Source organism: Haematobia irritans, chromosome 5, assembly GCF_050003625.1.
Source record: "Haematobia irritans isolate KBUSLIRL chromosome 5, ASM5000362v1, whole genome shotgun sequence".
Classification (NCBI taxonomy): domain Eukaryota; kingdom Metazoa; phylum Arthropoda; class Insecta; order Diptera; family Muscidae; genus Haematobia; species Haematobia irritans.
In genome coordinates this window covers 56,268,367-56,340,455 of record NC_134401.1, presented here as the reverse complement: position 1 = coordinate 56,340,455, position 72,089 = coordinate 56,268,367, and the positions used below count along the sequence as shown (strand labels likewise).

Sequence of the window (72,089 nt, the reverse complement as noted above, 5' to 3'; positions counted from 1 at the left end):
GCACAAGTAGTTGTTATCGATGTAGGTCGGATGGTATTGAAAATGGGCCATATCGGTCCACTTTTACGTATAGCCCCCATATAAAGGGACCCTCAGATTTGGCTTGTGGAGCCTCTAACCAAGGCCGTAGCCAGGATTTTAATTCGGGGGGTGTTCAACTTAAAAAAAATATTCATATAATCTCATGTGTAGATAATTTTATTTATGCATTGGTATGTGTACAATATTTTTACAATATTAAATTGAGCCGACGGCTTTTTGGGCAGCAAATAAATCAATGACTTCTTCAGTCGGCACATTTATTCGGCGATGAACCGACATTAATGCCAATCCATTGAGTCAACTCTCGCTAGTCGAATTTCTAAGATACGTCTTTAATGTCTCCATTGTTGAAAATGAAAGTTCGAGTGAGTACGTAGTAACTGCAGGGATGGAAAATGCAGTACTATAGTACTTTTTTTCAATACTTTTTCACCCCGGTCAGTGCCGTAGTACCCCCGCGAATGATTTAGTACCTTTTGTGTAGACATTTTTGAGTCGGTATCAGATTTATGGTACAAAATATTTTAATATTTTGAGAAAGTCTTTATCAACCTTATTTGCTAATAGTCTTTTACAAATATGGCAAAACAGACATGTTCCTGTGGGAAGAAAATCTCGATTTTGTAAAAGACATAGTCAAAAATAGGATTTTATTGATTTTTAAGAATGTTTTAGTCGAAAAAAGAATGCGATTCTATATTATCGATTTTTTATTTCGGTAGAACATGTTGTCAAAATTTTATTTCAATTGAAAATTTTGTAAAAATTTTATTTCTATAGGAAATTTTTGCAAAATTTTATTTCTATAAAAAAAATGTTGCAACATTTTTTCTACAGATTTTTTTTTGCAAAATTTTATTTCTATAGAAAATTTTTGCAAAATTTTATTTCTATAGAAAATTTTTGCAAAATTTTATTTATATAGAAAATTTTGTCAAAATTTTATTTATATAGAAAATTTTGGCAAAATTTTATTTTCTTAAAATTTAGTCTCTTGACAATAATTTTCCAGTGAAATTTTTGTAAAAAGTACCTTTCCGCTCAAAAAATACCTTTTTTGTACTTTCTTAAAAATTGTATTTTCCATCCCTGAGTAACTGGCAAATTGACCAAAAATTTTAAAAGAATATGCACGTTTGGAAATATCTCTTTATTGCACTCTCCAAGTGCTTCCATCGCTGAATTAGGCAGGTTCTTTTCGCAGGTTTTGCGCCATTTCATTTACACATGTGTGTTTGGCTATTTCGTTGTTGTTGCTATGGCTAAACAAAGCGAGTCATGTTCACAAAAAGAACAACAAACACAAATAAAAAGCAGAAAGACATTTTCCAAAAATGAAATTTGTGGTGCGAGAACAAAAACAATTTGTTTTTTCGGCCGTCGTTTGACGGACTTTTCAACTAGTATTCTATGATTTGTGCAAGTTTTATAGGTAAGCGTTTTTCAGCTTTTCCAGCTTTTCTTCAACATCTTCGATAAGATTTTTCTATGCAGTTAAAAATATATATTTATTTATATAAAAATATTCATTCATTTCGGGGGGGGTTTGATCCCCCTCATCCCCCCCCCCCCCCTGAATACGGCCTTGCCTCTAACAGAACCATATTTCATCCGATCCGGCTGAAATTTGGTATATGGTGTTGGTATATGGTCTCTAACAGCCATGCAAAAATTGGTCCACATCGGTCCATAATTATATATAGCCCCCATATAAACCGATCCCCAGATTTGGCTTGCGGAGCCTCAAAGAGAAGCAAATTTCATCCGATCCGCCTGAAATTTGGTACATGATGTTGGTATATGGTCTCTGACAACCATGCAAAAATTGGTCCACATCGGTCCATAATTTTATATAGCCCCCATATAAACCGATCCCCAAATTTGGCTTGTGGAGCCTCTAAGAGAAGCATATTTCATCCGATTTGACTGAAATTTGGTACATGGTGTTGGTATATGGTTTTTAACAATCATGCAAAAATTGGTCCACATCGGTCCATAATTTTATATAGCCACCATATAAACCGATCCCCAGATTTGGCATGCGGAGCCTCAAAGAGAAGCACGTTTCATCCGATCCGGCTGAAATTTGGTACATGATGTTGGCATATGGTCTCTAACAACCATGCAAAAATTGGTCCACATCGGGCCATAATTATATATAGACCCCATATAAACCTATCTCCAGATTTGGCTTGCGAAGCCTCAAAGCGAAGCAAATTGCATCCGATCCGCCTGAAATTTGGTACATGATATTGTTATATGGTCTCTAACAACCATGCAAAAATTGGTCCACATCGGTTCATAATTATATATAGCCCCCATATATGCCGATCCCCAGATTTGGCTTGCGAAGTCTCCAAGAGAAGCAAATTTCATCCAATCCGGTTGTAATTTTGAACATGGTGTTAGTATATGATCTTTAACAACCGTGCCAGAATTGGACCATATCGGTCCATAATTATATATAGCCCCCATATAAAACGTTCCCTAGATTTGACCTCCGGAGCCTCTTGGAGGAACAAAATTCGTCCGATCCGGTTCAAATTAGGAACGTGGTGTTAGTATAACAACCATACCAAAATTGGTCCAATCACACAAAAATTGGTCCATATCAGTTCATAATCATGGTTGCCACTAGAGCCAAAAATAATCTACCAAAATTTTATTTATATAGAAAATTTTGTCAAAATTTTATTTCTATAGAAAATTTTGTCAAAATTTTCAGAAAGATTTTCAAAATTTTATTTCAATAGAAAATTTTATTCAAATTTTATTCGGTTCATAATCATGGTTGCCACTCGAGCCAAAAATAATCTACCAAGATTTTATTTCTATAGAATATTTTGTCAAAAGTTTATTTCTATAGAAAATTTTGTCAAAATTTTTATTTCTATAGAAAATTTTGTGAAAATTTTATTTCTATAGAAAATTTTGTTAAAATTTTATTTCTGTAGAAAATTTTGTCAAAATTGTATGTCTACTTTGTTAAACTGAATTATATACGTATTGGATCGATCTTGTTTGATTTAATATATACCACGTATGGACTTCCATACAATTTAGAAGATGGTGTTAGGAGGTTTTAAGATACCTTGCCATCGGCAAGCGTTACCGCAACTTAAGTAATTCGATTGTGGATGGTAGTGTTTAGAAGAAGTTTCTAAGCAATCCATGATGGAGGGTACATAAGCTTCGGCCTGGCCGAACTTACGGCCGTATATACTTGTTTCCCTTCAGAAAACAGTATTTTATCAAAACACGAAATTTCTCTTTTTCCATTTTTTCACAATAACAAAAGTTGCTTCACAAAAACCGCTCTATCTCACAAACTAATTGACTTACAGACGTCAAATTTTGACACGAAACAGTTGAAGGTTGGTACTATATAAAAATAATATGTATTTAATACTAGCGACGCCATCTATGTGTCAGACCGGGGACTTATCAGCCAACCTGTTAGGTATTTCATCGGACATTTTATCTAAAATAGACCCCATGTCTAAAATTGTTTAAATATAGCTTCAATTTTAATGGTATAAAAAATACCCATTTTATAGTTATGAAGAAAACGTATCTTCCTATGATTCATTTTTTTGGTATAACAATTCAAAGGATAAAGAATTTTCTAATTCATACTTGTGAAAACTTGGGTCGTTTGTTAGCATGATATGTATGGACATATTTTATGGCATAACTAAATAACTAAAATGTCATAAACAAAATTATAAATCAACGACCTTTGAAGGGGAGGTTACTCCAAATTCCATTGTCAACTATTAATGCCGCTGGACCCACACAATCCCCATTGTCATTCTCATAGTCCTCTATGGGCAATCCTTTCATCCTGTTGCTTATGCACTTAGCTAACCGCTTAGCTTTAGCTTCTATTGCCAATAATTCCATTTCCTTGGTAAACTTTAACAATCTGCAACCATATTGGAAACAAAAAACCAAGCAAAACCATATCCATTAAGGGGGCTAAGTGGCTAGCTAGGAAACAAACTCGACAGGAGCAAAGAAGAACAACGATATGAAAACAAAAAGAATTATCGCTGTCAATAAGTTGCACTCCAGAAATTGTAGCTGAATAATGTCCACGTATGGAGATGTTTGTATGTGTTAGCCATTATCCCTGGCACAAGGACAACAATAAGCATGCGATACCATCTACGACGACATGTTAGCCATATGAGAAAAGGTATAAATATTGGATTTGTGCATACTGTTGATTTTTATATGTTTTTAAAGCAATTTGTTTATGGGTTTTTCATAGAACAATGAATCAATTGCTAAGAAACGAGCAAATATATAGGAGCACTAATATTTTATTTCAAACACACACACACATATGGATACATTTCACTTAATTAAGCATATAAATCTTCAAAGGATTAAAACAAAGATTTTTATTACCACTGGAATTCCAGCATAGATAAAGGCCAAGATAGAGTAAATTTGATGTATATATTCAAGACTGTTATTCTAGTTGAGTAACCTTTAGATTGCAAAGAAACTAAATTTTCTTGGGGCTATACAAAAGCTATAATAGTTAATTTTATAAGGATCTACCCTGAAAAAAAGCATGCTCAATTTCAAAGATTTTGTAGTTTGAAGGTAAAATGTCTTTAGTAAAATTTAGTAAAAAAAGCATTTGTAGTAAAATTTACAAATTTAAAGAAATAATGAACTCTTTTATGAGAACTACGAATTTAGTAAATCTTTATGTCTCATACCCTGAAAAAAATATTGTGTGAGGTCAAAGTTTTCATGTCTTTAAAATACGAATGCAAATTTTGCTTAACATAGAAGACGCATTTCTTTAATATAAAGTTTTTTCCTTGTCCAAAAGACGATAAACTTTTCAATGAAGTCGTATTGTCCTAATAATTAAGTGATTTGACTTAAAAATGGGTATCATAACATGAAAGAAAAAATGTTTGGGCTAAGGTCAACTTGACTTTAATAATTCAGAAAAATTCTTTAAATTTAATGAAATTGTCTTTAAATTTGTTATCTTTTTGTATCTTGACTACAAAGCAAAAAATCTTTCAAATATACACTCAAAACAAGTATATACGGCCGAAAGTTCGGCCAGGTCGAATCTTATGTACCCTCCACCATGGATTGCGTAAAAACTTCTACTAAAGACGGTCATCCACAATTAAATTACTTGGGTTGCGGCCTATGGCAAGGCATCTTAAAACTTCTTAACATCATCTTCTAAATTGTAAATTAGTCCATGCGGGATATATAGTAGACAAAAAAAAAGGTCGATTAAATACGTATATATTCAGTTCTTGACCGGTATATATAGGGAAGAAATAATTACGAACCGATATGAACTTTTGTGCGGTAATTATAGAGCCAGAATTGAAATAACATATGGAGGTCTCTTTATATGGGGGCTATATACAATTAACATACGAACACCAGTCTACCAAATATGACTGATTTTTTACTGTTTGGTAGATTGGTAGAATTCTTGATGTTTTGGAAGATTTTGCAAAATATTCCTCTCCAACTATGAAATGCTTTGACAAAATTTTCTATAGAAATAAATTTTTGACAAAATTTTGTGTTTAGAAATTATATTTTTACAAAATTTCCTAAAGACATAAAATGTTGACAAAATTTTCTATATGTAAGAAATAAAATTTTGACAACATTTTTTATAGAAATATTAAATTTTGACACAATTTTCTATGCCAATAAAATGTTGGTAGATTATTTTTGGCTCGAGTGGCAATCGTGATTTTTCTGTGATTGGGGATCGGTTTATTTGGGGCTATATATAATATACATCGATTCGGACCAATTTTGCCATGGTTGTTATCGGCCATACACTAGCGAAATGTACCAAATTTCAACCGGATCGGATGAATTTTGCTCCTTCAAAGACTCCGGAGGTCAAATCTGGGGATCGGTTTATATGGGGATATATATAATTATGAACCGATATGGACAAATTTTTGAATGGTTGTTAGAGACCATATACTAACACCGAGTACTAAATTGCAACCGGATCGTATGAAATTGGCTTCTCTTAGAGGCTCCGCAAACAAAATCTGGGGATCGGTTTATATGGGGGCTATATATAATTATGAACCGATGTGGACCAATTTGTGCATGATTGTTCTCTTAGAGGCTCCGCAAAAAAAAAAAATTGGGGATCGGTTTATATGGGGCTATATATAATTATGCACCGATGTGGAGCAATTTTTGCATGGTTGTTAAAGACCATACACTAACACCATGTACCAAATTTCAGCAGGATCGGATGAACTATGCTTCTCTTAGAGGCTCCGCAAGCCAAATCGGGGGATCGGTTTATATGGGGGCTATATATAATTATTGACCGATGTGGACTAATTTTTGCATGATGGTCAGAGACCATATAAACATCATGTACCAAATTTCAGCCGGATCGGATTAAATTTGCTTCTCTTTGAGGCTCCACAAGCCAAATCTGAGGGTCCCTTTATATGGGGGCTATGCGTAAAAGTGGACCGATATGGCCCATTTTCAATACCATCCGACCTACATCAATAATAACTACTTGTGCCAAGTTTCAAGTCGATAGCTTGTTTCATTCGGAAGTTAGCGTGATTTCAACAGACGGACGGACGGACATGCTTAGATCGACTCAGAATTTCACCACGACCCAGAATATATATGCTTTATGGGGTCTTAGAGCAATATTTCGATGTGTTACAAACGGAATGACAAAGTTAATATACCCCCATCCTATGGTGGAGGGTATAAAAAAGTTTCCTTGGATCCAAAGATTTTGACCTTCCTTTAAGGATTTTGGTATGATTCCGAGCCAAAGATGCGGCTTCTTTAAACTAAAGAAAATTTTTAGCTACCTATCTGGCTTTAAATCTAGGACCAATAAAACTAACATTAGGATACAGAACTCATTTATCACATTTTCTTTCTCTTTTCGCGGTTTATTAATAAAGGTACTCCCGTACAAACCAATGTCAGTTTAAAAACCTAAAAAACCCTAAAAACGTTTTTTTTTAATTCCAAAAAAAACTTTAAACTAAAGACGTTAAATCCTCAAAATAAGTCTTAGCCTGTATTTGAAGCGTTTTTATCTTAAATACAAAGTTTCAATATTTCAGTTAATTTAATGCCAATTTCTTTAAATCAAAAATGTGTTTCTTTAGTTTAAGGAAAATTAGCCTTAGTTCAAAGACACAAGACTTTAACGGAGGGACGCAAATTTACAAAATTTGTGTCCTAAATTTAATGAAAAAAATGTTTAAAGCAAAGATTATAAACTTTATTTAAATTAAAATTGCACTTTTTAAAGAAATTTATCCTTAATGTTTTGTAAATTTCGCATCCTAAAATTTAGGTTGCGAAATCTTTAATATCACGTAATATCACATAATTTCTACTGGAAGTCGAGTCTTATTTTGGAAAATAAGGTTGTCGTTTTTAAAGGATTTTATAGCATATGAAGAAAAAAAAGCTGAAACAGCGAAAATTAAAATTTGCTTCCTAGAAGCAAGTGCATAAAACCCAAATTTAATAGAGAATTGTGTCTTAACAGTATCCTTACTTGTATTCTGCGCTTCTTTGGCTCGGAAACAATACCAACATTTTTAAAGTAAAGACAAAATCTTTGGAACCGGACATTCTTTTTTTCAGTGTATGTGTATGATTTTTTCCGTTTTTTAGGTTATTTAAATAACGTATGCAAAAAATATTATATACACTGAAAAAAATATATACGTGATATTAAAGATTACGCAACCTAAATTTTAGGATGCGAAATTTACAAAATATTAAGGACAAATTTCTTTAAAATAATGAAATTTTAATTAAAATAAAGTTTATAATCTTTGCTTCAAAATTTTTTCTCATTAAATTTAGGACACGAATTTTGTAAATATGCGTCCACCCGTTAATGTCGCATTAAGGCTAATTTTCCTAAAAGTAAAGAAACACATTTTTGATGTAGAGAAATTGTCCTTAAATCAACTGAAATATTGAAACTTTAGTTTTAAGATAAAAGCTCTTCAAATATAGGCTAAGACTTATTTTGTGGATTTAGCGTCTTTGGTGTAAAGTTTTTTTCTGCAATTAAGAAAACATTTTTTACTTTGAAGTATCCGTTATAATTTGGATTTTTAAACTGGCATTTGTTTTTACGTGAGTACCACACATCTTTGGCTCGGAATCAATACCAAAATCCTTAAGGGAAGGTCAAAATCTTTGGATCCAAGTAAACTTTTTTTGAGTGTAGGAAGCCATCTTCAAACATAATAATTCTATGAACTAAAATGAAGTTAAACAGGCTTTAGTGAAATAGAGGGTTCCCTTTCTTTGAGTGTAAAATAAAATCTAAAATTCTTCGATTTACTTGGAATTTACGTGGGAGAAGGTTATTACATTAATAAAATGTGCATGATTTTTCGATATCTCTTCGCGAAAATAGAAAGTTTTCATTTTCATTTTTTCATTATACCCTCCACCATAGGATGGGGGTATATTAACTTTGTCATTCCGTTTGTAACACATCGAAATATTGCTCTAAGACCCCATAAAGAATATATATTCTGGGTCGGGTGAAATTCTGAGTCGATCTGAGCATGTCCGTCCGTCCGTCTGTTGAAATCACGCTAAATTCCGAACGAAACAAGCTATCGACTTGAAACTTGGTAGAAGTAGTTGTTATTGATGTAGGTCGGATGGTGTTGCAAATGGGCCATATCGGTCCACTTTTACGTATAGCCCCCATATAAACGGACCCCTAAATTTGGCTTGCGATTGCTCTAAGAGAAGCAAATTTCATCCGATCCGGCTGAAATTTGGTACATGGTGTTAGTATATGGTCTCTAATAACCATACAAAAATTGGTCTACATCGGTCCATAATTATATATAGCCCCCATATAAACCGATCCCCCGATTTGGCTTGCGGAGCCTCTAAGAGAAGGAAGTTTCATGCGATCCGGCTGAAATTTGGAACATGGTGTTAGTATATGGTCTCTAACAACCATGCAAAAATTGGTCCACATCGGTCCATAATTATATATAGCCCCCATATAAACCGATCCCCAGATTTGGCTTGCAGGCCTCTAAGAGAAGCAAATTTCATCCGATCCAGCTAAAATTTGGTACATGGTGTTAGTATATGGTCTCTAACAACCATGCAAAAATTGGTCCACATCGGTCCATAATTATATATAGCCCCCATATAAACCGATCACCAGATTTGACCTCGGGAGCCCCTTGGAAGACCAAAATTCATCTGATTCAGTTGAAATTTAGTACGTGATCTTAATATATGGCCTCAAACTCCCATGCAAAAATTGGTCGAAATCGGTCCATAATTATATATAGCCCCCATATAAACCGATCCCCAGATTTGACCTCCGGAGCCCCTTGGAAGAGCAAAATTCATCCGATTCGTTTGAAATTAGGTACGTGATGTAAGTATATAGTATCCAACAATCATGCAGGAATTGGTTCATATCAGTCCATAATTATATATAGCACCCATATAAACCGATCCCCAGATTTGACCTCCGGTGCCTTTTGGAGAAGCAAAATTCATCCGATCTGGTTGAAATTTTGTACGTGGTGGTAGTATATGATATTTAACAACCATGCCAAAAGTGGTCCATATCAGTCCATAATCATATATAGCCCCCATATAAACCGATCCCGAGATTTGGTTTTGGAGCCTCTTGGAGGAGCAAATTTCATCCGAGTCAGTTGAAATTTGGTACATTGTGCTAGTATATGGCCGTTAACAACCATGCCTAACTAGGTCCATATCGGTCTATAGTTATATATAGCCCTCAGATAAATCGATCCCCAATCACACAAAAATTAGTCCATATCAATATTTGTATATAGCCCCCATATTTCAATTCTGGCTCCCTACGTACCATGCAAAAGTCCATATCGATTCGTAATTATTTGTAGACTTACCTACACATACTTTTTTTGTCTAATGTATACCACGTATGGACTAACTCACAATTTAGAAAACGATTTAAGATACCACCACCCAAGTAATTCGATTGTGGATGACAGTCTTTCGTAGAAGTTTCTACGCAATCCATGGTGGAGGGCACATAAGATTCGGTCTGGCCGAACTTACGGCCGTTTATACTTGTTAAGAATAAATTTCTTTAAAATAATGAAATTTTAATTAAAATAAAGTTTATAATCTTTGCTTCAAAAAATTTTCTCATTAAATTTAGGACACGAATTTTGTAAATGTGTGTTCCCCCGTTAATGTCGCATGTCTTTGAACTAAGGCTAATTTTCCTTAAAGTAAAGAAACACATTTTTGATTTAGAGAAATTGTCCTTAAATCAACTGAAATATTGTAACTTTAGTTGTAAGATAAAAGCTATTCAAATATAGGCTAAGACTTATTTTGAGGATTTTGCGTCTTTGGTGTAGTTTTTTTCTGCAATTAAGAAAACATTTTTTACTTTGAAGTATCCCTTATAATTTGGATTTTTAAACTGGCATTTGTACCTTTTTTAATAAACCGCGAAAAGAGAATGAAAATTTGATAAATGAGATCTGTATCCTAATTTTAATTTTATTGGTCCTAGATTTAAAGCCAGATAGGTCGCTAAAAATTTATTTATTTTAAAGAAGCCACATCTTTGGCTCGGAATCAATACCAAAATCCTTAAGGGATGGTCAAAATCTTTGGATTCAAGTAAACTTTATTTTGAGTGTAGGAAACTTTCTCCAAACATAATAATTCTATGAACTAAAAAGAAGTTAAACTGGCTTTAGTGAGTGTAAAATAAAATCTAAACTTCTTCGATTTACTTGGAATTTACGTGGGAGAAAGTTATTACATTAATAAAATGTACATGATTTTTCGATATCTCTTCCCGAAAATAGAAAGTTTACCAATTTTTTATGCTGAGGGTAGAGAGTGGCCCCCAAATAGATTTTTAATAATTGCACGGCAGGAGAAGCTCTTTCTTGTCCTACTTTTTAAAGTAAAAAATAGAGATATGTTCCTTTGGTTAGATAACACAAGGGAACAATGGTTCTGTTGATTTAGAACTGAATATTGTCTTTAAAGTTATTTGGGACGATGAACCCAAAATCTGCATTTGGTTTATTTCTATCAGCTCGACTTTTCGAGATATACCGTTATGTTCAAAATTAAGGCACTTCCGCTTCATATTTTGGAATAACTTGAAAACGGTCCACCGATTTTAATGAATTAGATCTCATTTTATTCTAAATATAACTATAACTAATTGTTTCTAGACAAAAACTGTGATTTTTTTCCTATTTTTATTCTTTAGGAATTTTTGAAGAACAAAAAAATTTTTTTTGTTAAAAATTTTAATTTTTTCCAAAACTTCAACGATATCTCTAAAACTACTTGCAAAATTGAAAAACAATGTAAGCGCGGTTTAAAGAGATTATTACTTGGGAGTTTTGGATTTTATTTTTAATATGGTGAACCGTTTTCAAGTTATTCCAAAATATGTAGCGGAAGTGCCTTAATTTTCAACATAACGCCATATCTCGTAGAGTCGAGCTGATAGAAAAAAACCAAGTGCAGATTTGGATTCAGCGACCTCAAATTAGTAAAAATTTGTTATAAATTTCTAATCAACACAAAAAAAGTTCAATTTTGTTCCCTTCTGTAATTGGTTTTGGTTTGATAATTTCACGAGCAGTCCATGTTAATAATTCTGCATATCCTTTACTGTTACAGCACCAAATATTCCGTTGTAACACATCGAAATATCGGTTTCCGACTATATATAGTATATAAAAGTATATTGATCAGGGAGAAATTCTAAGTCGATATAACCATGTACGTCTGTCTGTTGTAATCACGCTACATCCTTAAACAATAGCGCTGTCGTCCTGAAATTTGGCACAGATTCGTTTTTTGTTTGCAGGCAGGTCAAGTTCGAAGATAAGCTATATCGGTCGAGGGTTTGATATAGTCCCCATATAAACTGACCTTCCGATTTGGGGATTTGGGCTTATAGAATCCAATTTGCCTGAAATTGGGAATTTAGAGTTATTTCAGGACCATAAGAAGGTGTGCCGAAAATAGTGAGTATAGGTCCATGGTTTGGTATAGCCTCCATACAGACCGATCTCCCGATTTTACTTCTTTGGCTTCTACACTCCGTAGTTTTTATACAATTTGCCTAAAATTGAAATCTAGAGGCATTTTAGGACCATAAAAAGTTGTGCCGACAATGGCATTGAACATAGCCCCCATCGTCACGGACGTTTTTCCCCGTCATCTATATATCCTGCAAGTATATAAAGATAAAAGTCAACGTTAAATACAATGATCAGTGGAAGGAACGATGGACTTCCGCTGTGGGTTGCGAGCAGACCAAACTGATATTGAACAACGCGAGCAGCAAGAATTTCCAATGGCGACGAATAGAGTGGGTCTGAGGCCGTTAATAGGCATCATAACAGGACACAACACACTTGGGAAGCACATGGTAAGGATTGGCTTGATGGCCGATGATATTTGTAGATGGTGATGGGTCCCTTTTTCTTTCAGTATATTATTGAAATACTGTAATTTAAAGGATATACTCGCCTTTATTAAGGCTTCTGGATGGAAGATCTAGAGAACCTTTTTCTTTTCTAAGAACACAAAGGAGATAGCAGAGGAAGATATATGATGAAGAGGAAAGAAACAATCATGAGGAATCACAATGGACCAACAACGTTTAAGTGGACACCATTTTTCCTTTCTATGGATTTGGTGTCACGATCTATAACCTCACATATACACAATACATTAAACTCTTCAATGAGTAAATTCTCTCTTAAAAATAAGCGCTGCCCGATTCTGCTTAACGACTAATAATGCTACCACTTCAAGATAAACAAGTATATACGGCCGTAAGTTCGGCCAGTCCGAATCTTATGTACCCTCCACCATGGATTGCGTAGAAACTTCTACGAAAGACTGTCATCCACAATCGAATTAATTGGGTTGTTGTATCTTAAAACTTCATAACATCGTTTTCTAAATTGTGAGTTAGTCCATACGTGGTATATATTAGACAAAAAAGGTATGTATAGGTAGGTCTACAAATAATTACGAATCGATATGGACTTTTGCACGGTACGTAGAGAGCCAGAATTGCAATATGGGAGTCGCTTATATGGGGGCTATATACAATTATGAACTTGATATGGACCAATTTTTGTGTGATTGGGGATCGATTTATCTGAGGGCTATATATAACTATAGACCGATATGGACCTAGTTAGGCATGGTTGTTAACGGCCATATACTAGCACCAAACTACTATACTACTACCGCCAAATTTCAATTGACTCGGATGAAATTTGCTGCTCCAAGTGGCTCCAAAACAAAATCTCGGGATCGGGTTATATGAGGGGCTATATATGATTATGGACTGATATGGACCACTTTTGGCATGGTTGTTAAATATCATATACTAACATCACGTACCAAATTTCAACCGAATCGGATGAATTTTGCTCTTCCAAGGGGCTCCGGAGGTCAAATCTGGCGATCGGTTTATATGGGGGCTATATATAATTATGGACCGATTTCGACCAATTTTTGCATGGGTGTTTGAGGCCATATATTAATACCACGTACCAAATTTCAACCGAATCGGTTGAATTTTGCTCTTCCACGAGGCTCCGGAGGTCAAATCTGGGGATCGGTTTATATGGGGGCTATATATAATTATGGACCGATGTGGACCAATTTTTGAATGGTTGTTAGAGATCATATTCTGACACCATGTACCTAATTTCAACCGGGTCGGATGAAATTTGCTTCTCTTAGAGGCTCCGCAAGCCAAATCGGGGGATCGGTTTATATGGGGGCTATATATAATTATGGACCGATGTGGACCAATTTTTGAATGGTTGTTAGAGATCATATGCTGACACCATGTACCTAATTTCAACTGAATTGGATGAAATTTGCTTCTCTTAGAGGATCGGCAAGCCAAATTTGGAGGTCCGTTTATATGGGGGCTATACGTAAAAGTTGACCGATATGGCCCATTTGCAATACCATCTGACCTACATCAATAACAACTACTTGTGCCAAGTTTCAAGTCGATAGCTTGTTTCGTTTGGAAGTTAGCGTGATTTCAACAGATGGACGGACGGACGGACATGCTCAGATCGACTCCGAATTTCACCACGACCCAGTATATATATAAACTTTATGGGGTCTTAGAGCAATATTTCGATATGTTACAAACGGAATGACAAAGTTAATATACCCCCATCCTATGGTGGAGGGTATAATAAACCACATCTAAAAGAAACATGCAGTGTTCGCCCGGAACCATTCTATTATCCTTAAATTCGAGAAAAAAAAAACCGTGATCAATTCCACCAAAAAATTTAAATCAGCATTCATGTGAATTTCGAAAACAAACTTCAAATCCTATGAATTTTGTTTCAGAAGGATTATCTATCCTTCGAAATATTCTGTGAAGGATATGGTTGATTTCATTAGTCACAAATCGATATTTCCCATCATCATTCTAAAAAAGGAGTATTTTCGTACGATAATGCGAACTTAATTCAGACCTTTAACTCATATTTTTACATTGACGATCATTTTCTTGTAGCTCCTTTAGGCTTTAACTCCCAGTTAGCAGCAAGTAAATTGCAAATATCTTCTCTCCGGTTAACTTTAACTGAAACATTTTCAGCAGTTAAGTTCCTAACTGGCATATATACACAGAAAAAAAAGTGTCTCGTAAATTTAAGAAGATTTTTACAATAATTTATTACAAGAATTTTCCAGAATTTTAGTTCATTTTTCGTATCTTCAACGAAAATTAACTACTCGAAAGGAAATTTTACAAATTCTAAGTAACAATCGTTTAGTTCATGGCCTACAAAATACGATGGAAATTTCCTTAAAAAATTTCTTAACTGGTAGTTAAAAATTCGTTTGTCATGCTATAAAACTACTTGTGAAATGCGAAGTATTTTCTAAATAATAAGTGCAATTTACTATAAGAGTTTTTTGTACGAGAAAATATTTTTTTACGAAAAATGAACTTGAAAGTGGATAGCAATTTCTTACTGACAATTCCTATTGTTAATAATTGTTGGTAAAAAATTACCCAATGAAATATTTTTAGTTCACATGTAATTAAATTTATAGACATTTTCGTCAAAAATGGTAGATAACATTTCATGAAAATTTTGCAAATTTTAAGTTAAACGTTTCATCGTTCATAAACTGGTGTGCCTTTACGAATATTATTCTTAGAGTAAATTCTCAGCAGATGCGATGCACTAATGCATAGTACGGAAATCTTTATCGACATAGTGGAATGTGATTAATGTAAAGATGATGTTACTTGAGTTTTGTTGTGTATACATGAGCGTGGGGTTGTTTTTATTTTTGTTCATTTAGTGGTTTGTGTGTGTGTGTGTTTGTTATTCGTGGATGGTTTATTTGGCTGGATGAGGTGTTGTTTTCAATAAAGGCACATTTGTTTTTGTTGTTGTAGGAATGTTTTGGCTTTGCTTGGTTTTGTTTGGCATGCTTCAGTTGTATAGTTGGCGTTGGCGTGGGCTGTTGCATCTTTTAAGCATGTATGCAACAAGGGAATATAAAGGCATGTAATATTTTGGATTTTTGAGACATATATTGGTGTTTGTTTATTAAACCTTTTATAATATTTTATCGGTAGTTTAAAAAAAAGTTATTAAGAATATTTAGGAAAATATGTTGAAATTGAAAGTGTATTGAAATTTTTATTATTCTATGTAAAAAATTAATATTCAATTCCAGATGAATTTGGAAAATTTTTGTTATATTTTATCGTATAGTTATTCATAAATTGGTAAGTATTTTTTTAATATGGCTTTCTCTTAAAAATAATATTTTTTATGTATATTATTATTTGTTTATTAATTTTTTGGAAACCAGTTTAATTTTTTCTTTGTTGTAAAAACAATATTTAATTTCAGAGCAACTCCAGATGGATTCGAACAAATTTAAAAAATAGAGAATTGGTAAGTTTTCTTTTAAAAATTGGCTTTATTTCAACTAGAATATTTACGTTTTTGTGATCTTTTTATAATCAAAATTACAGGTTTTTAATATCTTATTTTAGTATTTCTTTAATCAAATGTTTTGGAAACCTATGTAATATTTTTAATGTAAAAACAAATATTTAATTTCAGAATAACCCTTAAAAATTTGGACACATTTTTAGTACTCCTTTGCCTGTAATTTAATAGTGAATTGGTAAGGATTCTTTAAATTTTTTTTAACCCTCGACAGTCATCCTTATTTTTTGTACATTAACGTCATCCTTTGTCGTTTTGACTACGGCTGATTTCAAGACGCTATAATTTTCATCGTGAGCGAAAAAGTGAACAAACTTCAATTTATTTTCTTATTCAATTTTTTTTATGTAGTATACAACAAAAATTCATAAAACGGTCGAATTAGTATAATTTAAATTTACCATTTCTCAATGCATTTTAAATCGAAAATGAAATTATGTGTCGTCATTTTGACGAATGATGACTGTCTAGGGATATCAAGAATATTTGGTTTTTTAAGCATATTATTATTTTTTTTCATTAGATTTTTTGAAAACCTATTTCATAATTTTATTTAATGTAAAAAATAAATATTTAATTTCAGAGTAACCCAAATAAATTTGGACAACTTTTTATATTTCCCCTCAGCATACAATTTAATAGAGAATTGGTAAGTTTTATATTACAACTTTGGCTTTCTTTCAACTAGAACATTTATTTTATTATATACTTCATATCGATAACAACACAGTTTTATGAGTTCATTTAGAATACTTCATTATTTCTCTAATTGTTTCAGGTACACATTTAATGAGATACGTTTTCCAAAGAAAAGTAGAATTCCCTACACCATTTGATAAAATGCCCCCACATATGGTAAGTTACAAGCTAAAATGAAGAATTAAAAATTATATTTCATTACATGGTGTTAATTTTTAACAATTTCCATTTTTGTTTCCATTTTTTCCAGCAAGATATGTGAAAAAATTACCTACGATGAATAAAAAAAGGATAAGTCAAAATGTCCAAACAGCGGGTTCAAATTAACTACTCTCTGTTCTACGTGGTCATAATTTTTATTCACAAAAAACATTGTATTAAGAACTCTCATCATAAGTTTTTATAATAAAGTACTTTTGCTTAAAGAAAGTTTAATTTTAATGTATGAAAATTTTCATAATTTTAAAACGGTTTGTTGTTCCTTTAATTATTTAATTTCTCTGTACTGTGGAATGATTGATTTAAAAATAGTTTAGTTGTCGACATTTTAAAGAGACTGTTAACCAATTTTTATTATCGGGTTTCCCAAAAAATAAGCAAGTAAACCAAAATAATACTGACTTTTTAACTTGGTAGGGGTATATAAATCTTATGGTGTTGTAAAAATGAACTAAACTACAATGTTATAGATGAACTAAAATTTAAGAGAATTATAAACTAGATAAGTTGAAAAAAATCTTAAGGGCTAAATCATGGTCAATATTACTACAGTTTAGTTCATTTTGCAATGGAAAACGGTTCACTGTTTTTTCAGTGTAGGCAAGATGACAGATATGTTCATAGTACGGTTTAAAAGTTCGTTAGCTAACGAAGCTTCATGAAACTGGGGGGTGAAACATATAAAAAATGCAGTTTGTTTTTGTTTATTCATACACTACCTTATATCGTGGAGGGTGTACCATTCACATTATGAATACATGCAGTAGGCTATACATTACACTCATTCTCGAAATCATTATACGCACACATAGAAAGTAATTTCTCATGATATTGTACGCCTGTTATTGTAGGATGCTAAGAACCTGTTTGTTTAACAATAAAAAAAAAAGAAAAACAATAACATTGATTGACTGTGACATAGTCGTTGAGCGGAAATGTTTGGGTATTTTTGCGCGCCTTTGGACAATTTTCAATTTTATGTAAATAACGACAACAATATTGTAGCACTTTGTTTAACCTTTGTACGAACATATCGACTTGTGTTCTTTGGATTTTCATTTTTTTTTTGCTCTCGCATTTTGGAGTATGTGATGTAGTTTGTTATGTTCGAATAGTACACAAAAAGATTTATGAATGCAATTTGTATGCGAACATGTCAATGAGCGCATTCGAGAGAAGTGTTTGTTCAGTAGATCTACTCCATATTTTACACAATGATGGTCCATCACAACAAAGACAGGTGTTGGTTAAAGAACACGAAACAAGAAATCCAACTAAAAAAGAGCTCATGTTTAACAATTGTAAAACATCAATAATAATTACATGTATACTACATTGGATATCCAAAATCGACACCGATTAACCGGATTCAATTACACAAACCGAAACCGGATAGTGAAAAAATTGCCATTGGGTTATTCGCGAAACCTGGATGATTTTTTGTATTTCAATGAAATTCATCACGTCATATCGATGTCTCCATTCCAACGTACGCTATGTCTAAAAAGTCAACTTTACAGGAAATAAGTTCAAAGCCTTTTTATACCCTCCACCATAGGATGAGGGGTATATTAACTTTGTCATTACGTTTGTAACACTTCGAAATATTGCTCTAAGACCCCATAAAGTATATATATTCTGGGTCGTGGTGAAATTCTGAGTCGATCTAAGCACGTCCGTCCGTCCGCATGTCCGTCTGTTGAAATCACGCTAACTTCCGAACGAAACAAGATATCGACTTGGAACTTGGCACAATTAGTTGTTATTGATGTAGGTCAGATGGTATTGAAAATGGGCCATATCGGACCACTTTTACGTATAGCCCAAATATAAACCGACGCTCAAATTTGGCTTGCGGAGCCTCTTGGAAAAACAAAATTCATCCGATCCGGTTGAAATTTGGTACAGGGTGTTAGTATATGGTCTCCCACAACCATGGAAAAATTGGTCCATATCGGTCCATAATTATATATAGCCCCCATATAAACCAATCCCCAGATTTGGCTTTCGGAGCCTCTAAGAGAAGCAAATTTTATCCGATCCGGCTGAAATTTGGTACATAGTGCTAGTATATCGTCTTTAACAGCTATGCAAAAATTGGTCCACATCGGTCCATAATTATATATAGCCCCCATATAAACCGATCCCCCTATTTGGCTTGCGGAGCCTCTAAGAGAAGCAAATTTCATCCGATCCGGCTGAAATTTGGTATATGGTCTCTAACAACTATGCAAAAATTGGTTCACATCGGTCCATAATTATATATAGCCCCCATATAAACCGATCCCCAGATTTGACCTCCGGAGCTATTGGACGAGCAAAATTCATCCGACCCGGTTGAAATTTGGTACGTGGTGAAATTTGGTATATTGCACTAGTATATGGCCGCAAACAACCAGGCCAAAAATTGGTCCATATCGGTCTATAGTTGTATATAGCCGATCCCCAAAAATAATCTAAAAAAAATTTATTCCTATAGAAAATTTTGTCAAAATTTTATTACTATACCCAACAAAACTTATGATTACTGGTGCTACCTTCAACTTTTGTGGAAGTGGAAAATCTTACTCAGACTTCACATCATTGTTGTTGTTGTTGCCATCAATCCCTGTAGTTGCTTTCTTTGCCGTTTTGTGGGTTGTTGAAACTTCGTTTTGCTTAATTTAAAATTGCTGCATTGTTGTTGTTGGGTGTAATTGTAATTCGGTTGTTGCTATTCTTTTGGGAACAAAAACTAATAATTTACCTCATATTTAAGTGGGAAGAATTCCCCAGTCCTTCATTGGATTTTATTTCTATAGAAAATTTTGTCAAAATTTTATTTCTATAGAAAATTTTGTCAAAATTGTGTATCTATAGAAAATTTTGTTAAAATTTTGTTTCTATAGAAAATTTTGTCAAAGTGAATTATTTACGTATTTAATCGGCTTTTTGTTTTGTTTAATATATACCCCATATGGACTAACTTACAATTGAGAAGACGGTGTTAAGAAGTTTTAAGATACCTTGACATCGGCAAGTGTTACCGCAACCCAAGTAATTCGATTGTGGATGACAGTCTTTAGTACACGTTTCTAAGCAATCCATGGTGGATTCGGCCTGGACGAAAAAAAAAAACTATTTTTCATATGTTCCGGTGTTAAAATTATATGTTTGGAACTCAATTGTTAGCACATTATTTTTAAGTGCAAGCATATAATGATTATAAACTACCATAACATGTTTACGACATATATATTAATATGTTAGAACATATTATGTTTGGGGCATAACATTTTTATAACCACCACCATAGAATGGTGACAGGGGTTTAACAAGTTTGTCATTCCGTTTGTAACACATCGAAATATCGATTTCCGACTATATAAAGTATATATATTATTGATCAGGGAGAAATTCTAAGAAATTCACGCTACAGTCTTCAATAATGAAACAATCGTGCTGAAATTTTGCACAAACTCGTCTTTTGTCTGCAGGCAGGTCAAGTTCGAAGATGGGCTATAACGGTCCAGGTTTTGATATAGTCGCCATTTAAACCGGACTCCCTTTTTGGGGTCTTGGGCTTATAGAAATCGTTTTTATCCAATTTGCCTGAAATTCGAAATCTAGAGGTATTTTATGAACATAAAGAGGTGTGCTAAAAATGGTGAGTATCGGTCCATGTTTTGGTATAGCCTTCATATCGACCGATCTCCCGATTTTACTTCTTCGGCTTATAGAAACCGTAGATTTTATCCAATTTGCCTGAAATTGGAAATCTAAAGGTATTGTAGGACCACAAATACGTGTGCCGAAAACGGTGAGTATCAGTCCACCGTTTCCGTTTTTATGGTAATGCCTCCATAAAGACCGATTTCACTTCTTGAGGGTATGATCATGAAAATTGCTTGAAACTTAATGTAAAATTTCCAGATTTTACTTCTCGGGTGAAAATCTACAGATTTAAGTTTTCATATCAAGGCGTTATTTTATAATTTTCTTGTACACTTACAAGAGATGTTAATGATTCCTCTAAAACTCAAACAAAAATGGTTCTTATAAATCCAGAATCTGATATAGTCTTCATAGGTAAAATCTTTATCTTCGCCCAGAAAAAAGTGTCTTTGAAACTACACCCAGAAAAAAGTGACCCCTTCTTTAAGTTAAAATGAACTCATTGTGAAGAAAGTTGAACTTCGTATAGCGCCAAAGACATTTTTATTTGTTTGAACGATGTGATTTTCGTAGAAATTAGGAATAATGCATTCCATATATTAGTTAACATTTTCCTATATTTATATACCACTATACTACAGAATGAAAAAATTTAACAGAATGAAATTCATATATGGAATGATTTTATTGAAATTTTTTCATTCATTTCGACAAATCTTACACATTTGTGGTAAAACTTTTACTTCATAATTAGAACTGCTTACCTTCGTTTTTAAATACAATTTTATTTATTTCTATAAGCAATTTTATCTTCAATAAAAGACATGTTTTATTAATATATTGAATATATTTATTAAGAATCAACAGCATCGAATCTCTTTGAAATATTAGTTTATTATTCCACTATTTCCAATTTCCGTGTGATATTATCAACTGTAAAACGCACTTTTTCTTCTTCTTGTACTTTTCACTTTTAATAAGTTGCTGCCTAACGATTTTGTCCTCCTTTTACAATTTCAATACCTACAAATATAAAAAATCATAAAACATTTTTGTTGCAAAAGGTTAGCGTCACTGAATATTACCTGATAATTGAAGATTCCAAAATGAAGACAAATGAAAGGGTTGTTATTCTGCTGGTGTTTTCTTTCTTTATACACTATCACGAACATTGATAGATTTATTTAAAAAAACGAAAATTTTTCTCACTAATTTAAAATAATAAATATTTTATATATTTTATTTGTTATTTATTATATTATTTTACAATATTATTTTTTAACAATCTTTCCGTATACCACAACAACGCGATTCCAACTAAAAAAACAACCCACGCGCAAACACATCGATTGCGATGACAGGTATCGATTACAGGTAGACAATAGAAATTTAGGAAAATTTCCTATATTCTAACAAGTGTGTTTCCTTAAGTTTTGAAAGGATTGCATACTTCTTAGTACGAATGAACTAAAATATTTTTCTATGCCAAGTGTTGTTCGTATGTATGAAAAACTTTCTATTATAAAGGAAGTCGCAATTATCATTTTATAAGAAATTTTACTAATTTTTAAGAAACTTGGTTTTAGTTCGGTTTTTGTTTATTTTTACGAATGCTTTGTTATCGGTGAATAAAATTTTCTTTTTCAGTAGTAAATTCTTATACCCAGCGAAGAAAATAGTATGAGTAAAATTCCATGCCTTATTCTAGTTAATGAACTATTCCTAACTGCTTACAGTTTAGGATTTTTTTACTGAAACGAGTAAATTTTATTATTTTTCACAAAAATTTACCTTAATGGAAATAAAATGGATAAACTATATTGATGAAAATTTTTTCCTTTAGTTTCGAAGGTACTTTTTTCTGGGTGTAAAGGAAAAAATGTTCATCAATTTAGTTTAGCCATTTTATTTCCATTCAGTTAAATTTTTGTGTCAAATAATAAAATTTACTTGTTTCAGTAAAAAAATCCTAAACTGAAAGCAGTTAGGAATAGTTCATTAACTAGAATAAGGCATGTAATTTTACTAATACTGTTTTCTTCGCTGGGTATAAGAATTTACTACTGAACAAGAAAATGTTATTCACTGATAACAAAGCATTCGTAAAAATAAACAAAAACCGAACTAAAACCAAGTTTCCTCAAATTTAGTAAAGTTTCTTATATAATGATAAATTTATTTATTTATTGATATTCCTACTACGAAGTATTCAATCCTTTCAAAACTTAAGGAAGCACGCTTATTAGAATATAGGAAAATTTCCCACATTTCTTTTATCTACCTGTAATCGATACCTGTCATCGATGTGTTTGCGCATGGGTTGTTTTTTAGTTGGAATCGCGTTGTTGGTATACTGAGAGATTGTTAAAAATAATATAGTAAATTAATATAATAAAAAACAAATAAAATATTTGTTATTTTAAATTAGTGAGAAAAATTTTCGTTTGTTGGAAATTGGTTTATAAAAAAAGAAAGCACCAGCAGAATAACAACCCCTTCATTCGACTTCATTTTGGAATCTTCGATTATCAGGTACTATTGACACTAACCTTTGTGAGAAAATTGGTTTAGGATTTTTTTGGTTATATTTGTAGGTATTGAAATTGTAAAAGGTGGACAAAATTGCTAGGCAGCAACTTATTCAAAGTGAAAGGTACTAGAAGAAAAAAAATGTGTTTTAATATTTCAAGGCCAGTCGATGCTGTTGATTCTAAATAAATATATTTAATATATTAATAAACCAGTAAGGAAAGTCTAAAGTCGGGCGGGGCCGACTATATTATACCCTGCACCACTTTGTAGATCTAAATTTTCTATACCATATCACATCCATCAAATGTGTTGGGGGCTATATATAAAGGTTTGTCCCAAATACATAAATTTAAATATCACTCGATCTGGAAGAATTTGATAGACTTCTACAAAATCTATAGACTCAAAATTTAAGTCGGCTAATACACTCGGGTGGAACACAATGTTAGTAAAAAATTATACCCTGTACCACAGTAGTGGTGAAGGGTATAAATATGGGAAACGTTTAAATCTGAAGCAATTTTAAGGAAACTTCGAAAAAGTTTATTTATGATTTATCGCTCGATATATATGTATTAGAAGTTTAGGAAAATTAGAGTCATTTTTACAACTTTTCGACTAAGCAGTGGCGATTTTACAAGGAAAATGTTGGTATTTTGACCATTTTTGTCGAAATCAGAAAAACATATATATGGGAGCTATATCTAAATCTGAACCGATTTCAACCAAATTTGGCACGCATAGCTACAATGCTAATTCTACTCCCTGTGCAAAATTTCAACTAAATCGGAGTTAAAAATTGGCCTCTGTGGTCATATGAGTGTAAATCGGGCGAAAGCTTTATATGGGAGATATATCCAAATCTGAACCGATTTCAAGCAAATTTGGTACGCATAGTTACAACGCTAATTCTACTCCCTATGCAAAATTTCAACGAAATCGGAGCAAAAAATTGGCCTCTGTGGGCAAATGAGTGTAAATCGGGCAAAAGCTATATATGGGAGCTATATCTAAATCTGAACCGATTTTGCTGATATTTTGCAAGTTTTTCGAGACTCATAAAATATTCGGATGTATGGAATTTGAGGAAGATCGGTTGATATACACGCCAATTATGACCAGATCGGTGAAAAATATATATGGCAGCTATATCTAAATCTGAACCGATTTTTTCCAAAATCAATAGGGATCGTCTTTGAGCCGAAACAGGACCCTATACCAAATTTTAGGACAATCGGACTAAAACTGCGAGCTGTACTTTGCACACAAAAATACATCAACAGACGGACAGACAGACAGACGGACATCGCTAAATCGACTCAGAATTTAATTCTAAGCCGATCCGTATACCAAAAGTTGGTCTATGATTACTCCTTCTTGGCGTTACATACAAATGCACAAACTTATTATACCCTGTACCACAGTAGTGGTGAAGGGTATAAACATGTCTTTTATTGAAGAAAAAATTGCCTATATAAATTAATAAAATTCTATTTAAAAACGAAGATAAGCAGTTCTAATTTTGAAGTAAAAGGTTTACTACAAATATGTAAGATTTATCCAAATGAATGAAAAAAGTTCAATAAAATCATTCCATATATGAATTCTATTCTGTTAAATTTTTATAACTAATATATGGAATGCATTATTCCTAATTTCTACGAAAATCGCATCGTTCAAACAAATAAAAATGTCTTTGGCGCTATAGGAAGTTCAATTTTCTTCACAATAAGTTCATTTTAACTTAAAGAAGAGGTCACTTTTTTCTGGGTGTTCGGGAAGTGTACTGGTTGAACTGCTCTGCTTGATCTGTTCTCAAATTTCAAAGGAAACCCTAATATTTGAGTCATGGTGGTGGGTATTTAAGATTCGGTCTAGCCGAACTTACTGCTGTATATACTTGTTATACCCTAAACCACATAGTTGTCAGGGTATAATAAGTTTGATCTACCAAAAAATGTGCCTACCAGAAATATTGATTTTAGATCATAAAATATATACCAATCGACTCAGAATCAACTCCTGAGTCGATCTAGCGCTTGGTGTCCGTCCATCTGTCTGTCCATGTAAAGGGTGATTCTTTTGAGGTTAGGATTTTCATGCATTAGTATTTGACAGATCACGTGGGATTTCAGACATGGTGTCAAAGAGAAAGATGCTCAGTATGCTTTGACATTTCATCATGAATAGACTTACGATCTGCCACAACGTCGAATTTTCAGTGAATGGGCCCTAGAAAAGTTGGCAGAAAATCCGCTTTTTTATCGACAAATTTTGTTCAGCGATGAGGCTCATTTCTGGTTGAATGGCTACGTAAATAAGCAAAATTGCCGCATTTGGAGTGAAGAGCAACCAGAAGCCGTTCAAGAACTGCCCATGCATCCCGAAAAATGCACTGTTTGGTGTGGTTTGTACGCTGGTGGAATCATTGGACCGTATTTTTTCAAAGATGCTGTTGGACGCAACGTTACGGTGAATGGCGATCGCTATCGTTCGATGCTAACAAACTTTTTGTTGCCAAAAATGGAAGAACTGAACTTGGTTGACATGTGGTTTCAACAAGATGGCGCTACATGCCACACAGCTCGCGATTCTATGGCCATTTTGAGGGAAAACTTCGGAGAACAATTCATCTCAAGAAATGGACCGGTAAGTTGGCCACCAAGATCATGCGATTTGACGCCTTTAGACTATTTTTTGTGGGGCTACGTCAAGTCTAAAGTCTACAGAAATAAGCCAGCAACTATTCCAGCTTTGGAAGACAACATTTCCGAAGAAATTCGGGCTATTCCGGCCGAAATGCTCGAAAAAGTTGCCCAAAATTGGACTTTCCGAATGGACCACCTAAGACGCAGCCGCGGTCAACATTTAAATGAAATTATCTTCAAAAAGTAAATGTCATGGACCAATCTAACGTTTCAAATAAAGAACCGATGAGATTTTGCAAATTTTATGCGTTTTTTTTTTAAAAAAGTTATCAAGCTCTTAACAAATCACCCTTTATTTGTTGTTCGCAGGTTTCCGGTCGCAATTATTAACCGATTTTGATGAAATTTGGTACAGGGTGTTTTTTGGTCACAAGGATTTAGATATAGCTCTCATATATATGTATTGCCCGATTATGCCAAATTTGGTCATAAAACCCTTATTTATTAACCGATCTTACTCAAACTTGATATATGTTAATCTAATCTTTTATAGTGCTAACAATATGTGCAGAAAATCATCGAAATCGGTTCAGATTTAGCTATAGCACCCACATATATGTATTGCCCGATTTTACCGAATTTGGTCCCAATAACCTCATTTATTAACTGATCGTACTCAAATTTTACACAAGGTAACCGTCTGTGATATTAATCAAACCTGCAAAATATTATACAAATTGGTCCAGATTTAGATATAGCTCCCATATATATGCATCGCTCGATTTTCCCAAATTTGGCAATATTTAGACTTGCATGTAACTCTTACAAAATAATATTGCCCGATTTTTACAAATTTGGATTTATTACCCACAATTATGACACAACTGTCATACTAGCTCTGTAGGTGCAAAATCAACTATAGCTCATAATATCGGACATTTCTGCTCAGATTGTGACAAGACTACCATAAACATGTACTTCTTTATGTTCTTAAATATGAAAATGCGGTTTATCACCCAAACCTATACCATATACCTATACCACAAACAATGTCTACTAATTCAGTAGGGATGGTTTAGGGTATGATATAGTCGGCCCCGCCCGACTTTCCACTTTACTCACTTGTTTTTAAATATAATATGTGTGAATGCAAACATACATTAATTTAGAAATTGTCTATAAAGATACATATATGTGTTTAGAAAGACGGACCAAGTGTATGCTGGAAGTAAACAAATGGAAGTAACCAATTGGTGCCTTAAAAATGTATTCAACCAAAGAAAATAACATTAAAATTTTGAACAGGATTCATGAGGATACTGTAGCTGAAGCGGTGAGAAGCTACAAGGTTAATCCTGTTCTTGGAGTCCGACCACCGCCCATAGCACCGGAGGAAAGAGACCTCCCACGGCAGACAAGGGTAGTTTTGGCCCAATTAAGATCAGGCAAGTACAGCCGCCTCAATTCCTACTTGTCGGTGATTGATAGCAGCGTAGCTGACGTTTGTCCAATTTGCAACCAAGGGCCACACGACACGCGTCATCTTTTCTCTTGCCCAGCCAAACCAACCCGACTTACCACCAGATCACTCTGGACACACCCCATCTTAGTCGCAGAGTTCCTTGATCTGCCAACAAGCTGATGTACCAAGCGTATAACATGAAATGGATGAGATCACAATAAACTGTTACAACAACAACAACAACAACATTAAAATTTTTTTTTCCAGTGTATGCCTAAGGTGAAACATTGAATGTTTGAACAATACCTGCAATATTTTGTTTGGACCAACCCTGAAAATATACACCGAAAAAAAAGTTTACTATTTTTTATGAAAAATGAACTAACCCATAGTAAGAATGACCATGATTTGGCGCCAAAGATTTTTTTCATCTAGACAAGTTCATGATTTTCTTATAAATTAGTTCATGTATTGCATCGTATTTTAGTTCATTATTACTATGCTGTGGGAAGAATATAAAGGGTGATTCTTTTGAGGTTAGGATTTTCATGCATTAGTATTTGACAGATCACGTGGGATTTCAGACATGGTGTCAAAGAGAAAGATGCTCAGTATGCTTTGACATTTCATCATGAATAGACTTACTAACGAGCAACGCTTGCAAATCATTGAATTTTATTACCAAAATCAGTGTTCGGTTCGAAATGTGTTTCGCGCTTTACGTCCGATTTATGGTCTACATAATCGACCAAGTGAGCAAACAATTAATGCGATTGTGACCAAGTTTCGCACTCAGTTTACTTTATTGGACATTAAACCAACCACACGAATGCGTACAGTGCGTACAGAAGAGAATATTGCGTCTGTTTCTGAGAGTGTTGCTGAAGACCGTGAAATGTCGATTCGTCGCCGTTCGCAGCAATTGGGTTTGTGTTATTCGACCACATGGAAGATTTTACGCAAAGATCTTGGTGTAAAACCGTATAAAATACAGCTCGTGCAAGAACTGAAGCCGAACGATCTGCCACAACGTCGAATTTTCAGTGAATGGGCCCTAGAAAAGTTGGCAGAAAATCCGCTTTTTTATCGACAAATTTTGTTCAGCGATGAGGCTCATTTCTGGTTGAATGGCTACGTAAATAAGCAAAATTGCCGCATTTGGAGTGAAGAGCAACCAGAAGCCGTTCAAGAACTGCCCATGCATCCCGAAAAATGCACTGTTTGGTGTGGTTTGTACGCTGGTGGAATCATTGGACCGTATTTTTTCAAAGATGCTGTTGGACGCAACGTTACGGTGAATGGCGATCGCTATCGTTCGATGCTAACAAACTTTTTGTTGCCAAAAATGGAAGAACTGAACTTGGTTGACATGTGGTTTCAACAAGATGGCGCTACATGCCACACAGCTCGCGATTCTATGGCCATTTTGAGGGAAAACTTCGGAGAACAATTCATCTCAAGAAATGGACCGGTAAGTTGGCCACCAAGATCATGCGATTTGACGCCTTTAGACTATTTTTTGTGGGGCTACGTCAAGTCTAAAGTCTACAGAAATAAGCCAGCAACTATTCCAGCTTTGGAAGAAAACATTTCCGAAGAAATTCGGGCTATTCCGGCCGAAATGCTCGAAAAAGTTGCCCAAAATTGGACTTTCCGAATGGACCACCTAAGACGCAGCCGCGGTCAACATTTAAATGAAATTATCTTCAAAACGTAAATGTCATGGACCAATCTAACGTTTCAAATAAAGAACCGATGAGATTTTGCAAATTTTATGCGTTTTTTTTTTTTTTAAAGTTATCAAGCTCTTAACAAATCACCCTTTAGTTAAACAAATTCAAAATATTCCTGCTATCCGGAAAAATTAACAATTTTTTGGGAAACCTGTATTAAGAAATTGGTTTGAAATAAACTGTTTGTCGGTATAATTTTCAAAAAAGTAGAGAAATTGAGGAATCAAAGGTGCAACAAGCCTACACACAACTAAGAAATTTTTCGTACAAAACAAGTCAACTTTCTATTACCACCAGTATTTTATTTCAAAAAATTATTATTATATTACACAAAACTATGGGTTATGATATACAATAAAGGAAATATTTTTATTAGAACGTTGGATGCAATTACATGTCGGTAGTTAGTAATTGCTTCTTCAAAAGAGTAATATTCTACGTTATTAGGACTAAACTAATTAATTTAAATTTCCATGTTTTCTATCCATATGAAAGATATATGTGGCATAAGTTGCTATATTCAATTGAATTGTCCAATTTCATCGATTTTGGCTATCTTTTGTTGGGCGGATTTGTCTTATAAGCATCTGAAATTGCAAAGTTATACAAAATATTAGAAAAATATTATCAAATTCTATCGTTCATATTGATTTTTAACTTACGGTTTTCAAGAGTATTTCCTAAATCCAATAAGGATATCAGCTTAATTAGCATTAAACAGTAAAACCTGTCTACCTGCAAGTGAAAATAATTATTTTTAATAAATTGAAATTTTGGTTTTATTAAAAACGGACAAAATACCGTTTATAGAAAAACTTACCACATTGAAAAATCCATCCAGTAGGTACATTATTGGAATCATATCCATGGACTAATGGAACGTTTTTGAAATTATTCTCAGAATATATTTGAAATAAAAAATATTATAAAATTAGACATAATTTCCACTTGTCAGTATAGCATTTAGTATTTAAGGTGTATATTAAGTTCGAGTTTAGAGGCTAAAATCGCAATTTTCATGATAAGTTTTCTTAATAATCCATTATAAAAAAAATAATCTTTATAAAAACTTGGTTTGGGCTATTTTCCATCAAGTTATATTTAAATTTGTATCGAAGACGTATAATTTTATACTTTTCTTAGTGATTTATTTTTAATTTTAGTGGCTAAACTCGAATTTAGTACTCACCTGTAGGAATTGCAGTAACATAAAAAATATAGATTCAAAAAAAAATGGTTGCATCTCCAACCTGTGATCCAGATGTATAACAAATATAGATCATCCTATTACCACTCATGTTGTATATTTTTTATGTAAATCAATTAAAAATCCGCACTAATTTTAAACTATTAACAGAAATATACAGTTCCTTAATCTGTTATTTGTTTTTTATCAATAAAAAGCGTTTTTGGTTACTCTAACATCACATCATTCACTTCTCAGTTTCTAAAATGTTCCGAATAAATGTATTTTCATTAATAAACACCAATACCGCACGTACAATTTTGCAAAATTAAATCCACGTGTGCACTTCGTAAAAGCATCAACATAACTGAATGCAACAATAAAACTCACAGACACAAATAGTCATAAAGGAAACATACCTGTCGTAAAGAAAAACAACTCCACACACACACGATCACTTTCTGATCTCGCTATTGCAAGAAAACAACTCTCACCACAAAAAATACCAACAACACACAAGGAACATTCCATTGTCTCTAGAATCAAAACAACCAACAACAGCATAAATGACGCAATAACAAACACAAACAATCATACGAGATATACACAAAATGTCTCTAAAAACTCCCTCACATGATGCACTCACATTTTCCAGTAGCACATTTATTAATTAGTTGGAATTCTATCTATAAGTTAAGGTAAAATATATACCAAATCTATGAGGAATCTCTAAAAAATTATATACACCCGTCAAGGATTATATTAACTACTTTTTATTCTACTTTTTCTAAAATTTTCAATGTGAGTAAAAACACTCCAACATATAATGAAAAGGGAAATAATCTTTAGGTAGCCATCGTACGAATCGGTAATGTCGTTAAGTTAAATTTTACTAAAAAAAAATTTTTCCATACAAAATTTTTTCTTAGTAAATTGTCCACATTTCGTAGTAAGATTTTTATATTGCCCATGTATTTTTATAATAGAATCAACGATACATTAACTACTGTGTTGGAAATTTATTTAAGGAAAAATCCTTCCCATTTCGTAGTTAGTGAACTAAAAAACATTTACTGAATTTTTATAAGTTTTCCTTTAGCTAAGTTAATTTTCGTTGTGGTTACGAAAAATGAACTATATTACAGTAAATTTGTTGAACTATGTGAAAGTTAAAATGGTCCTTAAATTTACAAGACACTTTTTTTTCTGTGTATACGCTTGAAGCAGAATATGTTTGGAGGTATATGCTACAGAAGTGATTTCTTTTGAGGGTGTGCGGAATTTGAAAATCGGTTGATAAACACACCAATTATGACTTGACCAATTGTGGGATCTATATCGAAATCTGAACCGATTTTTTCCAAAATAAACCCCTATGCCAAACTTGAGGATAATCGGACCAACACTGCGAGCTGTACTGCACACCAAATTATATGAACAGAGAGGCAGACGAACGGGCACACGGGCACACGCCAATCCCACGGCGGCGGGTTCTACGCACCGGATTGACCCGATGGATACCAGCCATCGGCCAGCGGCTGCCACCTCAGTGTACGTGTTGTCTCGTCCATTTTTTCGTGTTGGAGAAGGTGCATCCCGGGGAGCCTTCTCCGCCTGCTTTTGGTCCGAGCCGGGATAGAGGAAAACCCCGGACCATGGTACTGTGCCGTCTGCCGAAATCGAATTCACCATCGCTCGGTTTCGGTGAGGTGTAACCGGTGCATGGAATGGGTGCACTTCCGGAATTGCTCCGGCCTAACATCGCTGCGGGAGTATAGTCAAACTGACTTCGTGGCAGGATGCTGTGCCAATGACAGCAGCAGTGGGTCATCTGATTATGTGACCCCACCGACTTCTCCCGCACAACAATATTCTCCGCCGCAGCATCTTACACCGAATATTGTTGTACCAGTTCCGGAGAGTGCATCATTTTTGCAATTTAATTGCAACGGGCTCCGTGGTAAGATTAGTGAGATCGTAGACTTTATGAATCGGAAAAGGATAAGGGTCGCGGCGATCCAGGAAACAAAGCTGAATCCCACCAGCAGCCTACGACATTGTGATGGGTACAATGTCCTACGGAAGGATTGCACAAGAAATGGAGGTGGTGGCCTGGCTTTCATATTACACCGTTCCGTGCAGTATAGACCTATCACGCTTGTGCTAGACACTAATCTAGAGATTAGTAAGATAGTCGACGAGCACAAGCGGAACACTTGGTTAGAGCACCTGAAGCAATGTAACTTAGGAACAGGAACTGGTAAATTGTGGTCAACAGTTAGAGCCCTCTCGAACCCCTCCACAAGGGATGATGGGATTTCAGTCACATTTGGCGACGTGACTGTGACTGATCCGAAGAGGTGCGCCAAATACTTCAACCGACAGTTTGTCGAGCATCCCGAGAGTGATAGAGCGAAAAGGAGAGCCACCCGTCGTGTACGTGGTCTCCGAGCCGATGACACACCACAATTTACTGCAGCCGAAGTTACCAATGTCATCAACAGCGCGAAACCATCTAAGGCGCTGGGCCCTGACGGAATTTCAATGCTAATGCTGAAGCATCTGGGAATACTGGGAGTTGAGTACCTGACCAGACTCCTCAATTTGTCTTTGGAATCACACATTATACCCGATGTCTGGAAAATGGGAAGGGTGATTCCACTACTGAAACCGGGCAAAGATTCGAGCAAAGGTGAATCGTACAGACCGATATCCCTTCTTTCGCCAGTAGCCAAGACACTTGAGGCATTACTCCTCCCCAGCCTTGTGGAGAATTTTCCAGCTGCCCACCATCAACATGGATTCCGTAAGGTACATAGTACGACAACAGCCTTACATGCCATTTCGACACATATTAATAAGGGACTTAACCAGCCCAGGCCGTGTCACAGGACGGTCCTCGTGGCGCTTGACCTATCGAAAGCATTCGATACGGTCAACCATGCCACATTATTTGAGGACATCGAGAATACGTCCCTACCGGCAGGAGCGAAGCGTTGGGTGCTGAATTATATGTGTGGACGCCAGTCGTACGTGGAATTCAGGGACAGAAAGTCGAGACCGCGTAGAGTTAAACAGGGAGTTCCCCAAGGTGGGGTGATATCTCCGGCACTGTTTAACCTCTACATGTCCTCGATTCCACCCCCTCCTGACGGCGTCGAGATTGTATCATATGCGGATGACTGTACAATCTTGGCATCTGGGCCCAATGTTGATGACATTTGCGATCGGTTGAACGTCTACATAGCTAATCTTACCAGTTATTTCACTGCGAGAAACTTGAGGATATCCCCCACCAAATCCTCAGCCACACTATTTACTACATGGACGGCAGAAGTGCGCAGGCAGTTGAATATCAGAGTCGATGGAGTAATAATTCCGACCACAAATTACCCCAAGATTCTTGGGGTCACATTCGACAGCCTTTTTAGGTCATCTGCCCATGCCACTGCAATTTGTAATAAGCTCCGTGGTAGAAACAAGGTCCTCAAGTCACTAGCCGGCAGTACTTGGGGTGCGGACAAAGAAACCTTGCTAACTACTTATAAGGCAATTGGCCGGTCAGTGGTAAACTATGCAGCGCCAGTGTGGACACCGCAGACCAGTGATACGCAGTGGAATAACATACAAACCTGCCAGAACGCTGCTCTTAGAACTGCGACTGGGTGTCTCCGCAGCACACCCCTGGATCACCTTTATGTGGAGACAAAGATCATCCCTGTGCGAAGACACAACTACATGTTGTCAAAGCAGTATCTCCTGGGTTGTTATCGCAGTAATCATCCAAACCACCATCTTATGGATACACAACCACCACCCAGGAACGTAAGGGTTGATATACATAATCTAGAGCGCGAGATCCAGCGCTATAAAAGAGAGCCTCTAGATCAAGCAGCGTACCAGGCAGGTTTGAACAGGATTCATGAGGATACTGTAGCTGAAGCGGTGAGAAGCTACAAGGTTAATCCTGTTCTTGGATTCCGACCACCGCCCATAGCACCGGAGGAAAGAGACCTCCCACGGCAGACTAGGGTAGTTTTGGCCCAATTAAGATCAGGCAAGTGCAGCCGCCTCAATTCCTACTTATCGGTGATTGATAGCAGCGTAGCTGACGTTTGTCCAATTTGCAACCAAGGGCCACACGACACGCGTCATCTTTTCTCTTGCCCAGCCAAACCAACCCGACTTACCACCAGATCACTCTGGACACACCCCATCTTAGTCGCAGAGTTCCTTGATCTGCCAACAAGCTGATGTACCAAGCGTATAACATGAAATGGATGAGATCACAATAAACTGTTACAACAACAACAACAACAACAACGGGCACACGCAGAGAAGGAATATGATCACCTCAAACATGTTTCAAGAGCAAAATGTTATTTTTTTATGGTGACCATGTAACATGTTTGTCACTAAAATGTTATTTTATCGTCAAATATAACCTGCTTGTCGCAATCAGATACATGATTTCCGGGAAAATAACATGGTTGCGAAAACCATGTTACATGGTCACCACCCAAAAATAACATTTTGCTCTTAAAACATGTTTGAGGTGATCACATTCCTTCTCTGGGTGCAGACAGACTAGCGGACATCAATAAATCGACTCAGAATTTAAAGGTTGATACGGTCAAAATTTGGTCAAGGGAAAACGCGTGTGAATCGGTGAAATCGTTTATTTAAAAAATCAAATTAAATTTCTTTTTCAAGTTCAATTAGTATAAAATTCAGGAAAAATATTCAGTTAGGCTTTCGTTTTTCCAAATCCGAATTGCCGGGCCTCACGCTTGCCACCTGCCATCAGATTTTGTACAGCCACCTTGTCCACCTTCTTCGCCGCATAAGGCCAGTTTGCCTTGAACTGCTGCTCGCCCTTAGCAGTTTTTTTTGGTCTTCTTTAGGTTCCGCTTGACAATAGCCCAGTATTTCTCAATTGGGCGGAGCTCTGGCGTGTTGGGAGGGTTCTTGTCCTTGGGAACCACCTGCACGTTGTTGGCGGCGTACCACTCCATGGCCTTTTTACCGTAATGACAAGATGCCAAATCCGGCCAAAACAGTACGGAACAATCGTGTTTCTTCAGGAAAGGCAGCAGACGTTTATTCAAACACTCTTTCACATAAATTTCTTGGTTGACAGTCCCGGAAGCTATGAAAATGCCGCTTTTCAAGCCACAGGTACAGATGGCTTACCAAACCAGATATTTCTTTGCGAACTTTGACAGTTTTATGTGCTTGAAAATATCTGCTACCTTTCCCCTTCCTTTTGTCGTATAAAACTCCTGTCCCGGAAGCTGCTTGTATTCGGCTTTGACGTAGGTTTCGTCGTCCATTACCACGTAGTCAAACTTCGTCAGCATCGTCGTGTACAGCCTCCGGGATCGCGCTTTGGCCGTCGTATTTTGTTTATCATCGCGATTTGGAGTCACTACCTTCTTGTAAGTCGATAGCCCGGCTCGTTTTTTTGGCTCGATGCACGGTTGTAGACGATACACCCAGCTTATTTGCGGCATCTCGGAGAGAGAGGTTAGGGTTTCGCTTGAAACTACCGGCAACTCTCTTTGTCGTCTCAGCGGCTTCCGGTTTTCGATTTCCCCCCCATCCAGACTTCCTGGCTGTCGACAAACGTTCCCCAAACACTTTAATTACATTTGCAACGGTTGATTTGACAACTTTTAACGATTTTGCCAGCTTTGTGTGCGAGTAGCTCGGATTTTCGCGATGCGCGAGCAAAATTTTGATACGCTGCTCTTCTTGCTTGGACGGCATTTTGACAACTGAAGATTGAATTCCAAAATCAAAATAGGAGCAACATTCTACACACACACACCAAATGAGGGGTGTTCAGGTTTTTTAAATGCAAAATTGAAAGAAATACGTCAAGTTTATATTGACCAAATTTTGACCGTATCACCCTTTAATTTTAAGGCGATCAAATGCACAAACTTATTATACCCTGTTCCACAGTAGTGGTAAAGGTTATAAAAACTTATATCCGTCTATCCGTCCTTATATCCGTCTACTGCATTAGAAAGTTTCTTGAGGCCCTTTGAAGTAGTCGTTGAAGATACGCTTATATTTAACAAAAGAAGATTTTCAAATAAAAAAAACTTACATTGCTTCATTAGCTTCAGCATTATTAATTCTATTGAAAATTAAAAATATTAATAATAATAATATCGAATAGTTTACGTTAACCCAGAAATAATAAATACAATATTGCAACTATCTATTCTTTGTGATCTATTGAATATCGAGTGCATTTTATTGGTTTTTTTTATCTCCTCGGCTTTCTGGCAAATAAATTGAAAACAATGCAATTTAATCAGACCGAGTTTTTTTAATCATAAATTATTATGAAGAGCCGTGTTAAAAAGATTGGAAAATTACATTTTTAATGAATGGGACAATAACAATAACAACAACAATATGGTCAAATATTTCCCCTACACGGATGAAAAAGACTGTTTTTCATATGTTTGGCTATAAACATTATATGTTTGGAACACAAATTTGTAAACACAATATTTTTGAGTGCAAGCATATAATGTTCATAAACTAGCATAACATGTTTGGGACATATATGTTAATATGTTAGAACATATTATGTTTGGGACATAAAATGTTTGTAAATATAATATGCTTGGATGCAAACATATATTAATTTAGAAATAGCCTATAAACATATATGTGTTTAGTAGCTTGGAGCGCTATTTAACAGAGAGCGATATTGAATTAAGTTGGTGGTTGTTGTTTGTTATTACAAAATTAACATTTTATTTTTCCTTGGGCAATTGATCAGCAACTTCTTTGATCCTTACAAACTGTGTGGTCCGCTGTTCGAATCCCCGTCCGGCAAAAGGTAAAATTAAAATAAAAACAAAATCATACAATTGAATAATTTCTTCTACAATGTTTGTATTACAGAAAAAGGTGCTAAGAACTAAGAAATCTCGTGGAAGTGAGAAAGATGTGGGGGAATATACAATTGGGCAGAAACAAAATTTTGAGCATTCAGGTCGAAAACCTATGTTGTTAGCACCTATATTACCTGTTTATTTTCATAATTCATTATGATTGTAAATATATAAATAAATAAACAAAATTTTGAGCACAATATTGTTTGGGAGAATTTTTTTAAGCATATAATATTTTTGGGTGCAAAATGCTTCCAAACATATTATATGTTCACATAATAACATATTGTTTTTTGGAAGACAACATTATTGAATTTGGATGCAAAAATACAAAATGTTTGGAACTTAGACTACCCAAACATATATTGTTTAGACCAATATGCTTTCAAACATATTATATATTGGAAGAGATCAAACATATAAATGTTTGGGCAATACCCAAAAATGTATATGCTTGAAGCAAAATATGTTTGGGAGTATATGTTACAGAAGCGATTTTTTGTGAGCGTGTATTCATTGCTACATATGTCGAAATATTTATTTTAACAACAATTAATCGCACGTCTATTTGTCGGAACTAGAGGAGTGACTAACGCCTATCTGGGGTATGTGTTTGTGATCGTATGTGGTTCTTTTAAATTCAATGATTTAATGTTTTACGCATCACATATTCAATAAATTATTATTTTATTACACACGGAGATTGTGTAATGAAGTTATTGCTCATTCAGATGTGAGATACGAGTATGAAGCGTGTAATGCCTTGCAGCATATCTACAAATGAGGTGTTTTCCTGTGATGAAAAACAATTTTTTCAAGAATGTTTTATTTGGGAAGTGCTTCGGCGGTGCTTCAATAATTCATGTAATGATATGTAACGAAATATTTTAATTTAAGAATGGATATCAGTCATCAAGAATGGTGATAACAGTTAAATTAATTGGGCTGGGCTGGGCTGGGCTGGGTTTATTGCTTTTTTGAGTGAAGGTTGAAAGGGTGCCAAATAGGTCGTTGGCGTACCACTATACACTGAAAAAACTATGAACCCTTTTCCATTGCAAAATGAATTAAACTGTAGTAAAATTGATCATGACTTGGCCTTTAAGATTTTTTTCTGTTTGTCTAGTTTATAATTATACCCTGTGCCACACTGTCAAACAGGGTATTATAAGTTAGTGCATATGTTTGCAACACCCAGAAGGAGACGAGAAGACATGGGGTATCTTTAGCAATATTGCTTAGGGTCGGCCCCAGAGTCGATCTAGCCCTGTACGACTGTCCGTCCGTCCATCTGTCTGTGAACATATTTTTGTGATCAAAGTCTAGGTCGCAATTTTATTCCAATCGAATTCAAATTTGGCACAAGTATGTTTTTTGGGTCAGAATAGAACCCTATTGATTTTGGAAGAATTCGTTTCAAATTTAGATATAAATCCCATATGAATCTTTCGCCCGATATGCACTAATATGGCCCCAGAAGCCAAAATTTTACCCTGATTTATTTCAAATATTGCACAAGGAGTACATTTAATAGTATCGTTAGGTGTGTCAAATTTAGTTGAAATCGGTGTAGATTTAGATAAATATCTTTCGCCCGATTTACACTTATATGACCACAGAGCACGCACAGAAAAAAGGACGCCACTTCAGAAAAGAAAACACAAAATTAACTTTGTTTTTATTTATTTATAAACTATTTCATTGTTTATTTGTTTTTATAATGCCGTTCAAGCAAACATCATATATTTTTACACACTCTATTTTATTTCAATTCCAACAATAAGTAATTATTCCATATTTACATCGTGCCCATCAAATGTACAAACGCAGACATCGTGTAACTGCAAATAAAAATAAATGATCCGTATAGCAAAATGCAGAACAAAAAACAGGTACATTTTTCAATTGCACTTTCCTTTTTTGTGTTCACATAAAACCACGTGCCACTTCTGAATAAATAAATTAACACAAAACACAGTAAATCCGTATTCAGCGTCCATTCCAAGAAACAATCAACACACGACTGACGCGCAAAATGAAAATCGTGTGTACCTGTTCATTATTTTTATAAAATTCTTTTCGCTGAAAAAAAGTTAAAAAATTAAATGGTCACGAAAAAAATGTAAATTTTTTTTATGGCCATGTAAAGGTTCTAGACTTGTCTATACATACGAGTAACCTATAAAAATACTTTTTTCCCTGCAAAAAAGTCGAAAAAGTGAATGGTCAGGTACATGATTTTCCTGACCATGTAAAGTTCTCAAAATTTAACTTTTTCGCAGCGAAAAGAATTTTATAAAAACATTGAGTAGGTACACACGATTTTCATTTTGCGCATCAGTCGCGGGTTGATTGTTCCTTGGAATGAACGGAGAATACGGAATTACTGTGTTTTGTGTTAATTCATTTATTCAGAAGAGGCACGTGGTTTTATTTGAACACAAACAAGTATATTCGGCCGTAAGTTCGGCCAGGCCGAAGCTTATGTACCCTCCACCATGGATTGCGTAGAAACTTCAACTGAAGACTGTCATCCACAATCGAATTACTTGGGTTGCGGTAACACTTGCCGATGGCAAGGTATCTTAAAACTTCCTAACACCGTAATATATACCACATAGTCCATACGTGGTATATATTAAACTAAAAAAGACCGATTAAATACGTATATAATTAAGTTTAAAGTTCCTATAGAAATAAAATTTTGACAAAATAAAATTTTGACAACATTTTCTATAGAAGTAAAATTTGGAAAAATTTTCTACAGAAATAAAATTTGGATAAAATTTTCTATAGAAATAAAATTTTGACAAAATTTTCTATAGAAATAAAATTATTATTATTTATTTATTGTTTATTTTAATCATACAGTAAATGTATGATAAAAAAGAAAAGGGAAAAGTAGCATTGGCTACTAAGGCCATCAGCTAAGAAATAAAATTTTGACAAAATTTTCTATAGAAATAAAATTTTGACAAAATGTTCTATAGAAATAAAATTTTGAAAAAATTTCCTATAGAAATAACATTTTGGCAATGTTTTCTATAAAAATAAAATTTTGGTAGATTATTTTTGGCTCGAGTGGCAACCATTATTATGCACCGATAAGGACCAATTTTTGTGTGATTGGGGATCTCCTATATATAACTATAGACCGATATGGACCAATTTTGGCATGGTTATTAGCGGCCTTATACTAACACCACGTTGCAAATTTCAACCGGATCGGATGAATGAGGCTCCGGAGATCAAATCTGGGGAACCGTTTAATGGGGGCTATATATAATTATGGACCGATATGGACCAATTCTTGCGTGTTTGTTGGAGACCACATTCTAACACCACGTTGCAAATTTCAACCGGATCGGATGAATTTTGCTCCTCCAAGAGGCTCCGGAGGACAAATCTGGGGATCGATTTATATGGGGGCTATATATAATTATGGACCGATATGGACCAATTCTTGCATGGTTGTTAGAGACCATATACTAACACCACGTACCCAATTTCAACCGGATCGGATGAATTTTGCTCCTCTAAGAGGCTCCGGAGGTCAAATCTGGGGATCGGCTTATATGGGGGCTATATGTAATTATGGACCGATATGGACCAATTTTGGCATGGTTATTAGAGACAATATACTAACACCACGGACCAAATTTCAATCGGATCGGATGACTTTTGCTCCTCTAAGAGGCTCCGGAGGTCAAATCTGGGGATCGGCTTATATGGGGGCTAAATATAATTATTGACCGATTTCGACCTCTTTGTGCATGGTCATTAGAGAATATATACCAACACCATGTACAAAATTTCAGCCGGATCGGATGAAATTTGCTTCTCTTAGAGGCTCCGCAAGCCAAATCGGGGGATCGGTTTATATGGGGACTATATACAATTATGGACCGATGTGGACCAATTTTTGCATGGTTGTTAGGGACCATATACTAACACCATGAACCAAATTTCAGCCGGATCGGATGAATTTTGCTCCTCTAAGAGGCTCCGGAGGTCAAATCTGGGGATCGGCTTATATGGGGGCTAAATATAATTATTGACCGATTTCGACCTCTTTGTGCATGGTCATTGGAGACTATATACCAACACCATGTACCAAATTTCAGCCGGATCGGATGAAATTTACTTCTCTTAGAGCAATCGCAAGCCAAATTTGGGGGTCCGTTTATATGGGAGCTATACGTAAAAGTGGACCGATATGGCCCATTTTCAATACCATCCGACCTAAATCAATAACAACTACTTGTGCCAAGTTTCAAGTCGATAGCTTGTTTCGTTCGGAAGTTAGCGTGATTTCAACAGACGGACGGACGGACGGACATGCTCAGATCGACTCAGAATTTCACCACGACCCAGAATATATATATACTTTATGGGGTCTTAGAGCAATATTTCGATGCGTTACAAACGGAATGACAAAGTTAATATACCCCCATCCTATGGTGGTGGGTATAATAAATAAAGTTAATTTTGTGTTTTCTTTTCTCTAGTGGCGTCCTCCGACGACGAAAAAAGTTTTTTCGTAAAGATCAAAACATTTTAGGTTGTGACCATGTTCTTTTAACTCGTAGAAAAACATTTTTGACGAATACCATAACATTTTAGATCGTGACCATTGTCTTTTGATCCAAACTAAATTATTTTTATCAATATAATAATATTTTAGATGAGGATAAATTTATTTTTCTTAGAACCATGTTCACTGAGCAAACATGGTTGCAGGTGAAAATGTTACATGGTCGCCGCAAAAATAGCTCTTACCATATTATTTTGCTCTTCGAATATGATTGTGACAATCATGTTTCTTCTCTGCGTGCTGAAAAAAATGGAAGGCATAATTAAATTTGTTAAAAATTAACAAAAAGTAGTAAAAAATCTATATATTTTAAAAGAAAGCCATATGTTTACAAGAGAACTTACCAATTCTGTATTATATTATGCGCTGAGGAGAAGTATGAACAATTTTCCAAATTCATCTTGAGTTATTGTGAAATTAATGATTTGTTTGTTACGTTAAAATATATATCCCTTTCCGACCTATAGCCGATCCACGTGATAGATTTTCCTAAATTTTTCAATTCTGTTATTTATGTGTACATAGAACATTTTAAATTATTAAGTTTGTTCAGTTTGATCCTGTATCCTGTTTTTTCAGGATACGTACAATTGTTGCAGTCCGGTAAATTCCGGTAAAAGTCCGGACGTAAAAATATCAAAAAACACAAAATAATCACGAAGTTACTGTTTGCATACAATATATAAAATGTTTTCTTATTGAAAACACTTGTTTGATGAAATATTCCACAATTTAAATATATTTGCAAATTTACATCTTCCACTCATTTTTACAAATGCGCAAAGTACACTGCTGAAACTACAAAATTAATATGAAAAGCAAATATTTATAACGGTTCTTCACATTCTTAGACAAAGAGAGAGCATACACCATTATTTTTTTTCCGCTCTTATCGCAGTACGTCATATATTAAAGAAATTATAGAGACTTAAACTTACCCGCACAACTGTGCGCACACGGTCGGAAAGGGTTATATTAAATTGGTTTCCAAAAACTTTGATTAAAGAAACACTGTGTTTTTCCGATATGAAGTTCAAAAAAAAATATTCTAGTTAAACAAAATACTTTCCAATTCCCTATTAAATTATAAGCTGAGGAGTAATACAATTTTCAATCGAAAATAGTGTTGCCGGACGGGCTGGATTGTCAAGCGTTTTAATATGTGTCAAGTGAAAAAGTGATTTGTCATGTTTTCTACAAGAAATTTTTTCCCTCTAATTTATTCTAGCTACATACAGTAGGTGACGGATATAAGCACATCTCACATAAGAAAATTATGCATATATGAAAATTATTAAAAACACCATACCCTCCTTTTCTTATGAACAATAATTGCCTATAAGAAAAAAACGCATATAAGAACAAAAATTGTGCGTTTTTCTGAGTTTCTTATATCCGTTATCCACCGTATGTAATAATACTTAAAAGTTTATATATCTAAAAAAAAAAAAACAAATCAAAAGAGCATATTTTTAATATCAATAAAACTATAGTTGTATTTATAAGGACTAATATGATACATATTTTTTATGCGCCATTATAATTTAAAAATATTGTTATGTTTAGATAGGTATCTCATTTGTGTTTTCTATCCCAATAAGCTATGTATTTTGTGAGAAAACATTTAAATATTTTATATACCAAAGATAAGAATAAAATTACCTTTGATCTAATAAAAGCTGAACTATTAGTAAAAATAAATTTTAATGAGGATTGCAAAAACTTTCAAAATTTTCAAAAACACCCAACGAGAGAGAATTGATTAATTCTGTGTCTAAGAATACGAATTATATGTGGCAAAATAAGTTTTCTTTAAAATATATAAAGATTGATTTTTATACCCTCCACCATAGGATGGGCGGTATATTAACTTTGTCATTCCGTTTGTAACACATCGAAATATTGCTCTAAGACCCCATAAAGTATATAAAGGGTGATTCTTTTGAGGTTAGGATTTTCATGCATTAGTATTTGACAGATCACGTGGGATTTCAGACATGGTGTCAAAGAGAAAGATGCTCAGTATGCTTTGACATTTCATCATGAATAGACGAACGATCTGCCACAACGTCGAATTTTCAGTGAATGGGCCCTAGAAAAGTTGGCAGAAAATCCGCTTTTTTATCGACAAATTTTGTTCAGCGATGAGGCTCATTTCTGGTTGAATGGCTACGTAAATAAGCAAAATTGCCGCATTTGGAGTGAAGAGCAACCAGAAGCCGTTCAAGAACTGCCCATGCATCCCGAAAAATGCACTGTTTGGTGTGGTTTGTACGCTGGTGGAATCATTGGACCGTATTTTTTCAAAGATGCTGTTGGACGCAACGTTACGGTGAATGGCGATCGCTATCGTTCGATGCTAACAAACTTTTTGTTGCCAAAAATGGAAGAACTGAACTTGGTTGACATGTGGTTTCAACAAGATGGCGCTACATGCCACACAGCTCGCGATTCTATGGCCATTTTGAGGGAAAACTTCGGAGAACAATTCATCTCAAGAAATGGACCGGTAAGTTGGCCACCAAGATCATGCGATTTGACGCCTTTAGACTATTTTTGTGGGGCTACGTCAAGTCTAAAGTCTACAGAAATAAGCCAGCAACTATTCCAGCTTTGGAAGACAACATTTCCGAAGAAATTCGGGCTATTCCGGCCGAAATGCTCGAAAAAGTTGCCCAAAATTGGACTTTCCGAATGGACCACCTAAGACGCAGCCGCGGTCAACATTTAAATGAAATTATCTTCAAAAAGTAAATGTCATGGACCAATCTAACGTTTCAAATAAAGAACCGATGAGATTTTGCAAATTTTATGCGTTTTTTTTTAAAAAAAAGTTATCAATCTCTTAACAAATCACCCTTTATATTCTGGGTCGTGGTGAAATTCTGAGTCGATCTGAGCATGTCTGTCCGTCCGTCCGTCTGTTGAAATCACGCTAACTTCCGAACGAAACAAGCTATCGACTTGAAACTTGGCACAAGTAGTTGTTATTGATGTAGGTCGGACGGTATTGCAAATGGGCCATATCGGTCCACTTTTACGTATAGCCCCCATATAAACGGACCCCCAAATTTGCCTTGCGATTGCTCTAAGATAAGCAAATTTAATCCGATCCGGCTGAAATTTGGTACATGGTGTTAGTATATGGTCTTTAACAACCGTGCAAAAACTGGTCTATATCGGTCCACTTTTACGTATAGCCCCAATATAAACGGACCCCCAAATTTGGCTTGCGATTGCTCTAAGAGAAGCAAATTTCATCCGATCCGGCTGAAATTTGGTACATGGTATTAGTATATGGTCTCTAACAACCATGCGAAAATTGGTCCATATCGGTCCATAATTACACATAGCCCCCATATAAACCGATCCCCCGATTTGGCTTGCGGAGCCTCAAAGAGAAGAAAATTTCATCCGATCCGGCTGAAATTTGGTACATGATGTTAGTATATGGTCTCTAACAACCATGCAAAAATTGGTCCACATCGACCCATAATTATATATAGCCCCCATATAAACCGATTCCCCGATTTGGCTTGCGGAGCCTCTAAGAGAAGCAAATTTCATCCGATCCGGTTGAAATTTGGTACGTGGTGTTAGTATATGGTCTCTAACAACCATTCAAGAATTGGTCCATATCGGTCCATAATTATATATAGCCCCCATATAAATCGATCCCCAGATTTGTCCTCCGGAGCCTCTTGGAGGAGCAAAATTCATCCTATCCGGTTGAAATTTGGAATATGGTGTTAGATTGTGGTCTCTAAGAAACACGCAAGAATTGGCCCATATCGGTCCATAATTATATATAGCCCCCATATAAACCGTTCCCCAGATTTGAGCTCCGAAGCCTCTTGGAGGAGCAAACTTCATCCGATCCGGTTGAAATTTGGTACGTGGTGTTAGTAAAGGGTGATTTGTTAAGAGCTTGATAACTTTTTTTTAAAAAAAAAAGCATAAAATTTGCAAAATCTCATCGGTTCTTTATTTGAAACGTTAGATTGGTCCATGACATTTACTTTTTGAAGATAATTTCATTTAAATGTTGACCGCGGCTGCGTCTTAGGTGGTCCATTCGGAAAGTCCAATTTTGGGCAACTTTTTCGAGCATTTCGGCCGGAATAGCCCGAATTTCTTCGGAAATGTTGTCTTCCAAAGCTGGAATAGTTGCTGGCTTATTTCTGTAGACTTTAGACTTGACGTAGCCCCACAAAAAATAGTCTAAAGGCGTCAAATCGCATGATCTTGGTGGCCAACTTACCGGTCCATTTCTTAAGATGAATTGTTCTCCGAAGTTTTCCCTCAAAATGGCCATAGAATCGCGAGCTGTGTGGCATGTAGCGCCATCTTGTTGAAACCACATGTCAACCAAGTTCAATTCTTCCATTTTTGGCAACAAAAAGTTTGTTAGCATCGAACGATAGCGATCGCCATTCACCGTAACGTTGCGTCCAACAGCATCTTTGAAAAAATACGGTCCAATGATTCCACCAGCGTACAAACCACACCAAACAGTGCATTTTTCGGGATGCATGGGCAGTTCTTGAACGGCTTCTGGTTGCTCTTCACTCCAAATGCGGCAATTTTGCTTATTTACGTAGCCATTCAACCAGAAATGAGCCTCATCGCTGAACAAAATTTGTCGATAAAAAAGCGGATTTTCTGCCACTGATTTTGGTAATAAAATTCAATGATTTGCAAGCGTTGCTCGTTAGTAAGTCTATTCATGATGAAATGTCAAAGCATACTGAGCATCTTTCTCTTTGACACCATGTCTGAAATCCCACGTGATCTGTCAAATACTAATGCATGAAAATCCTAACCTCAAAAGAATCACCCTTTATAAGGCCGCTAATAACCATGCCAAAATTGGTCCGTATCGGTCTATAGTTATATATAGCCGATTCCCAGTCACACAAAAATTGGTCCATATCGGTTCATAATCATGGTTACCACTCGAGCCAAAAATAATCTACCAAAATTTTATTTTTATAGAAAACATTGTCAAAATTTGATTTCTATAGAAAATTTTGTCAAAATTGTATTTCTATAGAAAATTTTGTCAAAATTTTATTTCTGTAGAACATTTTGTCAAAATTTTATTTCTATAGAAAATTTTGTCAAAATTTTATTTCTATAGAAAATTTTGTCAGAATTTTATTTCTATAGATAATTTTATCCAAATTTTTTTATATAGAAAATGTTTTCCAAATTTTACTTCTATAGAAAATGTTGTCAAAATTTTATTTCTATAGAAACTTTGAACTTAATTATATACGTATTTAATCGGCATTTTTTTAGTTTAATGTATACCACGTATGGACTATGTGGTATATATTACGGTGTTAGGAAGTTTGAAGATACCTTGCCATCGGCAAGTGTTACCGCAACCCAAGTAATTCGATTGTGGATGACAGTCTTCAGTAGAAGTTTCTACGCAATCCATGGTGGAGGGTACATAAGCTTCGGCCTGGCCGAACTTACGGCCGTATATACTTGTTTCTTCTAAACTCAATAACAGGATTTAGTTATAATAATACTACAATACCAATTGACACTACAATACCAATTATTAAACATATCAACAAATAAGAACAAACCACAAAACTTTAAATATCTTAATATTATTTGTAAACACTTTTGCATTGATAATTCGATTTCCTTCCTGTTGGTGTCATAAAACAGCATTAAAATTTATGTGCGGACTGGACCGCGCGTTATAATAGATTTCTAGCAGAAGGAATTCACAAAATATCCATTTTAAACTGATGAGGATATAAATTAAACTAACGATGTGATGCACATTTTCATCCAGAAGTTGGTGATTTTAACAATTTGTTGTTTTTAACAATTTTAATTGGTTGCACTTTGAAATGTTTCTGGAAACTTTTTCTTGTCGATAAGCCACTCATTTTTCTTAATGTTTGCAAGAATGTAGGATCCAAAGACTTTAGTTTTCTGCAAAGAGATTTAAATTTAGTGACTTCTCTAAAGTGTTGATTTAATTTTTCATATTGATTTACCAATTATTATAAACTATTTGAAGCAGTTCCAGTTAATTGTCCAACATTTTTTCATCGGTCAGCTTTTTAATGTTTTCAAGAACGTAGAATCCATAATTTTAGTTTTCTGCAAAGAGATATACATTTAGTGACTTCATTAAAGTTTTATTTCATTGTTTATTTTCACCTACCTATTATTATAAACTACTTGGAGTAAATTCAGTTCTTTGTCTAAAATTTTCCAATTTTTTTATTTCTTCCAATTGACCACGAATTTCGTTGCACAACTAAGTATTGAAAACCACATGGTTTTTTCGTTGCATTTTAGGGTAGTGTTTTGTCAAAGTTTCCTCATATTATCTTCAACACCTTTTCAAAGATTTCGTCAAAATGTTGGCAAATTGGAAGTAATTCGCAACCAAGTAGAAGGTTTATTGAAGATTAGCTGTTTCAAGTCAAGTTGAATTTATGTTGAAAATTATATTTACCCTCAAACTGAGAAGTCGTTGCATTTGAAAAACGCTCATCCTGTGTTTATTGGGATAATTTATTTTCAGCCCTGCATTTTTTACATGTTCCATGTACTGTACATTATATTGTGTTTGTCAAAATATACAAATCCAACATGTTTTCGTGGTATAATAAAGCAATTCACCATTTGTGTATGACTATGTTGAAAAAGATAAGAAAATTTTATTTATTCAACATACAAGCAATATGAACGTTGGCAACGCAACAGGGTGAATTTAGCAAATGGTGAAATGTAATTATCGTTTGTGCGGTTGGTTTTTCACAATGAAGTGTTGATATGGTTTCTTTGCCCTCCTCGTTGCATGTGGCCCATTAGCTCAGTTGGTTAGAGCGTCGTGCTAATAACGCGAAGGTCGCGGGTTCGATCCCCCCATGGGCCAGATTTGCTTTTTTATTTGAATTGCATTATAGATATAATTAATTGAATTATAGAATTTATAACACTTTATTTACTCTAGAATTTTTTGATAAGCATTTTAATGGAAATATTGAAACGTAATAATTTTGATTTTAGAGTAATCTACTTTTTTGGATTTTTGGACAATTTCTGATATCTATGTAGATTATTATGATAATCAAAATGTATTATTTTAGAATACAACTCCCCTATATACATTTGTGGAACATATAATAGCAGTACTTGTTTTGTTTGAATTTGTATCTGTAATTTATTTTTACTCATAATGTCTGTTCGCGTACTTTTCCAGTAAAAAATATCCAGCAAGAGTGTATTAGTGTATTTTACTCTCTTTGCTTAAAATTGCTGAAAAGTACACGAACGTTATCCAGTAACTATTTGCACATTCAAAATTTCGCTGCTAAAACATTAACAGCCTGTTTCTGTATGTTGAACGAGCGCTATCGATCGACTGAAATGCATGGAAACAGCTAATTTTTGGTAATAAATTCAGCTGTTTGTCTTCATATCAGACGATCGATAGAGCTCGTGTGACATAGAGAAACAGGCTGTAAGAACAAAAAAACTAATCGTGTTTATTTAACTTCCAATCGTACTTGCCGAACATGTACATTGTACTGGTACTTTGTTTGTTATCAATAACCAGCTGGCTACGCTATGGTTTGCAAGATCAGAGAGTATTAAGAAAACAAGAGAACGAAACTGTCAAGCGAAACTGCGACAGTAGGTGGCAGTCATGAGGAAATTTATCTAATGTCATGCAGTTTTTGTCGGCGCTTCTCTCAAATATCATACAGTTTGCGTCGGCGTCATCCAGTTCAGTTCTCTGCCGGCCTTATGAAACGTAAGAAAAATAGGATTTAGAACCTACCTTGTAGTAACAAATGTTCTTTTATATAAACCTTTTCATTCTATTAAATTTTTTGGCAGACAATTTGAAATTATAACTGTCGATGCCTTAATAAAGATTTTATCAAAACAGCGCAATCTACATGACATAAGGTCTGTTCGCGTACTTTTTCAGTAAAATATATCCAGCAAAAACAAGCAAGAGAATAAGAGTGCACTTTACTCTCTTTGCTTAAAATTGCTGGAAAGTACGCGATCGGTATCCAGTAACAATTTGCATATTCAAAATTTAAGATTCTAAAACATTAAAAACAGAAACGAATCATGTTTTTTACACTTCCAATTGTAGTTGTGGAACATATACATTGTACTGGTGTTTTGTTTGTTATCAACAACCAGCTGGCAACGTATGTTATGGATTGCAAGATTTTAATGGGGAAAAAATCTGTAGCAAAAACTTGCAAATTCTCTATCTGATAACTGTCAAATGTAGTCTCTCTACGGCTCTCTTTGCTGGCTTTTTGGTGTAAACGAGCGACTTCCAGTAAAAATTTGTTATAATTATCAAAAATTATCGGGTTCTCAAATGGAGCTATAGTTAATAGGGAAAATAAGAAAAATAAGAAAATAAGCTAAAGATGCCTCAAACCCAAATAAAACGCAAAAAAGGCTAAATATCATAATTCTAACATAACAAGTTTGAGGCCAATTTTATATGCTTTACAAAGAGAATGGCTATTTCCGTATATGCCCTTAAACCTAAAGAGCCAACATAAACATTAGTTTTATTTTTTCCGGTCTAAACAATTTTATTCATATGTATCAAATCATCAATTCCAATTTCAAAGAATACAAAATTTACTTTTTCTTCAACAAAGTAGAGTAAACAGCGGGAGCGGCATAAGCAGCAGGTGCTACAGCTACAGCTGGAGCAGCAGAATATGTGGTATAGGCTGGAGCAGCACTGTACACAGACGACGTGTAAGCTGGAGCGGCACTGTAAACCGAAGAGGTGTAAGCGGGAACAGCAGCACTATAAACAGATGAGGTGTAGGCAGGGGCAGCATATGTGGTATAAGCAGGAGCTGCAGCATATGAAGTGTATGCTGGAACAGCTGCACTATAGGTGGTAATAGGAGCTACAACACCAGCAGAAGCGGCGGACACGAAAAGAGCCAAACACATAAGGAACTGTTGAGTGGACAAAGAGGAATAAAGTCAATTAAAACATGGCAATCCTTTACTTTCCACCATTATGGAGACTACTTGAGAGTGTCCTTTTCGAAGGTAACTTACTTTCATTTTGCTGTTTTGTTTTTGTTGTTGTTGAAGGAAGACTGTTCTTTGCAATGGAGCTTAACGAACTGATATCGATTTCAGGCCAAACTATGGCTTTTTATACAACGCAAATTTTCAGATCAGATTAAGGCAAAGAGAAAAAAGAATGGTCACTGCCATCACAGTTTGCAGTGATGGAGCTATCCCAAATGACAATCTACTATGGTAGAACACTTCGATGGCCTTCTTTTTTCATTGTTGTGTCGTCAGATATTCCATTACCGTGCCTTCTGTTCAATGGTTCGTAACAAAAAATGATGAAATGACAAATTTTATTCCCATTCGAGTTTTTGGTGTTTCTCCAACTTTGTTGGGTCCCCACTCAGTACTCGGTGTCGCATATACAGGCTGGATTCAGTGGCAATTATTTTTGGTAGTTCTTTGCCTACAAAAACATTTTTGCTCTTGATTTGCTTGTTGATATCTCACATGGCAGCAAACGAGTTTTATGGATTAATTTTTTGTATTATTTTCATTTTTTTTTTTCAATTTCTGATATTATTTTCAAACAAAAATAGGCGGACGTTTATAATAAAATGCCTGTCATACACAAACAAACTCACATGTCAAATCGATTGCCTTTGTCATTTTAGATTCTTTGACCAAATGGCCACAAATGCGGATATTTCAATTCTTTCACCTACATCGCCATAGCCAACCACCAGCAACAGCATCAGAAGCCAGGTCATTGTAATCCGATCAACACATATTTGAATTCTCCTTAATCTGTCCATTTTATGTGGTGTGTTTTGATTGATTGGAATTAAATGAAATATATTTTTTTTAATATATTCCACAAAATTTGTAAATAACAAATCTGCATACGTAAAAAGGGCGCTAAAGGGTAAAATATCCTGAGGGACAAAATATTTAATGAAAATAGTGCAAAGTACAATTTCTGAAAAGTGCCACTCGCAATAAAAGGTTGCACACTCATTTTAAAACAAGTGGCACACTTTTTCATGAAGAAAAAGTAACAATAAAACGCATTCATATCAGTATTTTACACATAATTATAAAATACAACTAACAATCATTTTATCTCCATTTCATTTATTAACTCGATAATACTATAGAAAATGCAATTGCAAACTTTCAGGCGGAATACTTGTTCACTGAGAAAATTATGACATAAATGGGGAAAATTTTCACAAATATAATAATCGAATTCGGTTATTTCTAAAGACACCTACTATATCCTTAAAATTAACGGTATTTGTGTATTAAAATATTACAGTTTAAATAAATATTATTAAAAAGGGGCACAGTATGACGAAGAGGTGGCACAAAAATGTAAACAGTATCACATATTGTGACACAAAAGTATCACCGCTTAAAAAAAATACTAACTGCCACAACGGTGACACTGGCTGGCTAACGCTAAGAAATATACCACCCTCGATGAATTTGAAAACTTTGGCCCATCTATAGAAAATCTTCAATAATTAAAAATTTGTGTTTTGAACTAAGAGGCAAATATGCAAAACTCAGATCTTGGTGACTGATATGTATGTTAATGCAAGATATTATAACGTTGTATTTTTTTTTTAATTTTATTGCTGAAAAGCAAACCATGTCTTGAGATGATCGGTGCTTTGATATTTTTATTGCCAATTTTATTGTCCAAATTTGAAGATATTTTTTTTTTATTCCAAATTTAAAACACGGGTACTTTAAATTTTTATACCCTGCGCCACACTGTGGAACAGGGTATTATAAGTTAGTGCATATGTTTGTAACACCCAGAAGGAGACGAGATAGACACATGGTGTCTTTGGAAATAATGCTCAGGGTGGGTCCCTGAGTTGTTATAACCATGTCTGTCTGTCCGTCCGTCCGTCCGTCTGTCTGTGAACATATATTTGTGATCAAAGTCTAGGTCGCAATTTAAGTCCAATCGCCTTCAAACTTGGCACATGTTCCTAATTTGGGTCAGAATAGAACCCTATTGATTTTGGAAGAAATCGGTTCAGATTTAGATATAGCTCCCATATATATTTTTCGCCCGATATGTACTAATATGGACCCAAAAGCCAGGGTTTTATACCGATATGGACTAATATGGTCTTAAAGCCAGAGTTTTGGGCCCAATTTTGTTGAAATTTTGCAAAGCGAGTAGATTTAGCATTGTAGCTATGTGTGCCAAATTTGGTTGAAAACGATTCAGATTTAGATATAGCTCCCATATATATCTTTCGCCCGATATGGTCCTAGAAGCCAGAGTTTTGGCCCAATTTGTTTGAAATTTTGCACTAGGAGTACAATTAATAGTATAGTCAAGTGTGCAAAATTTGATTGAAATCGGTTCAGATTTAGATATAGCTCCCATATATATCTTTCGCCCGATATGGACTAATATGGTCCTAGAAGCCAGAGTTTTGGCCCAATTTGTTTGAAATTTTGCACTAGGAGTACAATTAGTAGTGCAGTTAAGTGTGCAAAATTTGATTGAAATCGGTTCAGACTGAGATATAGCTCCCATATATATCTTTCGCCCGATATGGACTAATATGGTTCTAATAGCCAGAGTTTTGGCCCAATTTGGTTGAAATTTTGCACAGGGAGTAGAATTAGCATTGTAGCTATGCGTGCCAAATTTGTTTGAAATCGGTTCAGATTTATATATAGCTCCCATATATAGCTTTCGCCCGATTTACACTTATATGACCACAGAGGCCAATTTTTTACTCCGAGTTAGTTGAAATTTTGCACAGGGAGTAGATTTAGCATTGTAGCTATGCGTGCTACAATGCTATATCTAAATCTGAAATCGATTTAGATTTAGATATAGCTCCCATATATATCTTTCGCCCGATATGCACATATATGGACCCAGAAACCAGAGTTTTATCCCGATTAGCTTGACAAGGAGTACAATTGGCAGTATAGTCATGTGTGCCAAATTTGATTGAAATCGATTCAGATTTAGATATAGCTCCCATGTATATCTTTTGCCCGATATGCACTTATATGGACCCAGAAGCCAGAGTTTTATCCCGATTAGCTTGGAATTTTGCATAAGGAGTACAATTGGTAGTATAGTCATGTGTGCCAAATTTGATTGAAATCGGTTCAGATTTAGATATAGCTCCCATATATATGTTTTTTCTGATTTCGACAAAATGGTCAAAATACCAACATTTTCCTTGTTAAATCGCCACTGCTTAGTCGAAAAGTTGTAAAAATGACTCTAATTTTCCTAAACTTCTAATACATATATATCGAGCGATAAATCATAAAAAAAACTTTTGCGAAGTTTCCTTAAAATTGCTTCAGATTGAAATGTTTCCCATATTTTTTACTAACATTGTGTTCCACCCTAGTGCATTAGCCGACTTAAATTTTGAGTCTATAGATTTTGTAGAAGTCTATCAAATTCTGTCCAAATCGAGTGATATTTAAATGTATGTATTTGGGACAAACCTTTATATATAGCCCCCAACACATTTGACGGATGTGATATGGTATCGAAAATTTAGATCTACAAAGTGGTGCAGGGTATAATACAGTCGGCCTCGCCCGACTTTAGGCTTTCCTTACTTGTTTTTTTTTTTCTAATTTCGTCCAATTTGAAAGAACTTTCTTTTTAAATACCCATTCTAAAATCTCCCATATGAATTCCATTTCACATGGACTCACTACATTGAGTTTTGATTAAATTGCAGATTCAAGATTGCTCAATATCATCGACAACACCCACAACACCCGAAGAAGATCGCAAGGAAAATGCAAAATTCCTCCATATAAGAAATTATATATCTTCGAAATGACCGAAAGCGTAAGAAGAAGGTGAAGGATGAACTGTTATGCCCTGCTTTTTCCTGTATATCGAACGAAACCCCATTCGAATTGAAATGAATTTGGGCTTTTCTATTTTGAAAGTTCGTTTCGTTTGTATGGGAATACATTGACTATCGAAAATGAGTATTTTAAAATTTTTAGCCTGAGAATTCATTAAACTGTTGATAATGTTTTTTACTTTTTCTTGACACATATTGTATCAGGCCTGTTCCCAGTTTCACAAAATTTTACGATTTGTGTGGAAAATAAAATCGTGCGATTTATATATGCTTGTTCCGGAAAGCGTATGGAATTGAAAATCGCAAAATTTCAATTCCAAAATGTGTCATAGCTATTAAAATCAGCTGTTAAAAAAAGACATTTTAGTCCAACAAATTTTTTTGAAAAAGAAAACAATAAATGAGTCTTAAAGTTACAAGGAAAGGCTTTTTTGAGTGCAATTGCCTATTTCGAAATATGTACATCGACCTAGCAAATTAGCAAAATTACAAAATAATTATGGCGCCACGCTACTCAGTGTTGCATTGAGTTTCATACCCACCAGTATCTAAATAAAATCGTAATATTTGGAACACGATATGCGAATCGCAAAACTTCCCTTCAGTAGATTGTGTCAAAATGGGGTCGCTCCAAAATATACGCGATTATTACTTTACAAGTACATTATTTCTATATTTTATATTTTTGATTTACTGCCAAGGCATATAGCAATTTATTGTTAAGCATGTTTTATACATGATTTACAATATCCTTGAAAAATTGATTAATTTATTTTGAATTCGCAGAGTTGCCTCTCATCGATTTGAAATCGAAAATTTTTGCGATTTGACCGGATCAAGTCTAATTGGAGAAATCGCAAATTTTTTGCGATTACGATTATGGGAACAGGCCTGTATATGAAACATGACTGCCACAATCATATTCGAAGAGCAAAATAATATGATAGGAGCTATTTTTGATAGGAGCTATTTTTGCGGTGACCATGTAATATTTTCAACTGTAACCATGTTGGCTCAGTGAACATGGTTCTAAGAAAAATAAAATTGTCCTCATTTAAAATGTTATTATATTGAGAATTTTGTTTGAATCAAAACACATTGGTCACTATCTAAAATGTTATGGTATTCGTCAAAAATGTTTTTCTTCCAGTTAAAAGAACATGGTCACAACCTAAAATGTTTTGATCTTTATGAAAAAACTTTTTTCGTCGTCGAAAAAAGGATGCCACTTGAGGAAAGAAAACACAAAATTAACTTTATTTATTTGTTTCTATTTATTTATAAACTAATTCGTTGTTTATTTGTATTTATAATATCGTGCAAGGAAACATCAAGATACCGATGGCAAGGTATCTTAAAACCTCCTAACACCATCTTCTAAATTGTATGTAAGTGGTATATATTAAATCAAAAAAGATCGACCAAATACGTATGTAATTCAGTTTGACAAAATAGACATAAAATTTTGACAAAATTTTCTACAGAAATAAAAATTTTAACAAAATTTTCTATAGAAATAAAATTTTCACAAAATTTTCTATGGAAAAAAATTTTGAAAAAATTTTCTATAGAAAGAAAATTTTGACAAAAATTTCTACAGAAATAAAATTTTAACAAAATTTTCCATAGAAATAAAATTTTGACAAAATTTTCTATAGAAATAAAATTTTGGTAGATTATTTTTGGCTCGAGTGGCAACCATGATTATGAACCGATATGGACCAATTTTTGTGTGATTGGAGATCGGCTATATATAACTAGAGACCGATATGGACCAATTTTGGTATGGTTGTTAGCGGCCATATACTAACACCACATTCCAAATTTGAACCGGATCTGATGAATTTTGCTCCTCCAAGAGGTATATTAGGACCACAAGGAGGTTTGCTAAAAATGGTGTGTATCGGTCCATGTTTTGGTATAGCCCCATATAGATATCCTAATTTTACTTCTTGAGCTTCTAGGAACCATAGTTTCTATCCAATTTCCCTGAAATTGGAAATCTAGAGATATTTTAGGACCACAAATAGGTGTGAAGAAAATGATGGTTATAGATTCATGTGTTGGTAAAGCCCCTATATATAGCGATCTTCCGATTATATTTTTTGGGCTTCTAGAAAACGTACTTTCGATCCGATTTGCCTAAATTTAAAATCTATAATTATTTTAAGATCACAAATAGATGTAACGGAAATGAGGTGAATCAGCCCATGTGTTGGTATAGCCCACGTATAGACCGATCTGATGATTTTACTCCAAGGGCAGTAGTTTTTATCCGATTTTCATGAAGTTGTAAAACAAGATAGTTTTGATGATCTGATGATTTTACTCCAAGGGCAGTAGTTTTTATCCGATTTTCATGAAGTTGTAAAACAAGATAGTTTTGAAAATTCGTCCTATTTTCATCGATATATTTTAAACCACTTAACTTATCATAGATTTTATTATACACGTTTGTTCAACATCTCAATACCTTGCATTCAAGTACAAACAACGATATAATCGGACATTTCTAGCTCGAGGTATGATTTGTTTAGCGAAAAAAGTCAGAAAAACTAAAAATAACGGGATATCTCAAAAACGGTTTCATAAAAAATTTTTTAACCTTCATTTTCAAATTCAGCAGATCAAAATACACAAGAAAAGTCATCAAATGTACATTTACAGTGTAAACTAGTGTTAACAAACACCACACAAAAATTCATATTTGGATATAAAGAAACAAGACCACTTCGGTATTAGGTAGATAAAACAAAGGGGGCAAAAGAAAGCAGCTGATTTTTATCAATTTGAAATCTTGAAATATTAACTAATAAACCACAAAAAATCCCATTGGAGACTTCAGGGGGGAACACAAATAAAATTCTACACAAACTTTACATATAAGAACGAACGAACACGAAACAATGGGACTGACAAAAATTGATTTTATAACAAATTTAAAACAATTTTTATATTTTAAAATATAGTTAATACCATTTAGTTCAATATTCATTTCAATTTATTGCGATATAGTTTTTCTTTCTTTTGTTTTATTTATTTAAAAGTGCACTTAATTTTATACTTCTTCACACTTCAAAAACCAACTGTTTACTTGCTCTCTCTTTTGGAGCCGTTCTTAAAGAGTACAGATGGAATAAACCAAAAACAAATACACATTGTAAAACCTTGTTTGCATAAGAAACAGTGATGGTGGAGGGTATAAAAAATCATAAACAGACGCAAATTTAACAAATTAGGATTTTTCGGGATCCCCAAAAATACAGGGATTCAAACTACAAAATGCCGGGATTAATCCAGTCCCGAAAATTACGCGATATCAGGATATCCGGAATGAAATCTCCCATTGACATACACGCAGAGAAGGAATAGTATCATTGATCACCACAAACATGTTTCAAGAGTAAAATGTTATTTTTAGACTTTTAACATGGAACATTGTTTTTGGCTAAACATATATATATATACATGGATATCGAAATCAGACACATAATGTGCAACAAGCCTGTTACATGTTCCCTATCCAAAACTAACATTTTGCTCTTGAAACAGGTTTGAGGTGATCATAAATATTCCTTCATTGGGTGTTTAAAATAATCCATCAATAACATTCCACTATATAAATCAACAGATCTTAGATCTCGAATCAGACGTTAAGATACCGTCTACAAATTAAACAAAAATGTTTCCTATAAATCTATAATCTTTTCAAAAATTTAAAACTTTTCTTTGGAAAACGTAGCCTCAGAGAAAAGTCAACGAAAATTTCCTATTTTTGAAAGCCTTTTTGCTTTGTAATGAAGATACAAAACGTCAAAATATTTAAAAATGACCAATTTTCGAAACCATTTTCAAGTCCTTAAGGACAAAACGACTCCAATGAAAAGCTTGTCGAGTTTTGGACAAGGAAAATAATTTTTCCTTGCATTCGTATTTTAAAGACATCAAATCTTTTTTCAGTGTGGTAACCGCGACTTAACATTCCGAATTCAGGTAAACAAGAGTCTGTAAAATAAAGACTTCCAAGAAGTCCCCTACACAGAAAAAAATGTCCGTTGTTAAACTAACGCTAAATTTAAGTTATTTTTATTGGAATAAAAAGTTATTTGCTATTAGTTAAATTATTTTTATCGAAATTTTCCACAGCTTAATGAAATCTTACTTTTTTTAAGTATGTATCAAAAACTGTATGAACTAAACGTGACTATAAAGATCAATGACCGTACACATAAGTTCAATATGAACTAAACGAAATGAAAATTTTCGTACGATTCCAAAAAATAGTAACAAAGAACTACTGTATGGTTAAAATGGTCATGATTTGGCGCCAATGATTTTCTTCTTTACTTTTAGTTAATTTTTTCTTCTATGACTTGATGTAATTTATTGAACTGCAGTTAAAAAGTACAACAGAGCATTAAAATTTCCTGGTTTAACAACGCTTTGTGAAAATCTCAAAATGTGGAGTAAAATTTAGTTCAATTTTCGTGCGTGGTAGTTCATTCTTCCTATAAAACAGTTCACTTTTTTTTCGATGTATCAAATGTAAATATGATTTAATTAATAATGAAGAATTTATTAAAACAAGTTGACCTCAGTTCAATGGAATTTTCTAAAGATACTCATTTTAAAATCTAATCCATTGACTTTAAGGACAAAACGCATTTACTGGAAAGCTTATTAACTTTTGGTCAAGTACTAGTCTTTGTGACGGAGAAATGAGACATATATGCCAAAATATTTTTTAAAATATGTATGGTAGTGGGTATTTAAATTCCGTCAGACCGAAATACGGAGAGTATTCCGTTTATCATGAGGGCTTAATTCCAGTATCGCTATTTAGGGACTTTTCAATAACAGCATTTTTGGACGTCTCGAGTCAATTCAAAATGATTTTTCTTGTTTGCACTACTATCACTCTCAAATACGCACACAATTTTTTCCAAAATCAATTCTCAATATTCTTTGACCCGAAGAGAGACCTTGTGCCAGAATTTAATTCTAAGACGATCGTTATACTAAACGAAGAGTCTCACGCTGCACCCTATTGGCGTTATATACAAATGCACAAACTTTTTATATCCTGTACCACAGCAGTAATAGTGGCGAAGGGTATAATCTTTATTTTGTAGAAGAACGAGTGCCATCTACATTTTTTTATACCCTTCACCACCACTGTGGTACAGGGTATAATAAGTTTGTGCATTTGTATGTAACGCCAAGAAATAGTGGTCATAGACCCATCTTTTAGTATACCGATCGGCTTAGAATTAAATTCTGAGTCGATTTAGCGATGTCCATCTGTCTGTCTGTTTGTCCGTCCGTCCGTCTGTCTGTATATGTAATTTTGTGCACAAAATACAGCTCGCAATTTAAGTCCGATCGTCCTCAAATTTGGCATAGGGCCTTTTCTTGGTTCAAATTTAGATATAGCTCCCATATATATCTTTCGTCCGATTTGAACTTATATGGCCACAAAAGCCAGAGTTTTGCCGTGATTTGCTTCAAATTTTGCACAAGGGGTACATTTAGTAGTATTGTTAAGTGTGTCAAATTTTGTTAAAATCGGTTCAGATTTAGATATAGCTCACATATATATCTTTCGCCCGATTTGGACTTATATGGTCCCAAAAGCCAGAGTTTTGTCCCGACTTACTTCAAATTTTGCACAAGCGGTACTTTTAACGATACTATTATATGTGCCAAATATGGTCAAAATCGATTCAGATTTAGATATGGCTCCCATATATATCTTCCATCCGATTTGCACTCATATGACCAGGGGGGTCAAAGTTATACTCCCATTTACGTGAAATTTCGCATAGATAGCAGAATTATTATTCTAACTGTACATGTCAAATTTAGTCAAAATCGGTTCAGATTATATATAGCTCCCATATATACGTACACCAGAGTTGGGGAAATATAGTAGACTGTTACACATTTGAGACCCATTTTCAATGGAAGTTTCCTCCAATTACCTGTATAGCGTTAGCCGATTTAAATTTTAATTCTATAGATTTTGTAGAAGTAAAAAAATTGTCTCCTTCATATAGCTTCCAGCAAGTGTGAAGTAGTTGAGATGGTAACACAAATTTTGGCCTACATAGGGGTGAAGGGTATAATGTAGTCGGCCCCGCCCGACTTTAGACTTTACTTACTTGTTTGTCTATGGTATTGTTATTATTATGTGTCTATTTGGTAACAATGGCATGTATCTAATTAGCATATTTCATTTGATCTATATCTTTGCACTTTGTCCTCATTATATCGAATATTAATTATAAATTATTTCTTATAAAAATCCTGGAATTGAAAATTTTCTTCTTTTCCCTACTACTTTAGGCTAAATGAAGTGTAAGCAATTAAATTTATATGGAATGAAATACTTTCGAATTTTTAATACACATTTATCAATTCCGTACAAAAACCACAGTGAATATTTGGTTCACAAGAGTTAATTGCAATTAGTGTTTGGTTTCGTGAATTTTAATTATTCAGATTTTTAATTACTACTTACAGAACCAAAAGATGGTAAAACGAAGACATCGATATGTGTGGTTAATATCAGATTTTGGCAGAATGATTAAGGATGGACGGAGTTTTACTACATGCTCCTGACAACATTCAAAAGTTTGTCCTAAACCGCAGACAAGTTTGATGAGAATAAATTTAATTATTCTCAATAACAACAAATAAACTCCCAGCCACTTATATAAATGATTGATTGAAATGTCATCGAATTTAGTTAGAGGTTGAATTTAATAATTTCTCTATACACGTAAAAAAATATCACCAAAATGTTTCGATTAAAATTTTAATTGAATTTGAAAAAATATCCAATTAAAAATTTAATTTGTTCAACAAATTTTTTAATTGAAACAAAAATCAATAAAAAAAATAATTACTTTGATCTGTCACAAAAATGTGACTACCAGAAATATTAATTTTTAGACCATAAAATATATACCGATCCACTCAGATTCACCTCCTGAGTCGATCTAGCGCTTGGTGTCCGTCCGTAAGTCTATCCATGTATTTGTTGTTCACAGGATTCCGGTCGCAATTATTAACAGTTATTTTTTTTTTGGCACAAGGACGGACAGTATTGAATTTGGAAGAAATCGGATCAAATTTAGATATAGCTCCCATATAACAGGTTGGCTGATAAGTCCTCGGTCTAACAAAGAAAAACACATTTTTTTTTTTTGTCAAAATTCGTTTTTATTATTCAACATAATTCCCTTCAAGAGCGATACAACGACTATAACGACCTTCCAATTTTTTGATACCATTTTGGTAGTACTCCTTCGGTTTTGCCTCAAAATAGGCCTCACCTCTTCATTGCAGCCAAATTTTTTCCCTGCGAGCATCCTTTTGAGGTCTGAGAACAAGAAAAAGTCGCTGGGGGCCAGATCTGGAGAATATGTTACGGTGGGTGGGGAAGCAATTCGAAGCCCAATTCATAAATTTTTGCCATCGTTCTCAATGACTTGTGGCACGGTGCGTTGTCTTGGTGGAACAACACTTTTTTCTTCTTCATATGGGACCGTTTTGCCGCGATTTCGACCTTCAAACGCTTCAATAACGCCATATAATAGTCACTGTTGATGGTTTTTCCCTTCTCAAGATAATCGATAAAAATTATTCCATGCGCATCCCAAAAAAAAAACAGAGGCCATTACTTTGCCAGCGGACTTTTGAGTCTTTCCACGCTTCGGAGACGGTTCACCGGTCGCTATCCACTCAGCCGACTGTCGATTGGACTCAGGAGTGTAGTGATGGAGCCGCATATCCAAATATTGATACATGATATGACCAACACGTTCCTTTGATATCTTTAAGGCCTCTGCTATCTCGATCAACTTCATTTTACGGTCATTCAAAATCATTTTGTAGATTTTTTTGATGTTTTCGTCGGTAACCACCTCTTTCGGGCGTCCATTGCGTTCATCGTCCTCATTTCACCACGCTTGAATTTTGCATACCAATCAATTATTGCTGATTTCCCTGGGGCAGAGTCCGGAAACTCATTATCAAGCCAAGTTTTTGTTTCCACCGTATTTTTTCCCTTCAGAAAAGAGTATTTTGTCAAAACACGAAATTCCTTTTTTTCCCTTTTTTCACAATAACAAAAGTTGATTCACAAAAGGCGCTCTATCTCACAAACTAACTGACTTACAGACGTCAAATTTTGACACAAATCATTTGAAGGTTGGTACTATATAAAAATAATATGCATTTAATATTAATGACGCCATCTATGTGTCAGATCGGGGACTTATCAGCCAACATGTTATATGTATCACTCGATCTCGACAAATGGGGTCACGTTGAACTTTTATACTAACCGATCGTCATGGAGAACTGTTCAGATATTAAGAGTTTATTGTCTGTGGAGAGGTCTGAATGTTTTCCGATTAACCAACTTAACGTACGGTATTTAATGTTTAGTTCTTCTCACTTTTTATCAATATGAATTTTCCAATTTAATTTTGAATCCAGTGTTAAACCAAGACATTTAGCTGAGTTTGAAATATGCACTTGTTTTTTAATTGTAACAATTAATTTTTTAATTAACTTTGGTGATTGATAGTATCAATTTGATACTATCATTTCTGTGATTGATGATATTTAATTTAATTAATTAATTTCGTGCACTAGGGTGGAACACAATGTTAGTAAAAACAAGTATATACAGCAGTAAGTTCAGCCGGGCCGAATCTTAAATACCCACCACCATGAACCAAATATTAGGATTTCCTTTGAAATTTCAGGAGGGCTTGAGGACTTGAGGACACTTCCCGAAGATACATTTAAAGATTTCACCTATGAGGACTATATCAGATTCTGGATTTATAAGAACCATTTTTGTTTGAGTTTTAGAGGAATCATTAACATCTCTTGTAAGTGTGTAAGAAAATTATAAAATAACGTCTTGATTTGAAATTTTAAATCTGTAGATTTTCACCCGAAAAATAAAATCTGGAAATTTTACATTGAGTTTCAAGCAATTTTCATGATCAGTGCGCCTTCTATACTCACAAGAAGTGAAATTGGTCTATATGGAGGCATTACCAAATGGACCGATAAAAACTTAATCCGATACACGTTTTTGTGAGCCTTAAATACGAGAATATTTACAATTTCAGGCAAATCGGATAAAAACTACGGTTTCTAGAAACCTAAGGAGTTAAATAGGGAAACCGTTCTTATGGGGGCTATACTAAAATACCGACCGATACTAACCGTTTTCGGCACACCTCTTTATGGCCCAAAAATACCTCTAGATTTCCAATTTCGCGCAAATTGGATAAAAACTACGGTTTCTATAAGCCCAAGAAGTAAAATCGGGAGGTCGGTTTATATGGGGGCTATACCAAAACATGGACCGACACTCACCATTTTTGGCACACCTCTTCAAGGTCCCAAAATATCTCTAGATTTTCAATTTCGTGCAAATTGTATGAAAACAACGGTTTCTATAAGCGAAAGACCCCAAATCGGGAGGTCGGTTTATATGGGGGCTATACCAAACCATGGACCGACACTCACCATTTTTGGCACGCCTCTTCAAGGTCCCAAAATACCTCTAGATTTTCAATTTCGCGCAAATTGGATGAAAACTACGGTTTCTATAAGCAAAAGACCCCAAATCGGGAGGTCGGTTTATATGGGGGCTATACCAAAACATGGACCGACACTCACCATTTTTGGCACACCTCTTCAAGGTCCCAAAATATCTCTAGATTTTCAATTTCGCGCAAATTGGATGAAAACTACGGTTTCTATAAGCGAAAGACCCCAAATCGGGAGGTCGGTTTATATGGGGGCTATACCAAAACATGGCCCGATATAGCCCATCTTCGAACTTGACCTGCTCGCAGACAAAAGACGATTCTGTGCCAAATTTCAGGACGATAGCTCCATTATTGAATGCTGTGGCGTGATTACAACAGACAGCCAGACAGACAGACGGACATGCTTATATCGTCTTAGAATTTCTCCCTGATCAAGAATATATATACTTTATATAGTCGGAAATCGATATTTCAATGCGTTACAAACGGAATGACAAACTTATTATACCCCGTCACCATTCTATGGTGGTGGGTATAAAAACCGATTTGAACCAAATTGGGCACGCATAGCTACAATGCTAATTCTACTCACTGTGCAAAATTTCAACTAAATCGGAGTAAAAAATTGGCCTCTGTGGTCATATGAGTGTAAATCGGGCGAAAGCTATATATGGGAGCTATATATAAATCTGAACCGATTTCAATCAAATTTGGCATGCATAGCTACAATGCTAAATCTACTCCCTGTGCAAAATTTCAACCAAATTGGGCCAAAACTCTGGCTATTAGGACCATATTAGTCCATATCGGGCGAAAGATATATATGGGAGCATTATCGAAATCTGAACCTATTTCAATCAAATTTGGCACACATGACTATACTACCAATTGTACTCCTAGTGCAAAATTACAAACAAATTGGGACAAAACTCTGGCTTCTAGGACCATATTAGTCCATATCGGCCGAAAGATATATATGGGAGCTATATCTAAATCTGAACCGATTTCAATAAAATTTGGCACACATGACTATACTACCAATTGTACTCCTTGTGCAAAATTTCAAGCTAATCGGGATAAAACTCTGGCTTCTGGGTCCATATAAGTGCATATCGGGCGAAATATATATATGGGAGCTATATCTACATCTGAATCGATTTCAACCAACTTTGGCACGCATAGCTACAATGCTAAATCTACTCACTGTGCAAAATTTCAACCAAATTCGGCAGGGTATAATATAGTCGGCCCCGTCCGACTTTAGACTTTCCTTACTTGGTTTTTTTTCGATTCAATGCCTACAAGAAGTTCAACTATTCTGAATAACAAATGATCCGCAACTACGTGCTAATGTAACGCTGAGACTTTATGGAACAATTATCAGTATAAATAGCTATTTAATTGTATTAAAGTTAGTAATAGATTTAAACTTTCATGAAGTGTCCCAATTTTTTTCACACGTAAATCTTGTCGATTTATACCAAATCACAAAAAGATCGAAATACTCGTACAATAGTAACAAAAATTTTGTTACTAATATTGTCTCTATCTTTTAAGAATAAATAAATCGTTTAAAAAAGAATGACTTTTCGATTTGTTCGCTTGTTAATGTTATCTAAACGTTCGTAGGCACTGTCCCTATTATTTTTCATATAAATGTATACCATAATAAATAATTCACAAATAACTAATACGTAATATTTATTGCTTATAAATAAATAAATAAATAAAAAAATTTGCCTATTAATTCCATCTTATTTTATTAATTAATTTATCTCTTTATTTAAATTGTTAAAGATTTGGGCTTTTGATGGCAATTTTAATTTCTTTAATTTTCATCGTTAAGGGACTACGTACGAGGAGAAAACGCATTTTAAGAACCTCGTTATCCAACTGTTTCCGTGGTGTAGTGGTTATCACATCCGCCTAACACGCGGAAGGCCCCCGGTTCGATCCCGGGCGGAAACAGATATAGTTTTTTAATAGTTTTTATTATTTTACATAATAGCTCGAATAATAATTATAATACAAAATCATTCATTTGAACGACGATAGCTTGTTTCAAAATCAGGCTGACACGGATAGTGATTATTTCCATTATCTCTTATTATTTGCATTAAAACATGGAACAACGACTACACTAAAAAGCCCCTCCTGTTTTTTCTATTATTTAAGTTCCACAAATATTTAAAAGTACCTGCTGCTATTAATAATTGAAATTCACTAAATAAAACATTAATAATAAAATAAATAGTTCAAGTGTTTTTGTGTTGTCGTCGCCCCCCAGGTGGAATCGAACCACTTCGACGCTAATCGACTACAGGTTTGAAGCCTGCACCCCGGACCACCGAAGTTCAGTGGGGCAATAAGTTTTTATTGATAGCTTGTATTTATACCGCAAATATAAGAAAAAAACATACGAGAATTATAAACAACGAAAATCATATTATAAGCATTGTGTGGTGTTGTTTTTCGGAGGCTTTAATACGACATGGCTTCTGGCGTTGCCAATATTCAACCACAAAAATTCACCACAGTATAACTAAATGACACTAAAAGCTACACAGTCTCACACAAGTTTACATACGGTTAACAAATTTATATTTCCTTTAAATAATAAAATTTTAAAAAATATGCATATATATTTCTTTAGTTTTAGTAAATTAATTCGAAAAACAAAGTATTTGTTAATTTTCAAGAAGTTTTTTTTTTTGGTGTGGGTTATAACAACAACAAGAAACAGGTTTAATTAAGAGGTAAAAAACTCATGGGTATGTAAACTTGTGTGAGACTGTGTATATTTGGACATGCCAAAATAACACAAAACAGAAACCACTTTCAACAAAAAATCTACATAATTTATTGAATTGAGAAATAAAATATGGTAGTTCACCCCACATTGGTATTGTTTTATTTATACTGCTCTATCTTTAAAACACAAAGTCTGAGGGTTGATCGTCAGATTGGTAACTCAATTTATACTGGTGGGCAACTTTATAAGATCTGCGACTTTTGTAAAAAATAATGTCAACTTTTAGGCTTCCATTTTATTTATCGGGAACACAATGTCCGGGGTTGATCGTCAAGTTGGTAACTCTATTTTTAATGGTATGCAACTTGGGTATTTCGTAGAAAACAATGGTGCCAACTTTATTTTTATTTTATATTAAATATATGACCTCTTTATGAGAATTAGAGCTGTCATTCGGTATCGATTTTTATAAATCGCGGGATCCGGGATTTCAAAATATAGAACCCCGGATTTTTTGGGATCCCTAAATTATCGGGAATCTTTAAATATTTTAAGTAACAATCTACAGCACCAAAAAATTGATGTACATTAAACCAATTTAGTTTGATTCAACTTTATTAACAAAAGAATATAAAAGTAGATTAAAAAGCAATTAAGGATTCTATCTAGACAAAGGAATGGTATATCAATCTGTCACATTAACAAGTTTAGCGAATAAAATACTCGTAGACGAATTCAGATACATATTTGGGGATACGGGTACTGACATTATATGGATCTCAGAATCCTGGTTAAGCTCCTCAACGGATTAAAAAAATGTAAGGGGATATTCCGGGGGGTTGCAATATTTGTGAAAACAAAGTTTCGTACGAGATCTGAAGCGATGAGAGAATATAGTTGAACTTGTGCCGACTTCTAGGAAAATTTTAGTTGGATGTTGTTATCGACCCAATAATACAACAAGTTTGGATCAGTTTCAGATTAAATTAGCATCCATTCCATTGGGGTATGCAGATGTAATTATTACCTGTGATTTTAATTCAAATATCTCCTCAATTGCACAAAACATCCCAGCAAAAAAAATTGAAAGTTGTTGCACAAACATCTCTTTTAAAGCGGTCTCCCCATTGATTTTTTCCGCTTTCGATGCAGCCCTTTTGGACAAGTCCACAAACATTTTTTTAAAGGGAATCGCGGGATTCCCAATCGATTTTCCAGCTTAGAAAGTACGCAATTAGGCTATTTTAAGTGGAAATTTAAGTTTTGTAAAATTAAATTTCACAAAAAATAGAAAATCAATAAAAAAAGTAAAAAATAATAATAATAAAAAAATTAAATTTCATCCCCGCTGGGATTCGAACCTGTGCCGTTTTACTTTTTCACTTCCATGTAAATTCTTTTGAGATGGTTTTGTAAGTTACTAGAATTTTAATATATATATTTTTTTAATTTTTAATGGAAAAAATATATTTATAAAAAAAATATATGCAGAAAGTAACAAAAAAAAAAACAAGTATATACGGCCGTAAGTTCGGCCAGGCCGAATCTTATGTACCCTCCACCATGGATTGCTTAGAAACTCCTACGAAAGACTGTCATCCACAATCGAATTACTTGGGTTGTGGTATCTTAAAACTTTTTAACATCGTTTTTTAATCGTGAGTTAGTCCATACATGGTATATATTAGACAAAAAAGTTATGTATAGGTAAGTCTACAATTAATTACGAATCGACATGGAAATTGAAATTTGGGGGTCGCTTACACCGAAAGAATTCTCTTCGTTAATTTTACGAAGAATTCTTCATTAACTATTCTTCCTGAATTCTTCATTAAAATAACGAAATTTTCATTCATTTTCGTAAATTTTAAGAAGAACATTTTACGACTATACGAAACTTCTACGAAACATTCTACATTAACTTTTCTTCGTAAAAAGTTCGTACTTTTAACGAAACTTTCTTCATATTTCATGAATTTTGTGAAGAAGTTTTTACGAATATTTTACGAAACATTCAGCGTTAATATTTCTTCATAAAAAGTACGAAACATTTTCTTTGATATAACGAGGAAGTTCCATTGAAGTTGTAAAATTTCCGTTCGCGGCATTAAATTGTCTTTTGTAATGTGCTTGAGTGTATTCCTTTATTCTATTTTTTATGCAAGTCTATGCTACTTCTCATTTGGGTGATAGCGCGCTATGAATAAAAGTGAAGCAATAAAACTAAAAATTATTCAAAAACTTAAGATGTAAAGTAGTGATGTCATTTTTCACACTTGCAACTACAAACAAATGCACATTCGACTATAATTTTTTTTTCTAAAAGTTCGAACATTTTTCAGAAAAAAGAACGAAAGTTTTTCATAAAAAGTACGAACATTTTTCATAAAAACTACGAAAATTTTTCATGAAAAGTACGAAACATTTTCATAAAAAGAACGAAATTGTTTCATAAAAAGTACGAAGATTCTTCATAAAAAGTACGAATTATTTTCTTACAAACTACGAAAATTTTGGAAGAACTTTTCTTCGTAAAAAGTACGAAATATTTCGTACTTTTAATGAAAAATTTCTTTGGTTGTAAAACAATGACAAATTTCGTACTTTTAACGAAATTTTTCGTTCTTTTTACGAAGAAAATTCTTTCGGTGTATATGGGGGCTATATAGAATTATGAACTTGATATAGACCAAATTTTGTGTGATTGGGGATCGATTTATCTGAGGGCTTTATATAACTATAGACCGATATCGACCTAGTTAGGCATGGACAATGTACCAAATTTCAACTCAGATGAAATTTGCTCCTTCAAGAGGCTCCAAAACCGAATCTCGGGATCGGTTTATATTTTTGGCATGGTTGTTAAATATCATATACTACCACCACGTACCAAATTTCAACCAGATCGGATGAATTTTGCTTCTCCAAAAGGCACAGGAGGTCAAATCTGTGATCGGTTTATATGGGAGCTATATATAATTATGGAATGATAGGAACCAATTCCTGCATGGTTGTTGGATACCATATACTAACATCACGTACCAAATTTCAACCGAATCGGATGAATTTTGCTCCTGCAAGAGGCTCCGTAGGACAAATCTGGGGATCGGTTTATATGGGGGCTATATATAATAATGGACCGATCTGGACTAATTTTTGCATGGCCATTAGAGACCATATACTAACACCATATACCAAATTTCAGCCGGATCGGATGAAATTTGCTTCTCTTAGAGGCTGCGCAAGCCAAATCGGGGGATCGGTTTATGTGGGGGCTATATATAATTATGGACCGATGTGGACCAATTTTTGCATGGTTGTTAGAGACCATATACAAACACCATGTACCAAATTTCAGTCGGATTGGATGAAATTTGCTTCTCTTAGAGGCTAAATCGGGGGATCGGTTAAATGGGGGCTATATGTAATTATGGACCGATGTGGACCAATTTTTGCGTGGTTGTTAGAGACCATATTCTAACACCATGTACCAAATTTCAGCCGGATCGGATGAAATTTACTTCTCTTAGAGGCTCAGCAAGCTAAATCGGGGGATCGGTTTATATGAACCGATGTGGACCAATTTTTGCATGGTTGTTAGAGACCATATACTAACACCATGTACCAAATTTAAGACGGTTCGGATCATATTTGCTTCTCTTAGAGCAATCGCAAGCCAAATTTGGGGGTCCGTTTATATGGGGGTCTTAGAGCAATATTTCGATGTGTTACAAACGGAATGATAAAGTTAATATACCCCCATCCTATGGCGGTGGAGGGAATAAAAATGTATAACAAAAAAAAAAATATTTTTTTAGAAAAATAATTGATAAAAATTTGCCGCTGGTGAGATTTGAACTAGTGTTCTTTAGTATAAGCCCCCAGTGGAAGTAAAGAAGTTTTTCAATTTGTAAAAATTAGATTAGAAAACAAAATGTAACAAAAAATACTGATAAAAATAAAAAGTGAAATTGGGGGAAAATTTTTGTTTATTTTTAGCTTTGTTAAATTTCATCATTCAAAGAACTTCTAAAGCAATGCAAATGATCCACAAATAGAGTACTTCCATCCTATGGCAAGTCCATGTAAAATTCATTGGATATGATCCAAGTTTGCACTACTTCCGGATAACAAATTTTATGGAAGCTATGTTTTGCTAGGTAACTGTGCCAATAATTTTGTTCATTAAAAAATCAGCCTTTTTAACTTATTTATAATCTAAAAATTTACAGAACCAAATAATTGCTAAAATAACAAATGATATAGATGCGTATTGCAGTTACAATCCGAATTAAAATAGTTTTTAATTTAAAATAGCTTCATATCACTTCTAACATGTGTTTATTATAAAAATTGTTTAGTGTGCCAATACTTATGTTTGTCACTGTAGTTTGTATATAAATAAATGTTATATTTAAGACATTTTGCTGTAATCAAGCATATAGTTAGAAATTGGAATTAAATGTTTGGGTCTTAAAAGAGATATGCTTAGGATGTCAAATAATATGTTTGCACAGTGCAAACAATTTTTTGTTTGAACACATTTTGAAAATATGTATGTTTGGAGCAGAATATGTTTGGGAGTATATGTTACAAGGTGTTTTTTTAGGGTGTATATACACACATTTTTTCTGATTCAATCGCGAAATTAATTGATGCGATTAATTTTTTAATTGAAATGTCTTCAATCACAAAAATTATAGTATCAATCACAGTTTTAATTGGGCATGGAAAAAGATTTGATTAAAATATTAATTGATTTGATTTGAAAATTTGAATTAATTTTTAATTGATTTAATTATAAAGTTAATAGATGTTAATTGCAAACATCATTTTTGTTAATAAATTCAATCAAAATTTTAGTTGGAAAACTCAATCAGTTCTGTTATTGTTTCATTTAATTATTTTTAATTAAATTTTAATCCAATTTCTAAAAATTTTTTAAGTCATTCACTTACAATATTTTAAAAGTTTTGCAAACGAAATCGATTAAATTTTTTAATTAAATTGTTAATTAGAACAATTAATTGTTTAACAAAAACCGCGAGATCTC

At 34.3% G+C, this 72,089-nt stretch overlaps 1 protein-coding gene, 1 long non-coding RNA gene and 3 other non-coding genes across 5 annotated transcripts; 2 read left to right on the top strand and 3 right to left on the bottom strand.

The window, feature by feature from the left end:
• Positions 1-46,977: 46,977 nt before the first annotated feature.
• LOC142239074 (uncharacterized) lies at positions 46,978-48,409 on the bottom strand. Its single transcript, XR_012722909.1, has 4 exons — positions 48,256-48,409; positions 47,959-48,136; positions 47,789-47,894; positions 46,978-47,723 (listed from the first exon to the last, which is right to left on the bottom strand). It is a non-coding gene; the product is annotated as an uncharacterized LOC142239074 (long non-coding RNA).
• Positions 48,410-48,604: 195 nt separating this feature from the next.
• Positions 48,605-48,678, top strand: TRNAI-AAU (transfer RNA isoleucine (anticodon AAU)). The gene has a single exon. It is a non-coding gene; the product is annotated as a tRNA-Ile (tRNA).
• Positions 48,679-50,423: 1,745 nt separating this feature from the next.
• Positions 50,424-51,382, bottom strand: LOC142239466 (uncharacterized). Its single transcript, XM_075311259.1, has 2 exons — positions 50,862-51,382; positions 50,424-50,756 (listed from the first exon to the last, which is right to left on the bottom strand). Exons 1-2 carry the CDS (start codon positions 50,865-50,867, stop codon positions 50,424-50,426), a joined length of 339 nt encoding a protein of 112 aa, XP_075167374.1. The 5' UTR covers positions 50,868-51,382.
• Positions 51,383-66,179: 14,797 nt separating this feature from the next.
• Positions 66,180-66,252, top strand: TRNAV-AAC (transfer RNA valine (anticodon AAC)). Its single transcript has one exon. It is a non-coding gene; the product is annotated as a tRNA-Val (tRNA).
• A 309-nt stretch (positions 66,253-66,561) lies between these two features.
• Positions 66,562-66,648, bottom strand: TRNASTOP-UCA (transfer RNA opal suppressor (anticodon UCA)). The gene has a single exon. It is a non-coding gene; the product is annotated as a tRNA-Sec (tRNA).
• Positions 66,649-72,089: the final 5,441 nt, after the last annotated feature.